General features: G+C 45.7%; 3 protein-coding genes and 1 long non-coding RNA gene across 14 annotated transcripts in view; 1 reads left to right on the forward strand and 3 right to left on the reverse strand.

Moving 5' to 3' along the window:
• The window catches only part of LOC136487161 (uncharacterized), a 3690-nt gene extending 1344 nt beyond the window's left edge, over positions 1-2346 (reverse strand). For 3 of the 5 annotated variants that reach the window (XM_066484289.1, XM_066484288.1, XM_066484285.1), the window contains exons 1-3: positions 2121-2342; positions 1274-1799; positions 1-324 (exon numbers count right to left, since the gene is read on the reverse strand). The exon at positions 1-324 is cut by the window's left edge and continues 121 nt beyond it. In XM_066484289.1, the coding sequence (XP_066340386.1) occupies positions 1-324; positions 1274-1650 (701 nt within the window). In that variant the 5' untranslated portion in view covers positions 1651-1799; positions 2121-2342. Of the gene's footprint in view, positions 325-1273; positions 1800-2120 lie in introns of all 5 variants that reach the window. The other 2 variants (XM_066484287.1, XM_066484286.1) reach the window with 2 other exon arrangements.
• Positions 2347-13986: 11640 nt separating this feature from the next.
• Positions 13987-14824, forward strand: LOC136485634 (protein TOPLESS-RELATED PROTEIN 2-like). The gene is made up of 2 exons (XM_066482480.1): positions 13987-14410; positions 14505-14824. Exons 1-2 carry the CDS (start codon positions 14331-14333, stop codon positions 14689-14691), a joined length of 267 nt encoding a protein of 88 aa, XP_066338577.1. The 5' UTR covers positions 13987-14330; the 3' UTR covers positions 14692-14824.
• A 3936-nt stretch (positions 14825-18760) lies between these two features.
• LOC136487162 (uncharacterized) lies at positions 18761-35743 on the reverse strand. Of its 7 annotated transcripts, none has more exons than XM_066484291.1 (11): positions 35513-35736; positions 34665-35190; positions 33272-33716; positions 32747-33125; positions 32392-32656; positions 31563-32007; positions 31024-31417; positions 30693-30933; positions 30511-30606; positions 19714-19769; positions 19265-19630 (listed from the first exon to the last, which is right to left on the reverse strand). In XM_066484291.1, the coding sequence occupies exons 2-10, from the start codon at positions 35039-35041 to the stop codon at positions 19721-19723; spliced, it is 2691 nt and encodes an 896-aa protein (XP_066340388.1). In that variant the 5' UTR covers positions 35042-35190; positions 35513-35736; the 3' UTR covers positions 19265-19630; positions 19714-19720. The 7 variants fall into 7 exon arrangements, with proteins under 7 accessions (XP_066340392.1, XP_066340394.1, XP_066340391.1 ...); XM_066484292.1 differs by having other exon boundaries at positions 19265-19634; XM_066484295.1 differs by lacking the exons at positions 19265-19630; positions 19714-19769 and adding an exon at positions 18761-18806.
• A 29517-nt stretch (positions 35744-65260) lies between these two features.
• Positions 65261-68114, reverse strand: LOC136487165 (uncharacterized). Its single transcript, XR_010767158.1, has 3 exons — positions 65754-68114; positions 65602-65674; positions 65261-65523 (listed from the first exon to the last, which is right to left on the reverse strand). It is a non-coding gene; the product is annotated as an uncharacterized lncRNA (long non-coding RNA).
• Between the last annotated feature and the right edge of the window lie 3301 nt (positions 68115-71415).

The following is a 71415-nucleotide window of genomic DNA, read 5'->3' on the forward strand; positions in this document are numbered from 1 at the left end:
AGTCCATGATCACGAGCCAGCTGAGACACCGACACAACATTCCTTGTGTCGTCCCCAACAACATAGTGGACGCCTGGGAAGTCAAAGCACTCCGTCCGTATAGACCCGCGCCCCTGGACATGCGGGGCGGTGGCGTCATCCCCGCTTGACGGAGCATCTTTGTTGTCCAGCTCCTGAGACTGGAAGTAGCCGCCTTCAAGCAGCAGCGCCAGGTTGGAGGTATGGTGGTTCCACGCGCCGGAGTCCAGAACCCATTCGTGGGGCCCCCACTTCACAAGCCTGCCGCCATGCCCGTGCATGCATGCGCGACATAAATTCATGATCCTGTGGCAAAACTAAAATATAAGACCCTACAAGAGGACAATCGAAAGATTTTCTATTGTTTATAAGTACATAAATTACAAGATGGGGAAGATAGTTTCTAAGAGTTTAAAGTAGGTAAAAGCAGAAATAGAGTACGATTACTGTATTGCTCTCGATGTTATCATTACGTATACGAATATGGTAAATTAATGGCATGTAGTATTTAAGGTAAATAAAAGAATAAGCATTATTTGTCATACTAAGGTGCGAAGCATATTGTGAAAGACGAGGGTGTGATTAATTGTTTGCACCAGTCTTAGCATGCATTAAGACTTATGCAGTACAATCCGAAGCAGCATAAACACATGCAATGCGTTGGCTTTTAGTTGTCTTGCACATGCAATCTGTGTTTAGTCGTATAGTGACATTGTTTGTGGTTGCTCACAGTGTGTTGTATTTTTTATCACCTCCATATGGCTCCATGTATCAATAGAAACAGGGAATGTGAGGATATTCCATTTTGTTGGCACCAATGAGCTTGAGTATCTAATAACATAAAATCTGACATACTAGCTAAGGGCATCCTCAACAAGCAAAAGCAAATCGCCGGCTATAGAAATTAAAAAAAAGGAAAAAATTGTGAGCCCCACAGCAAGGCAAGAGTGGGTCTCGCTCAGCAGAGAGAGTAGATTTATAGGGACCTGTGCGAGCTAGGCGAGGAACTTGTCGCTAGCTATAGTTTTTGACATTCTCTTTCCTCCATGTACAAATAGCTAGCAAAAAGTACCTTGTTGGGGACGTGCTAATGTAATATTTGGTCTACTTTTAGCACAGCAGAGGTTTATATAGGATTCTATGGACAACCAAACAAAGATAAAAAAAAACACCTCAATAGCTTAACTACAGACTAATATAGCCTACCAAATGTATGTATTGTGCATGTGTATAGTTTGTACGTGGATGTCCATACCTGTGGAGGGTTTGTACCGGCACTAGCAGTTGCAGCACCAGTACCAGCGCCAGCACCAGCGTCAGCTGCTGCAGCGACAAAAAAGGAAACAAAATACTCCACAGCGCCACCACCAGCGGCATCAGCTCCAAAGGCACCAGCTCCTGCACCAGCATCAGCCCACTAATGGACCCCAGCCGCCGAACTGCATCATACACGAGCATATATATACCACTCTTGGCGGTTTTGGCTTGGGATGATTTGCCTTCCAATTCTGGTGGTTGTGATGACGACACACCATCTTCTTCTGACAGCTTAGCAGCTTGCATAGACGTCCTGCGTACCCGTTGATGCGGCCTGGATCCCTGGTCTTCAGCCCACAACCCACTGGAACTCATGGTGAAGTCCGCGTAAGACTTGAAGCTAGGAGGATGCTGCGGCGTTGATGCAGGGCAATCGTTCAGACCCGCTGCAACATCCTAGTCTTACGCCCAGGACCCTGGTCGGCACAGCTTCAGAATTCCTGCGTACGCGTTGATGCAAGCACCTGAAATAATCATCAACCAAAGTACGATACAAAGCTAATAAGTCGTCAGTGTCACAGTGTGTGTGTGTGTTTTCCCTTGTTTACTTTTCGCTCCTTTGTTAGATCTAGCTAGCAAAATCGCAAGACCATATGGATATTGTCATCAAATTTTGCTGGGGTGGAGGATTACCATCTGACCACACACACACAAAAAGAAGAAAAAGAAAGGGGAAAAAGGGAGACTTGGATGCCGTATGTGATGAACACTCCTCAAGTTTGTGTGAAACTCGATTAAGCAAAGATCTAAAAGCCGGACTAGTACAAAATCCAATCTTTTTTTACCACGGCGTCGTGGACGGGATTCGATCAGGCAGCAGTCAAGACGGGTCTGTCTGCTCGCCCCGCGGCACCTCCCCCCTAGCAACCTGAGGCTGACCTGCAAGGGCGGCTCAGCAGCACCTGGCCTCTCGCCCGAGCAGCCCAACAAAGCCACCGCCAACTCTCACCAAGCAAGCGGATCGAGTGCGCCCCCGGAGTTCGATCGGCGAGGAGGAAGTGAAGACGGGGTCCTCGCCTCGTCGGAGGTTATTTATTTCCCACTACGGCCATTGGTTGGGCCCCACAGGTTCGCGTGAGACTAAAGCCACAAGTCCGCGTCAGAGTCGGTGAAATAGTACTATAGCGCAGGATAACGGAGCCGGTGAAATGGACCGTGGCGCGAAAGGCTTACTTGACTTTGGGCTACATATTGCGTTGGTTCACCGCCGTAGACTCTAACATGCGGGCCCATTAGATGTTAATCTAGCCGCGGCCTGCGTGGGCTATCTGAACTCTGAAAGTGTGCACAATTGCACCTCTGCACATCCACACCTCATGCAAACCATCTATCTTGGTTATATTATGCCAAAGAGACAATCAGAGCATGAGCTTTCCTATGTAAACAATTTCAAACACCAATCATCCGCCTACATACATTCTGTACATTATTCAAATTCACAACACATCTCGTCTCAAGTTCTCTCACAAGACAGACATCAGTGTCTCCATACATAGACCTATGTTAAAGCTCCGAGTTTGTAGCCACCAGCTACGTCGTGGCGAGCATCACAAAAAGGGAAAAGCCTTCATCAGTCACAGGTCGAGCTTGCTGGAGAGATACCAGGAGTGCATGGCCAGGCAGCCGAAGGCCATGATGTTGGCCAGCGACGACAGCCCGTGGATCATCCCGAACTTCCGGTTCATGGCTGCAAGGGCGGGGCTCCTCTTTGCCGTCTCCGCGTTCTTCGAGTACCCGACCTCGGTGCCGATGCCGAGGTCCTTCTCCATCTTGTGCCTCTTCATCATCATCTGCGCGAGCAGAGCACTGTATAAGAACGAGCGATACTGAAGGTAGTAAGAGTAGTAGTGCTTAACCAACCAAAAGATATCTCTGTGTCCGACCCTAGTACTTGTCTACTTGAATAGTACAATGAGTTGTGCTCGATGCAGATTTCAGCGATCCAGTCAAGATAACTCATTTGTCAAGTTTGTTATCTAAAAGCACAGAAAGAGTTGCATTGTAAATTCATGACAATCAGATATTCTGAAGGTTCATACACATGGCCAGACATACCTCTGTGCTTCTAAATAAAAAGCTAGATTCTGGCCTCCCAAATCCCAACACTGGATTGCTCACTAAAAAACAAAACATAGTGGACCCTGTTTGAAAAATAAAAAAGAAAAAGAAAATGGCAGGGAAATCAAAGTGTCAACAAGCTGAGTGCAATTCTGCAAAACCCATCTTGGTGGTGCGAAGATTGCAAAGACATTTGTTGGAAATGGCGAACATCCAAATTTCTGTGATTAGACAGTTTGTCTATTCCTGATTCCCAAAAAGAAAACAAAAACAAATCTATACGTTCCTGTATGCGCCACAACGATTTAGTACTCAGAAACTGCAGTCATTGTTGGCCCCTGGATCTTCGGAACGGCTGAGCCGATCACTTACCGGCGTTGCCGACCACATACTATGGCTAGAGGTAGAAGAAGGGAGAAAGAACAGAGCACGCACACACACAGCACAAGCACCAGCGTTGGCCGAAGCTCTGCAGAGGATATGGCAAAACTGAACTCGCTCTCTTTACTGAGTTGCAGTGGGAAACTATATATACAACTCTACCCATCTAATCCTAGTACACAGATATGTCAGGCTGCCATGCTGCTACAGTGACTAGATTACCTAAAGTAGATTAACTAATTTAACTTAACTAAAAAATTACCTTGCTGGAGGTACCGGAGGGGCTGGGGCGTAGAGGAGTGGGGCGACGATGCGGGCGCCGGAAGGGCAGGGGGCGCAGGGCCCGGAGGCCCGCCGGCCGACGGGAGGTTCGGTGAGTGGTGGCGGGCCGCCCTCACCGCCGAACAGCGAGGAGGAGGAGGGAAGGGGCGACGAGGGCGGCCGGCAATGGCACGGCGATGGGGGCGTGGCGGCGGCCTGCTGCGATGGAGCGGGCGGCAGCCGGCGGAGGAGGAGTGGGCGACGGCGGGGCTGGCTGGCGGCGGCGCTGGGAGAGACAGAGAGTGCGACCAAGAGGGAGAGACAGAGCCGCGCGAGAGAGAGAGCTGCGGCGGCCGCGCCCTGTTTAGGATTTGTATCTCGGCGCCAGAGTACGTGGCTCCGAGCTCGAAGCCACAGATCTTGGCTCCGAGCTCGGCGCCAAGATCTGTGGCTCCGACCACGGAGGCACAGATTATGGCGCCGAGGTACCGGCCACGTCAGCGCCGCCTCAGATGCGCAGGTTTGCGCGGCTAGGAACCTAGGCGCCATAGGTACTGCGCTGATACGTGTTACCTCGGAGCCATGAGTCCTGGCGCCGACCCCGAGGGTCTAAAGATGAGTTTACATCTCCCAGGGGGCCAAACGTAATTTTTCTTCAAAAAAATGACCAAATAATAAAAAAATTGGGTGTTTAGATTCAGAGTGTAAAGTTTTGGGGTGTCACATCGAATATTACATGTGGTGTTGCATGAGGTGTTCGGATACTAATAAAAAATAAATTACAGAATCCGGTAGTAAAACGCGAGACAAATTTATTAAAATGCGTTACTGTAGCACTTTTATGTCAAATCATGGACTGATTAGGCTTAAAAGATTCGTCTCGCAAAGTAGTTGCAATTTGTGCAATTAGTTATTTTTTTGAATCTATATTTAATACTCGATGCATGTGTCAAACATTCGATGTGACATGATGTAAAGTTTTGACAGAGGATCTAAACAAGGCTATAGTATAGCTCCTGTCGTCTATGATCTTGTACGGAGTACTAGTAAGATGGATGGGCATTCATGAGTTTAATTATCATACCAATAACAATGTTAATCATATAGTACTCGCTCTCTCTCCTCTAACATAAACGCATACCGACCTCCTTCTTGAGGATCCTAAAATAAACACATATCAGAACTACATCGGTACATAGTACTAATCAGCTTTCAGTAGAAATGGCAGACACATCACCAAATAAATTCACACGCTGGAGACGTCTTGCCTACCATCGTACTCTACATTCTTACGACAGCGTCCATGTGCGCCATTACCACTTCTTGTCCTTCCACCGCCCTCTGCGGCTGCTGCTGCTCTCTGTCTGCATCTGCTCCATGTAGCTAGCGAAGAGACCGACGAGCGTTGACAAGCAAGCAGGGAGCATGATCCGGCGTTGCATGCCTACTGGGACCTGTCTTTTTATTGTTGCATTAATCTCGTCTAAACAACTGTTACCTTACGTTGTTGATCTGATGATGACCTTATATATGCTACCACCATTTACCACTTTACATACCCTGCATATATACAACATGCACGATGGAGAGCTAGAACCTGAAATAATAGCTTATTAGTATATGTATAATATCTTCTACTCCCTCTGTCGCGATCTTAAGACCTGCATGTATTTTAAAATACAAATTTTGTTATCAATGCCCAACAATTATTGTAATCATATATGAACTTTATACTACAGTAAGCGGTTACATTGGCTTTGTATATATTTAGAAATTATTTTGTAAACTGGTATACATGGGCCGGTTCAAACGCAATCAACTTGTAGATCCCGCACAGTTAAAACCAATCACTACCGGAGACTGGCTCTTTGCCGAGTGCCAGGTGGTTTGCCGAGTGTTGTTTTTCGGGCACTCGGCAAAGACGCCTTTGCCGAGTGTTTTTTTTACACTCGGCAAAGAGGCTCTTTGCCGAGTGTTTTTTTTAACACTCGACAAAGAGTCTCTTTGCCGAGTGTTTTTTTTGACACTCGGCAAAGAGCTTATTTGACGAGTGTTTTTTTTTGACACTCGGCAAAGAGATTCTTTGCCGAGTGTTATTTTTTTGACACTCGGCAAAGAAAATTTCAAAGCACATTTTGAAGCAGTAAATTAATTCAAATGAAAAAGTTTTCAACTACAAAGTTGTATAACTCATCAAGATGTACAATGTTTGTTTTGGTCTTTTCTTCATACGACAAAGTGAAAATAAATTTGTTCACAAATCTAACATATCTCTCTTGTAGTTTATGAAACTACAAGAGAGATATATAAGATTTGTGAACAATGTTAGAACGACCATGTCGGATGAACAGATGATCAAACAACCAAAATGAACTATGTAGATCTCGAAAAGTTATGAAACTTTGTAATTGGCAACTTTTTAATTTGAAAACATCTTGTCATGCAAAACTGCGTTTGAATTTCAAAATTTTAAAATTCGAACTTTTCAAACGACCTCGGATGAAAAAACAACCAAAATAAACTCTGTAGATCTCGAAAAGTTATGAAACATTGTAGTTGACAACTTTTTGATTTGAAAACATCTTGTCATGCAAAACTGTGTTTGAATTTCAAAATTTTAAAATTCAAATTTTGTAAACGACCTCGGATGGAAAAACTTCCTAAACTAAAAGTGTAGATCTCGAAAAGTTATGAAACTTTGTAGTTTACAACTTTTTTATTTGAATTCGTTTAGGGCCTCAAACATGCAATTTACACTCGGTTTAGTATAATATATTGGGAACTAAAACGGAATCTAGACACAAGTGAGTGTGTGGTGTAGTGGTAGAGGAGGTACGTGCACAGCGGGAGGTCTCGGGTTCGAATCGCATCGGCCGCGTAGCCATGAAATTCACGTGAAAAATGTCGGAGATGGGTCGGCGCTAGCCGGTGGGGGCCTCCATCGATAAAAAAAATTCTATTTTTTTTTGGGGGTAAAAATTCCTATTTTTTTCGGGTTTTTTTCGGTTTCAACTTTGCCGAGTGTCGGGCACTCGGCAAAGGCTTTGCCGAGTGCCCGATAAAAGACACTCGGCAAAGTTGGCTTTGCCGTCATTGTTTATGGCGAGTGTTGTTCGCCGAGTGTTACACTCGGCGAACCATTTGCCGAGTGTTTTATGTCTTTTGCCGAGTGTTTCGGGCACTCGGCAAACTCAAGGAGTCCGGTAGTGAATCTGGACTTTTCCATGTCTAGGTTGGTTTAGCCCGAGCCATCACCGAGCCCAATTAGGGCTACAAACTTTACTGTTATTAGCATTTTATGAAGATTTTTTTATCACAATTTACGACACCAATTCTAACACAATTTACTAATATTTCTTTAGCCCTGCAAAGTTTTTATTTAAAACTCGACTTATACGTGTAGAAAACTAAAAGATGAGCAACTAAAAGGTATAAAAATAGTAACTTGAACGAAAAAATTAGTTAGGAGGGAGACCCGTGACTAACTCCGTGAGCCTGACGATCGTCAGCCTCGGGAGATGCGATGGATGGCCAGCAGCCAGCACTGCTACGAAATACATGATTGGTTGTCACTTCACCGCCCATACCAAAGTAGAATAGCTCCTGTCGTCGTCTGCCATCATGGGTCTGTTCGCTTCAACTTTTCAGTCGGCTTATCAGCTAAAATCTACGGTATTTTTCTTTCACAACAAAACAGCTTTAGCCGGCTTTAATATCAGCCGAACAGGCGCATGTACGGAGTACTAGTAAGACGGATGGCCGTTCATGACATTAATTATCATACCGGTAGCAATGTTAATCATAGAGGAAAATTCATGCATGTTCCTAAACTTAGCGTGGGGTGTCCTCTAGGTCCTTGTATTATTAAAAAGCTATTTTTGGATCCCTAAACTTGGTTCCGGGTCTCACCTAGGTCCAAACGGATCTTAGCCCACTACTTATGCTGACATGGCATGTATTAAAGTTGACCCAATAGGTGGGGCCCACTTGTCAGGTCTTCCTCTCCTCTCTGTTTCATCTCCGCTCGTCGGTGCCACCCTCGCCGGTGGAGTTGGACTGGTCCTCGTCGTCTAAGTAGCGCTCCTCTCCTCTAAAATAAACACATTTCTACCTCCTCCTTGAGGATCCTAAAATAAACACATATCTACCTCCTCCTTGAGGAGTCTTTTTTTTTTATTTTGACAGAACAACGTCGGTACACAGTACTAATCAGCTATTATGGTAGTAGGAATGGCAGACACACCAAATAACTCACACGATGGAGACTCTTACCTACCATTGTACATTCTTACGACAGCCTCCTTGCGCGCCATTACTACTTCTTGTCCTTCCACTGCCCTCTGCGGTTGCTCTGTCTGCATCTACTCCATGTAGCTAGCAAAGAGACCGACGCGCATTGACACGCAGGGAGCATGATCCGGCCTTGCCTATAGGGACCTGTCCTTTTTATTGTTCCATTATTAATCTCGTCTAAACAACTGTTACGTTACGTTGTTGATCTGATGATGACCATATGCTACCACCATGTACCACTTTACATACCCTGCATACAACAAGCACGATGGAGAGCTTGAACCTAAAATAATAGCTTATTAGTATATAAATAATATCTTCTACTCCCTCTGTCGTGATCTTAAGACGTGCATGTGTATTTTAAAATACAAAATTTGTTATTGATGCCTAACAATTATTGTAATCGTATATGAACTTTATTATACTACAATAGTGGTTACATTGGCTTTGTATATATGTAGAAATTTTTTTGTAAAGTCGTATACATGGGCCGGTTGAAACGCAATCAACACATAGATCATGCACAATTAAAACCGATCTAGACTTTTCCATGGTTAGGTTGGTTTGGCCCGAGCCATCACCGAGCCCAATTAGGCTGGTCACAAGCAGCAACTCGTAGGGACGCACGCGCATAAGTTTTTCCTGTTAGATCTTGGGACAATGTTTAGCTGTGTTTTTTCTTCGGACCAACAATGCCTCTAGGCCTCTGCTGGACGATCGAGAAGAATACTGAGGCAAATGTTAAAGAGAAGATAGATGGTGGATGCCTAGATGCAGAGTCCATACTGCTAGTTACCACTTACTAGCATGTTGCAACGCTACGGAACTCCACGATGTGCTCCTGCATATATAAGCCAGAGATGCTCGTGTTACTTCTGCCAGCCATTTTTTTTTGTATTTATATATAGCATTAACGGGAAAACAGCCTAGAGTCATGCACCTTTCTGATCTTAGCCTTTCAGTATCTGAAATGAGCTGGACCGTTGCTCAAGCTAACCGAGGCGTCAAAACAGTTTTCTCGCTAGAAACAGGTGAAACTGAAACGAATTATTCTGTGTCCCCATCTCGCATATATACATAGGTGGCAGATTATAGGAAACGATGGTGTGTATGAATCGAATGTAAGAGTTCACCTAGAATAATAGATATAAGGAGAAGAGAAAGACAGAAACAGGCTACACAGAAACAGAGTTCACCTAGAATAATAGATCAAGCTAGAGACACCACGCAACAACAGCCCATGTCACTACTGGAAAATCGAATTGTTCTGTGGGTGAAGAATTTTTCTGTGCGTTTTTTTCGACACGCACAGAAAAAGTATGATTTTTCTGTGGGTTTCAAAATATCCCGACAGAAAAATACGAAAACCCACAGAATAATTGCATAATTTTTCTGTGCGTGACAATACACACATGGAAAAAATCAGAACTCACAGAAAAATAAAATTTATTCTGTCGGTTTTTTAAAAACGCACAGAAAAAATAAAATGCACGCACAGAAAAAATGCTATTATTCTGTCGGTTATTTTAAAACGCACAGAAAAACAAACCCACGCACGGAAAAATAACCCAGAAGTCCTAACCCTAACCCGCCGCGGACTCGTCCGCTCGGCTCCTCGCGCACGCACGTTCTCCCCACTCCCCTTCTTCTTCCCCGCCGCACCCTCCCATCCCCTCCCCAGCCCCCCACACTCCCCTCCCCTCCTCCCGCACCCGCACCCGCCCATCCTCCGCCCGATCCCGCACCTTCCCTCCCTCCCCTTCTTCCTCGGCGCGGCCGGTGCCGCCCCCTCCCTCTCCCCCCCTCCCCTACCTTCTTCCCTGGCGCGGCCCCTCTCCTCCCGCTCCCCACCGGCGAGATCCGGCGACCGGTGCCGCCCCCTCCCTCTCCCCCCTCCCCTACCTTCTTCCCCGGCGCGGCCCCTCCCCTCCTGCTCCCCACCGGCGAGATCCGGCGGCCGGTGCCGCCCCCTCCCTCTCTCCCCCCTCCCCTACCTTCTTCCCCGGAGCGGCCCCTCCCCTCCCGCTCCCCACCGGCGAGATCCGGCGGCCGGTGCCGCCCCCTCCCTCTCCCCCCTCCCCTACCTTCTTCCCCGGTGTGGCCCCTCCCCTCCCGCTCCCGACCGGCGAGATCTGGCGGCGGGGGCCCGGCGGCGGCGCACCCCAGGCGGAGGAGGGGACGGCTGCGTGGGCCAGGGGCGAGCTGCAGCCCCCTGGCCGAGAGCGCAGCGCGGCTGGGCTCCGCCGGTGGCCGGCGCCGTGCCTGCTCACCGGTGCTTGCCTCCTCCCGCCGGTCCGCGTCGGTTCTTGTGCTCCACGAAACCCTAGCCTGCGGGTAACAATTCATGGAAAACTATCATATTTACATTGACAAAAAATGTGCTAGGTATGCCTTGTTAGCTGCTAGGCTTTTGCTTGCATAGTTGCATCTGTTTAAAATTATGTTACACATATTTTCATCTTGTTACACATATTTACATTGCATAGTTTGTACTTATTTCAGTTTATGGGTTGGTGATTCCAGTGCCTTTAAGTGCCAGTAAGGATAAGACCTGTGAATTTATATGATGACTAGCAGTAGTAACATTTGTATATTTAGTAAAAAGTTAATATTTCTATGTCATGTGTTGTGTTAGAATTAAATTAAAAAGAGATCTAGTGAGATTGATATGTGGTTCGTAGTAGAATTGAAAATACAGTTGCATAATCTTGCTGGTTATTTGTTCTTAAGTTATTGCACAACAATTAGTAGTTGTCATCTTTCAGCAACCGAATTGTTCGGATTAGTAGGAGGTGCTAGAGCACCACAATAATCAGTATTCAATTGTTAGGATTAATATGAGCATGCTTGGGATTGATGGCTTTTTTGCTGTTGTTTTTTTTCCTTCCCCGAGTATGCATGCCTGCTTGGCTGCTTCTACTATAATATTTTTTTACTGGGCAGCATGCATTGCTGAAAGGCCCTTCTATGAGGATAGTTTTTTTTAAAATAGTTTAGTAATGATAAGTAATCAGATCCAAAAAATTCAGTTCTGGAAATATTTTCAGAGCAGCATTATTATCAGATAAGAACCTTTCTGTTGCTTCTTTCCCCTGTACTAATGACATCATTTCTCCAATGGCAGGGCTGCAGACAACCAGGTATACTGCGCTTCTTTGTGTTACATTGTCTCTTTGTTCCAAGTGAGTTCCTTCTCTCAGGCTTTTTTGTTACATTGTTTCAGATGGGAAAACTGAGGTGACACATTCAAAAATATTTTGGGGGTGCATCCTGCAGCTTGGAGATGCTATGAAACCCCAGTCTCGTGCCGTGCTGCTCTCCCCTTCCCTAACTATGCCTTGTGACTTTTTTTGTTTTGTACTACTCTTGAGTGGCTGTGATGAATCAAGTTTCCATTAGAGAACTTCTGCACTTTAGCACCTTATGAGCTCATACTTGGGATATTTTGTTCTGTTTGCTACTTAACTAGGATGGCTTGTACCAGTACAAGCAACCAGTTCTGTGGCCAGTTCAATTCCCATTAGAGAGGGAGAATTAAATTAAGCTCCAGGTGAAATTAAGTTGCAGTTGTCATACTGATAATGGGTAAATCTGAGCCATTTCTCGAGTTCTTTTGCTCTTGATAATGGGTAAATTTCTGGAGATGGTCACTGTCTTGTGGTATTTCTTCTGTGAAATTTTGGAAACAATATGACGCATGTAAGTTGTCTAAAAGGAAGCCCACAGTCCACCAAAATGTTTGTAAGACAACATAGCTCTCAGTACTTGTGTTTCTATTATGCATTATTAAGCAACAGAGATATTTTTGTGCCAATATTAAGACCTTTCCCTATATAAAGAAATGCTGTCATTTTTGTAGGTATAATAGGTGCATCAAATGATTTAAACTTCGTATTATGTTTTGTGAAGTAATTTCTAAATTTTCTATGAAATGCTGAGCTGCGATTATATCGCCAGCCATCATATTTATGATTGTTTCTGATTCCTTAGGGTTTGTTGGGAATGTTAGCTAATGTAAAAGAAGCATAATGCACACATCTCCAAATCAATATTAAAGTTTAAGTTCATCATTGCTAGATTTATGCAAATTCTTGCTTGTGAAACTGGCAATAGATACTAAGCACCTATTGGCACACTCTTTTTGTCCAATTTTAGTTTTTTCAACCTAGGCCAATGTAACTACAGTATAAGCAGTATGAATTGCCTGTGTGCCATCTATGAATTGTATAACCAGAGCAATACATGTTGAAAAATCTGTAGTATCCTATTTTCAGTATTTGACTAATACATTTTTTTTACCAGAGCACCTGCCTTGATGTTAGTCCTTATTTTTTTGTATGCCATTGTTGATAAAAAAACTGACATACCCTGTTATGCTTAAGGAAGATGAAAGTGACATGTAAGATTAACTTTGATAAATATGATGGTATACAATTACTTGAGATATTTGACATGCAAGATAGATGATGCTAAAGTTACCCTTCTGTGCAGAATCCAGCTTGGACAACCAGCTACTGTTAAAGTTGCAGCCAACTTGATTAGGTTGCTAGCTTATCAGAATAAGGTATGTTCCATAGCATTCCAGCACAGACTGTAAGTTCTCTCTATTTTTGTGCAAATTTTCATGCTCAGTTCCCTCCAGAATGTGCCTTATCTCAATGCTGCTAGACTCCATGCTGTTTACTCTTCTGTTACTTGATTCATTCACTTGCTTATCTCTGGTGTATTTTCTATGACTGGGCTGGCGTTTGTTATATATGTTTTAGCATAGGTGAGGCGAGCTGGTCCGAACCTCATATTTCAGAAATTAAGATAACTCTTCTGAATGTACTACTATGTATTTAGTTTTGAGTGGTACTGACTACTATTTTTCATGAGAGGAGTGAAACAAGAAGTGCTGCCATGATGCTGATAATTATTTATCTGCACTTTGCTATTTTTCCAGCGCATGGATGTTGGGTTCAGGCCATAGGGTCTGGGAGGGATGCGTCCTTGAGGTCACACCCCTGCATGTTGGAGCAGCGCTTGCCTGCCTCCACCATTCGCGTACCTTGTGACTTTTTTTGTTTTGTACTACTCTTGAGTGGCTATGATGAATCAAGTTTCCATTAGAGAACTTCTGCACTTTAGCACCTTATGAGCTGGTACTTGGGATATTTTGTTCTGTTTGCTGCTTAACTAGGATGGCTTGTACCAGTACAAGCAACCAGTTCTGTGGCCAGTTCAATTCCCATTAGAGAGAGAGAATTAAATTAAGCTCCAGGTGAAATTAAGTTGCAATTGTCATGCTGATAATGGGTAAATCTGAGCCATTTCTCGAGTTCTTTTGCTCTTGTTCTTTTGCTCCAGGTGAAATACTGTTAACCCAGGAATCCTGTAGTGCATCAGTGTTATCCCATGGACTTTCATTTGATTTCCCTGTATTCCATGTGTCTGATTCTTTTGGGACTTTCAGATGCTCATCAGACTCCATCTTATCTTTCTCACCCCAACTGGATCCTACATTAGACTTGGCATTTGGTCTTCCAATTCCATCTCCAGCATTTCCAGTTACCATCTGCCTTCTTTTTTCCCCTGGCATTTCCAGTTGCTGGGATGCTCCCAATTGCCATGGCCATCATCAGACTTCTTCTCCCAGGCACTATCACCTCCATTTCCTTTTCTTTTGTCAAATGTATTTTCTGATTTGCCCCATGGGTCATTTTTATTTGATGCCTCAGGAGTGCTGGACTTCTTCTCCCCATGGGACATTTTAAAGCATGGTTTGGTCAGCCAGGAATCATGATCCATGTTGATTTGGCTAACTGAATTGCAAAACTATGTTCAATTGTGGTTGTGAAAATGTAGAATTCACTAGTTTATTAGTTTGTGGTACTTTTAGAAAAGTATTGTGGCACTATAAGTGAGGTAGCAGTAGCAACCTTCAATGTCTGCATGGGTGGCGGCCCGAGGTTTAGGCGGGTTTTTGAGAGCTGGAGGCTCCGACTGTGATCAGGGGAGCCATGTCGTCTCTTAGCAGGGAGCTGGTTTTCCTCATCCTGCAGTTCCTCGATGAGGAGAAGTTCAAGGAGACGGTGCACAAGTGAGTACTCGCCATGATCATGAATGGGGTTTTTGGAGCCTTTCTTTGCTGGGTGAGCTAGGATTTCTGATGCTTTTTGCGGTTGCCCGTGCAGGCTGGAGCAGGAGTCGGGCTTCTACTTCAACATGAAGCACTTCGAGGACCTCGTGCAGGGCGGCGAGTGGGACGAGGTGGAGAGGTACCTCAACGGCTTCACCATGCTGGAGGACAACCGCTACTCCATGAAGATCTTCTTTGACATCCGCAAGCAGAAGTACCTCGAGGCCCTTGATAGGCTCTAATCTGTTAGCTTTAGTTTTAGGTATAATATGACTCAATGATGCATGCTGGTACTTTACTCATCTTGACTGAGACTTGAACTTTGAGATGAGATGGTAATGCTTTTGAATGTATTGATGCCGGATCATTTGAACATCATCTCTATGTAGCCCAGATGTCATTAATGAATGTGTTGAACATTTGGATCTTTATATGTATGCTATCTATTATATATTTTTTTAATCTGGGCGAAATGAATTTTTCTGTGAGTTCACCTAGACCGACAGAAAAAAACATGAGTTTTTCTGTGCGTTTATTTCTTTTTTCTGTGTGGATTAACACACAGAAAAATTAGTTTTAATCTGGGCGAACACAATTTTTCTGTGCGTGCGAGACCCACAGAAAAATTGTTTCTGACGGTGAACCCACAGAAAAATTGGATTTTTCTGTCATTATATTTCTGTGGGTATTTTTCTGAGGGTACACCGTCAGAAAAATATTTTTCTGACGGTATTCGAATTTTTCTGTGGGTTTTCGCACTGTCAGAAAAAATCGAGATTCTAGTAGTGTGTGCCCCAGTCACAGTGTGCTTGGTTCGATGATTAACTTCATCGGGTATGGACTCGCTCAGCTTGCTTGCAGCATCGGTCGCCCTTACTATTCTGAGGGATGAGTCGATCCCGGAAATTGGCTTGGAGGAGTTATGAAACAGATCGACTTGGTGATGGACGGACGGACGGACGGCACTAGCTTATGATTTCAAACCAAACGCCATTCATGAGGTTCCATCTGAGCATCTGATGATTCCGGACCGATCCATCAAAACAAAAGCTCTACAATTAACCAATAACACCGTGCCATCCCGCCACCGACTGCAGTTACAGGGCCGAAGACGAGAAGAAAACGGAAAGTCACCCCACCCCCGTGTCGCCTCCTCCGTGAGGCGACTCGGGGCGACCGAAACCATAACCCACCGCTGGCTGCTCCCTGGCAGCCACCGCTGCTCCTCGGCCAACGCTTGCAGCTTCAGCGGAGGCCAGTCCGGGGTGGCGGCCCGCTCGCGCTGCCCTGCCCCCGCGCTTGGCTTGGCTGTGGCAGGTTAGGTGGCGGTGGCGGCCAGCTCACCTCCTGCGGCCCCGGTGGCTGGCTGGGCCGGGTGTTCGACCGCCTTGCGCACGCACCTAGCGTCCGTGTGGCCGGAGCCTGTGCCTGCTCGGCTGGCTGCGGCCTAGCGGTGGTTCTCCTGTTGCCTCAGTGCCTGTCTAGGCCGTGTTCCACGAGGCCTTGCGAACGCAGCCGGTGTCCGTGCGGCCGGGTGCAGTGGCCGGAGCCTGCGCCTGCTCGGCTGGCTGCGGCCTGGCGGTGGCTATCTGCCTGCTGCGACGGTTGTGGCTGGCCGGGAGCCGCACCTGTGGGCTAGGGCGGCCTGGTGCTGTGCGGCTGCGGGGCTGGCAAGCTGTGCCCACCCATTGTTGCCTGCTATCCTCTACTTCGTCCCGCGGCAGCGCTGGCATCGGCCGGTTCTAGGTTGCGGGAACCCTGGGCGGTTGCTCGTTGCTTGCTTCCAGGTAGTAGGTGCTAAGCGAAAGCCTTGCTGTCTAGCCAACGATGATGATGTCCTTTGGGCGCTGTTTCCATCTTTGGAAGCATCTGTTGTTGCACCTTCCTTTCTTCCTAGTGCAGATCTTCGGGGTGAAAATATGGTCCCTGCTACACAGGCAGCGGACACTACCGGAAACAGTAGGATTGCCGAGTGCCTTACGGTTTGCCGAGTGTATTTCATCGGGCACTCAGCAAACACAACATTTACCGTGTGTATTTAATAAAACACTCGACAAACATATAGCACTCGGCAAACGAAAACTTTGCCGTGTGCCTAATATAAAACACTCGGCAAAAACCAACTTTGCCGTGTGCCAAAAATAAAACACTCGGCAAACTACAAAAAACTCTCGGCAAAAATGGACACTCGGCAAACTGGAATCACGTGCGCTGGGCGTGCGGCGGCCATCTGACGGCCGTTGGGTGCGCCGTCCTGCTGTTAAAACTTTGCCGAGTGTCCGTTAGAGACACTCGGCAAAGACAAACTATGCCGTGTGTTTTTTATTGACACTCGGCAACCTAATTTGTTTGCCGAGTGTTTTTTGTTTACAATTGGCAAAGTAATGTTGTTGCCGAGTGTTTTTTATATTAATGGCACTCGGCAAAATAATTTTTTTTCTCTCCTGCCCTCCAAACTTTTTCTACTCTCCACATACATCATGTGGTACTACATGTTAAAATTTGATATATTTCTCCATCTATTTGCTATATTTAAGTAATTTATTGCATTTAGAGGAATTTTTTGGTTTAAGTCAAATTTGAACTGCAAGTTATACAAATAATGGAATAAATTGAGTGGAGAAATCATATTCATGTTATTGAGTCCATTTTGGGGCCTTACTAGGGAAATGAAAAGAATTTTTGAATATTTTATTCAGGAAACACGACCACGAACGTGTGGCCGGATGGTTTTTAAATTCTAAAAAAAGCAAACGAAGTCTGAAAATGACGAGATTTGTCAAGATCTCCTGGTATCATACGTGGAGACTATGAAAAAAAAATTGAGAAGGTTTCGCACAATTTGTCACGTAAGACCTTTACAAACAGAAGCATCTCTGTACAAGAATTGTAGCGTTTCGAAGGATCCGATAAGATTTGGAGTCAAAGTGACGGTCAAATCGGGGTTTGACTTCAAAACTTTTTGTATAGGCAATAGACAACATAGATTCGTTCACGTCAAATTTTGGTAATTTTTCGGATCAATTTGATAATTTTAATTTATTAACTGCAATTATAGAATTTTAATTATATATATTGAATTTGAGCTATAACTGCATGAAATAATGGATTAATATTCGTAGAAAAATCAAATATGCATTGTTGAGTGAATTTGACAAGGTATTTTTAAATTACATCATAACAAATTTAGTAGAACACACTATGAAGGAGGACGGTGGAGCATGAAATATCGATTTATTTCGCCGAGTGTTTTGTACCTGACACTCGGCGAAAAGAACAGTTGCCGAGTGTCATATAGGGGACACTCGGCAACTTCGTCGACCGGCCCCACTGCACAGTATCGGGCCATAATGGAACATAAAAAAAATAATGCTGAGTGCCCCAGATCTTGGCACACGGCAAATATAGATTTATTTTGCCGAGTGTTTTGTACCTGACACTCGGCGAAAAGAACAGTTGCCAAGTGTCATATAAGGGACACTCGGTAACTTTGTCGACATGCCCCACTGCACAGTATCGGCCCGTAATGAAACATTAAAAAAAGTAATGCTGAGTGCTCCAGATCTTGGCACTCGGCATATGCGTTCATATACCCCCGCCCCACCGCGCCCGGCCCTTCACACACACGCCGCACCGCACGCCGCCACCCGCCGCCGCCTCCCCGCCCCACCGCGCCCCGCCCCCGGCGCCGCCCGCCCCGGCGCGTCCCGCCCCCAGCGCCGCCCGCCCTCGGCGCCCTGCCCCGCCCACGGCGCCCTGCCCCGCTCGAGGCGCCGCCCGCCCCCGGCGCTTCTCGCCCCCAGCGCCGCCAGCCCTCGGTGACCCGTCCCGCCCCCGGCGCCCCGCCCCGCCCCCGGCGCGTCCCGCCACCGGCGCCGCCCGCCCCGATAAGATTTTCTAAATGCGCCGCCAAGGATTTAACAATATTTAGTCTAGCTTTGGATTGATAACTGCATTCCTTCGCTTCCATAACTATTTGGAGATTAGGGATAGAACAGAGACGAACATTTTTCTGTGACGAACATTTTTCTAGTTTAAGCATCTTGATGAACATTTTTCTGTGACTTTGTGTCTATTCTTTTGTTACTATAAGTAGGATTACCCTGCATCACTGTAGATCCCTAGTTTGAGCCCTTTCCCATGCACATAGTCTGCCAAGGCCGTTACTCCTGATGGGAATGTTGACGCATTTGCAGCCAGGTTGCTCTGTAGAAATGCAGAAAGCTAGATTACTACTAGTTCTTTTGGTACTCTGCATATATGATTGTACCGCCATTTACTCACCTGGGAATCCCTGTCATAGGCTGCTCAGTAATCATCTGCAGTTCACAAATGTTGAGTTCTCTGGAAGTTTCGACTGGGCAAAAGAACAGCAGGGTCATTAGGAAATTACATTCTGTGGAGTGTTTGGAAACTAGAGAACGATGAAAAATTACTTTGATCAATGGTGCACATGTACGGTGTTTTCCTTTCCCATCTTTCTCATGCTGCTCGGGGTTGTCTGAATAGTTTTTTTGTTAAAAAAATTTAATGTAGCTAGTTGGTGGATATGCATGGCTGCATGCCTGATACACTAGATAGGTGATATATCCTTTCCAGGAGGCATGTGGAAGTTCAGAACACAAATGAGATGTTGGAATTACCAGTTGCTACATAAATAGCACTTTGTTTGATCAAATATAAGTCCATCTAAGTTTGAAGTGTCATTGTCAATATTTTTTAATAAACTGGTAACTACATTGTTCTTTACATGCATACATACAGTCCTTTTCTTTAAGTAAAAAAGAATTAAGAAAAGAAGATGAATTTCTCTTTGATTTTCCTGGACCATTCCAGACTTCACATACACAGCGCAGCTAGCTGCTTAAGTCTTCAGTGAGACTAAGAACCAATCTTAATGCATCTTAAAGAATCATCAGTACGTGTACGATACTGTGCCAATATACAGCACTGTACTGGAGAGGCTGTATGTATAGTTGTACTACACAGTCTGCATGCAGTGCTGTCAGCAGCATTAGATGCTCCCCGGTCTGACACCCCGCACCTGCAGTGTCTCCCCTTCCCCTCCAGCTCCGCTCAATCATGCGCAAAAGCTACCCACTCGCGCCATGGCCATCCTCTGAGGATTGAGGTACTGAGGTGCCACTCATTGCCTCATACTCCAGCTCGTCAACCTTTGGCCTGCCTTTGCAAACAAGATCCAGCCAGCCAGTTACGCACCAAAGCAGCCAACCACTTTTTCTTTTCTTCTAGTATCTACTGACCTTAGTTTCATTTCTCACCACTGACCAAGGTGGATAGATTCATGAACTGGACCATCCTGCTTCATTTGACAAATGAATGAGATACTGTATGGGAGAACAAAAAAAGAAAACATGCAACGTGAAAGACGCAGAGTGTCTGATGGTTCAAACTAAAAAGAAAAAAGAACCCTGGGATGAACTGGGGAGAAAAAAAAAGGAAGGAAGAGGGTAAAAGAAGCAAAGGTAAAGTTAAAAAGGGCACTGATATAGCAGAAGCCGATTCTAGAGTGGGCAGTGGAGTGTGTACTGCTGCTCAGCGGCAGCAGGTGAGGCATGCAGTGCAGTGCAGCCGTGCAGGGCCTTGTTTAGATTGCCTCAAAATTCCAAGTTTTTTCACTCTCTCTATCATATCAATTTTTGGACGCATGCATGGAGCATTAAATGTAGGTAAAAAAATAACTAATTGCACAGTTTGGTTGTAAATCACGAGACGAATCTTTTGAGCCTAGTTAATCCATGATCGGACAAAGTTTGTCAAATACAAACGAAACGTGCTACAGTATCCGGATTGCAAAAATTTACAATCTAAACTAGGCCCAGGTGAGGAAAGGAAACGAAAAAGAAATTCCCCGCGAATCGCGCGGGCTTCTGCGCTGGATGGACGGACGCTGCAGTCTCCTGTCGTGTCGCTGCCGGCCGAGCAGCCGAGCCCACCTGTCTACGGCCCGGTTCGTGCATCAGAGTCCGTGTGGTCGTGGTCCGCAACAGTTTCTGTTTGCAGGCACCCACACCCACACCCACACCCATCGAGCGGGGATAAATACTGTTCGATGGTTTCGCTAAATTTTTATTTATATCCATGTTTACATGGATTTGTTACGACAGAAAAACACGGCTCATGAAACAGTCAAGCGACATGTATGGATCTGCCATACATGTATTGTCAATCTTTGTATGCTATTGACACCTTCAACCGCTATTGTTTCTTTCTTCCCTGCTATTGGATGTTGGGTTTGGAAAACCGTTATTGGGTGTCTGATTTGTTAATGTTGAATTTGACAGATTTATCCATGTATTGTCTGTGTCTCATAACGTCTCATATTTTGGAGACTTTCCATGCCAATGATTGCCATTCTTTTAATGATCTCGCTATACACTTACTGACCCGATGCATTTGGCTCTCTATTATCTTCAACTTGCAGGTTTTTGCCGCCGCTCCCTGCCCCACCCTGCCGTCTGGTTCCGCCTTGCCCTCCCGCCGCCCCACAACTTGCCGTCGTTTTGCAAGGTATAAGATGTGTATGTGGTTGTCGGCCATCGTGCCATTTGTTGCCGAGTGTATGTGGTTGTCGGCCATCGTGCCGTTTTATTTGTTGCAGGTTTTGGAAACCTCCCCGTGCAGGGGAGGTGCTGCCAAAATTTAGATTTGACACTATTATGTTCATTTATTGCAGGAGAGGCTATTGCAACGTCCTTGACTCGTCACTTTGCAGGACAGCAAGGTGAGGCATAAAAGACCATTCTTTCCATACCATGTTCGTATATCACGTAACCTAGTTAGGCGTCTCCCGTTCGAAAGAGATACGGTTGGAAATATGCAGATCTTTGCATATCTATAACTGTATCTGTTTCAAATTGTCCATGATTTTTGGACAGCCCGAGGATGTGTAGATGTTGTTAGTTTCCATGCTTTACTCCGATCCGTGATAGAGTTTCGGCAACATCTCCCTGTTGTTCTCCGGATACACAATCTCCCTTTCAGGACGTGTATTTGGAGAACAACGGGGAGGTGCTACCGAAATTCTATCTCGGATAGGAGTAGAGCATGGAAACTAACCCCATCTATACATCCTCGGGTGGGATTAGGACCTATCTTTACCTATTAGATAGTATAGGAACGTGTAGATGCAACGTGATTTTTTATATTACTCGCTGATATGCTAGAGGATGGATGACCGTGAGTGGATGTACACGGGCCGCTCTAGTCAGAGTTCGTGGACCGAAGAATGGATTGACAAGACCGATGCTTTCTTGGAACGGGCATTTGCAAGGGTTAAAGGAGCTAGTGTCACTTGGTGTCCCTGCAGCAAATGTGCAAACACGCGTCGGCAAACCAAGCTGGTCATGGGTAAACATCTTTGCAAGAATGGATTTACAGCAGACTATACCAGGTGGATCTAGCATGGTGAAGCCGATCGTGGGAGAGACGAGGTCGTGAGACAACGCATCGAGGAATATGACGGGGATGCCGGGGTAGGAGACATGTTAAATGACTATCATGAAGCACACTTCGATGAAGGACGTAGGGAGGAGGAGCCAGAGCTACCGCAAAGGCGTATTACGACTTGTTGTCTATGGCACAGCAACCCCTTCATGGGTATTCCAAGGTTTCTCAACTGGATGCCATTGCACCCCTAATGGCCGTGAAGTCCCAGTTTAGCTTGAGTCGAGACGCCTTCGATGTTATGCTCACAGTTGTTGGCAGCCTGGTCCCGGATGGTCACATCTTGCCAAAGAGCATGTATGAAGGGGTGCATCTTAAGAAACTCCTTCGTGCACTTAAGATGCACTTAAGATGCCATACGAGCAGATACATGCTTGTCCGAAGGGGTGCATCTTATTTAGGAAAGAGTATGCGGAAGAAAAGTACTGTGTGAAGTGTGAATCGTCTAGGTTCCTAGAGGTAGACTCTGGTGATGGTCAGAAGAGGCAGCTCGCAATCCCCGTGAAGATCCTACGGTACCTTCCTTTCATACTGAGGATCCAACGATTTTACATGACTAAGTAATCCGCGAAACAGATGACATGGCATAAAAACGGACGTCGATACAATCCTGAGAAGATGGTACACCCATCCGATGGTGAAGCCTGGACAAGGTTTGATGAGATTTATCATGAGAAAGCTCTAGAGGCTCGTAATGTACGTGTTGCGCTGACAACAGATGGGTTCAATCCTTATGGAATGGCGGCTGCCCCGTACACCTGTTGGCCCATGTTCGTTATCCCCCTCAATCTCCCCCCTGGCGTCCTCTTTCAACGATAGAACATATTTTTGTCGTTGATAATTCCAAAACACCCTGGGGAATAATATGAGTGTGTACATGGAGCCTCTGATTGATGATTTGCTCTGTGCTTGGGAGGAAGGGGTATGGACATACGACCAAACTACAAAGACAAGCTTCAAGATGCATGTTTGGTACCAGTACTCCCTGCATGACTTGCCGACATATGGGATTTTCTGCTGCTGGTGTGTTCACGGGAGGTTCCCATGCCCGGTATGCAAGGCTTCTCTGATGTTCATTTGGTTGACGAAGGGTGGCAAGTATTCTTCGTTCGACAAACATCGACAATTCCTCCCTCCTGACCATCCATTCAGACTAGACATCAAGAACTTTACGAAAGGTGTCGTAGTTAAAGACCCTAAACCGCAGATGATGACAGGAGCCACGGTTCGCGCTCAGTTAGACGCTCTCAAGGTCAATAAACAAGAAGGTGGTTTTGTGGGATATGGCGAGCAACATGACTGGACTCAGAAGTCGTGCTTGTGGAACCTCCCCTATTTTGATGATCTTCTTCTTCCACATAACATTGTTGTAATGCACACTGAAAAGAATATCGCTGAGGCAATTTTTGGTACAATCATGGACATTCCTGATAAGACAAAGGATAACGTTAAGGCTAGAGTGGATCAAGCGAGGTTATGCGATAGACCAAAGCTGGACATGGCGCCTCCCAAAGCCGGCAAGTCATGGAGAAAGCCTAAGGCCTATTTCGTCCTGACGAGGGCCCAAAGGAGGGAGGTACTAGAGTGGTTCCAAATGTTAATGTTCCCTGATGGGTATGCAGCGAATCTGAAGAGGGGAGTGAACTTAGCTACTATGCGAGTCAACGGGCTCAAGAGTCATGATTACCACATATGGCTTGAGCGCCTACTTCCAGTGATGGCTCGAGGCTATGTCCCTGAGCATGTCTAGCAGGTGCTAGCGGAGTTGAGCAATTTCTTCCGCCAGCTTTGTGCCATGGAGTTATCACGTACCTTGGTTGCAGAAATGGAAAAAATGGCGCCTGTGTTGCTCTGTAAGTTGGAGAAGATTTTTCCACCCGGCTTCTTCAATCCGATGCAGCATATGATCCTGCACCTCCCGTATGAAGCATGAATGGGGGGCCTGTGCAGGGCCGTTGGTGCTATTCAATTGAGAGATGTCAAAAGGTTCTTCGAACTAAATGTAAAAACAAATACAAAATTGAAGCATCCATTGCAGAGGCCCCCCCCATTCAAAAGATTCTAGGAGGAGGTTTCAAACTTCACAACAAAATACTATGCTGACAACCTTCCTAGCGTGCATAATCCACCCTCTCGTTACAATGCCAGTGAAGATGAATCGAGCCTTAGCATTTTCCGAGGGCAACTCGGAAGTGCAAGTGGTTCGACCACCAAGATCTTGAAACATGAAGAGTGGCGCGCTATCATGCTGTATGTGTTGATCATCCTATCCGAAGTGGAGCCGTACATGCTGTAAGTTCTCAGCAAACTTGTTCTCAAGTAGTCACTATTCTGTGTCCAACTCCCATGTTTCTCGTTGGTACAGGGAATTTCATCGTCAATTCTGGCGTGAATCAAGGGAACCTACCCCGCAGGAAGCTGACACCCTTCTCAGAGAGGGAGCGGGAAATGTAATGCCCGATTTCATTTCTTGGTTCAAACAGAAGGTATAGTCCAATTTGGCTCGTACTTAGTTTGACATTACAAGATGCTTGTACATGCGAATAATATAACGAACCACCCTTCTTGAACTTGTAGGGCCAAACTAATGCGTCTATGAGTGCCGAGTTGAGACAGGTTGCCGATGGCTGTGCCTATAGGGTCAAGTCCTTTACCGGTTATGGCGTGAATGGCTATCGCTTTCACACAATAAGCCATGAGCAGAGTCGGCCCAATCGAAGAACCACAAATACCGGAGTTTTTACGCTGGGCATTGATGGGGTCGAGTACTATGGAAGACTTGAAGAAATATACGAACTCACATTTCATGGTTGTAAACCTCTTAATCCAGTCATATTCAAATGCCATTGGTTTGATCCATCAGTAGTGAGACGAACCCCTATTCTTGGGCTAGTCAAAATTCGACAATCATCCGTCTTACCAGCAGACGATGTCTATATTGTGGCTCAACATGCCACACAAGTTTATTATCTCTCAAGACCCGGATTTGTCGTAGAGGTTCCAAGGGCCTCCGTAGTGATTATATTTGCATTTGTGGCTTATTGTGACTTAGTTGTGACTTGTGATGATGGTTTATTGTGACTTGTGATGATGGTTTATTGTGACTTGTGATGATGGTTTATTGTGAACTATGATGATGGTTTATTATGCGTGTGACATATAATTGTGCATGTGATGATGTGTTTATTGTGAATTGTGATGGTTTATTGTGAATTGAGAGGGGTCCATTACACGTGACAGATTAGTAAAAAAGAGGGGGTCTTGGTCACTTTGCCGAGTGTAACACTCGGCAAACAGAGGAGTTGCCGAGTGTCAAGGCAAAACACTCGGCGAAGAGACCATTTTCTGTCATTCTGGGAACCCTTTATGCCGAGTGTTTTGGCTTTGACGAGTGTATTCCAATGGACACTCGGCAAAGTGACCATAAAATCTGACCATTGCTCGCTTGTTTGCCGAGTGTTTTTGGCGTGGCACTCGGCAAAGTGTCTAAACTTTGCCGAGTGTTATGGCTTTGGCACTCGGCAAAGTTTACTAACTTTGCCGAGTTTTTTCTTCCTGACACTAGGTAAACTTGAAGAACTTTGCCGAGTGTTTTATTCGTGACACTCGGCAAACATGAAAAAGTTTGCCGAGTGTTTTCTTCCTGATACTCGGCAAACTTGAGAAACTTTGCCAAGTGTTTTTCCGTCGGGCACTCGGCGAATTCGACATCACCGTTCCATCCCGTCAAAATTTTTTTGCCGAGAGTTTATTTTTGCCAAGTGTTTATTGACACTCGGCAAACTGTTTGCCGAGTGCCCGATAAAAAACACTCGACAAACTACTGTTTACTGACAAATCAATGCCATGTGCTGGATGCCGAGTGTAACACTCGGCAAACTGTTTGCCGAGTGTTTTTAGGCCTTTGCCGAGTGCCTCTGGCACTCGGCAAATCTACTGTATTCCGTAGTGGGAGGCGCTGCCTGCATCGCAACCATCCTTGGAGGCGTTACCTCTCAAGTGTTGCGTGTGGTTGTCGTTGCCGTGTCATTGAGTTGGTGGTGGAATTTCTTGGGTTACGCGATCTACGACCATAATACGGAAAGAGGGGCTATACCTAGGGTGGCGGCGAAGTCAGGCTAGCGGGGTCGTGGCGGGTTGGTGCAGTGGTGAGGCGACACGGTGTAGGCAGACCGGCATGGCGACAGGAACTCCGACTCGGCTCCGACAGGCTCTTCTCTATAAAAATCGAACAAAATACTGTCATTTAAAAAAATTCGGCAGAACCTCCCCTACACGGTGAGGTTTCCAAAACCTGCAAAAAACAACGGCACGATGGCCGACAAGCACATATGTCTCAAGAGAAGCCATGTAGTTTGGATATCAATCCATGTAGAAGAATATATCCAAGTAGTACCACTACTTCTACTACTACTTCCACTATTGCTACTACTACTACCACTAGTTCTACTACTACTACCACTATTGCTACAACTACTACCACTAGTTCTACTACTACTACTACCACTAATTGTACTACTACTACTACCACTAGTTGTACTACTACTACCACTACTTCTAATACTACTACTACCACTAGCACTACTAGTACAACTAATACTACTACAACTATCACTACCACGACAACAACAAGAGAGAAGGCATACCTGACGGGTGCCGGGGGTAGGGGCGGGCGACGTCGGGGTCAGAGTCGGGGTCGCCGGAGTCGGGCACGGGCGGCGTCGGGGCGGCCGGTCCATGGGGCGTGGCCGGGGGCAGGGCCAGCGCGGCCGGGAGCAGGGCCGATGCGGCCAGGGGCAGGGCACGGCCGGGGGTAGGGCGCGGGCGGCGCAACGGCGTGGTCGCGCGGGCGGCGCGGGCCGTGGCGGCGCGTGCGCGTGGCGTGTGTGTGGGGTGCGTGGCCGGCCTAGGCGGGAGGGGTTAAATCCCCTCTTTGCCGAGTGCCCCCGATCTGGCAGTCGGCAAAGGGTTTTTTAATTTTTTTTAAATTCTCTTTGCCGAGTGCCCCAGATCTGGCGCTCGGCAAAGAATTTTTTTTAATACTTTGCCGAGTGCCCCAGATCTGGCACTCGGCAAAGAAATTTTTTTTTTGAAAATACTTTGCCGAGTGCCCCTGACATGGTGCTCGGCAAAGAATTTTTTTTCGAAATTTGAGAAGGTTTGGTGCACGTTGTCACGTACGATGCTTACAAACCAGGACATTTTGGAAAAAAAAATCTTTGCCGAGCGCCGTGTCAGGGGCACTCGGCAAAGTATTTTCAAAAAAAATTCTTTGTCGAGTGCCAGATTTGGGGCACTTGGCAAAGTATTAAAAAAATTCTTTGCAGAGTGCCCCATCTGCGGCACTCGGCAAAGAAAATTTTTATAAAAAATTCTTTGCCGAGTGCCTAACAACAGGCACTCGGTAAAGAAGGACGTGGCCGAACACCGTTACGCGGGGCAGCCTATGCCGAGTGCCGCGCTTTTGCCGAGAGCCTGGCACTCGGCAAAGAATTGCTTTGCCGAGAGCCTTTTTTTGCCGAGTGCCCGACACTCGGCAAAGAACTCTTTGCCGAGTGCAATTCTTTGCTGAGTGCGGCACTCGGCAAAGAACGTCTTTGCCAAGTGCCCGATTTTTGACACTCGGCAAAGATCCCGTTTCCTGTAGTGTATATAGCTAATGCTTATATAATTTGTAGTTCTATGCATTACTTGTTAGTTGTTAACCTAGACTGGTGCCTCTTGATGAAGGTTGGATGATATATTAGGCTGGTAGGAATTGCAGAGTATAATCTACACCTTGGTATGGTTCATGTTTTTTCTTCTCTTTGTGTGTGTAGTTTTTTGTTCCATAAGCTACATGTATCCTTTGCAGCAGGTACTGCTATGTGATGCAGCTGTGAGTGGTCTATGTTTTTTTATCCTTCCAGTAGTAGCTATAACTTAAAGATTTTTCACTAATAATGATTATAGAGGACCACGAAGAGCTTGCATATTGTACTGGGTACTTCAGCTTGCAGTAGATGTTGTGAAGAGTTTCAGTGCGCTTCGTTGTTCATGGATCAACAATTTCATTCTGGCTTTTGCCTCTTCAGTGTTCTCTTTCTGTTTTGAGACGTGTCTTGTGCTGGAGCATTTTGCGGCCACACTGTCGGTAGTGGGGATTGTGTATATCAGAACTGCATCAAGTACCTGTCAGAGTGCCAGTCAGGATGCATCTGCCATCGGGAGCTACCAAAAATCATTTTTTGCTCATGTCCTCAGAGGTGAGTGGTGAGTCATCTTGCTTACTCCAGAGCTTAATTTCTAATTTCTGTTGATAAAAGTCCATCTATATTCCATGTGCCCCAGTCACAGTGTGCTTGGTTCGATGATTAACTTCATCGGGTATGGACTCGCTCAGCTTGCATGCAGCATCGGTCGCCCTTACTATTCTGAGGGATGAGTCGATCCCGGAAATTGGCTTGGAGGAGTTATGAAACAGATCGACTTGGTGACGGACGGACGGACGGACAGCACTGGCTTATGATTTCAAACCAAACGCCATTCATGAGGTTCCATCTGAGCATCTGATGATTCCGGACCGATCCATGAAAACAAAAGCTCTACAATTAACCAATAACAACGTGCCATCCCGCCACTGACTGCAGTTACAGGACCGAAGACGAGAAGAAAACGGAAAGTCACCCCACCCCCGCGTCGCCTCCTCCGTGAGGCGACTCGGGGCGACCGAAACCATACCCCACCGCTGGCTGCTCCCTGGCCGCCACCGCTGCTCCCCGGCCAGCGCTTGCAGCTTCAGCGGAGGCCAGTCCGGGGCGGCGGCCGGCTCGCGCGCTGCCCTGCCCCCGCGCTTGGCTGTGGCAGGTTAGGTGGCGGTGGCGGCCAGCTCATCTCCCGCGGCCCCGGTGGCTGGCTGTGCCGGGTGTTCGGCCGCCTTGCGCGCGTACCTAGCGTCCGTGTGGCCGGAGCCTGTGCCTGCTCGGCTGGCTGCGGCCTAGCGGTGGTTCTCCTGTGGCCCCAGTGCCTGTCTAGGCCGTGTTCCGCCGGGCCTTGCGCACGCAGCCGGTGTCCGTGCGGCCGGGTGGCCGAAGCCTGCGCCTGCTCAGCTGGCTGTGGCCTGGCGGTGGCTATCTGCCTGCTGCGACGGTTGTGGCTGGCCGGGAGCGGCACCAGTGGGCTAGGGCGGCCTGGTACTGTGCGGCTGCGGGGCTGGCAAGCTGTGCCCACCCATTGTTGCCTGCTATCCTCTGCTTCGTCCCGCGGCAGCGCTAGCATCGGCCGGTTCTAGGTTGCGGGAACCCTGGGCGGTTGCTCGTTGCTTGCTTCCAGGTAGTAGGTGCTAAGCGAAAGCCTTGCTGTCTAGCCAACGATGATGATGTCCTTTGGGCGCTGTTTCCATCTTTGGAGGCATCTGTTGTTGCACCTTCCTTTCTTCCTAGTACAGATCTTCGTGGTGAAAATCTGGTGCCTGCTACACAGGCAGCCGAGGCGCTGACTACGTCGCAACCATCCTTGGAGGCGTTGCCTCCTCAAGTGCTGCGTGTGGTTGTTGTTGCCGTGTCATCCAGTTGGCGGTGGAATTTCTTGGGTTGAGCCTGAATGCGCTTCATATCCTTCAATGCTTGTGTTTGCCTTACAGTGTGGTCGCTTCTCTGGTTGATGCTTTGCCACTTCCTTGTCGCTTCTCCGACGGTACTTTTGCCACCGTTAAGTTGTTGCTGGCTATCTCTGTGCGGATCTTTCCGGCTACCATTGCGCATCTTTTTTCCGGTGGATACTTGGCCGCCGTGGTTCCTCTCTAGCGGATGCTTCGCCGCTACAATTGTGTCTCTTTTCCGGCATGCACCACAGGAAACTGGCTCTTTGCCGACTGCAATTTTATTTGCCAACTGTTTTTTTTCGACACTCGGCAAAGAGGTCCCTTTGCCAACTGGAATTTCCTGCAGTCGGCAAAGCAGGATTTGCCGACTGCCTGGATTTGCCGACTGCCAGGCAGTTGGCAAAGAATTGCAGTCGGCAAAGGCAGGCCATGATTGACGCCATCCACGCCGTCACCTTTGCCGACTGCCACTCCGTCAGCAGTCGGCAAAGGCGCAGGCTTTGCCAACTGCCATCCTCCCTGGCAGTCGGCAAAGGCTCTTTGCCAACTGCCACTGATGGCAGTCGGCAAAGAATTAATTTTTTTTTTCGATTTTCGATCCCAGTTTTTTGTGTTGCCTTGCTACAGTAAGTACATGATATATTCCAAGTTTGGGGTCATTTTGATTTATTTTGCTATATTCCGTAGATTTTTTCTGTTTCTTTGATTTTTTCCGACAGCTCCAGATTTGAACTGCAGGTACATGAAATAATGGAATCCGGCCATTCAGAAAATGATATTCATGATGTTTGGAGCATGTTGAGGCCGTGTGCGGGGCCTCGCGTGAAATTTCGACCGTGTTGGTGTCGGAACACACCGAGCCACGCGCGTGAAAAGTGTTTTTAAATTTTATAAAATCGAAACGGAGTCCGAAAATGACGAAACTTGACGACGTGTCTTGTCATCGCATGCGGAGGCTGTGGTAAAAATTTGAGAAAGTTTCGAGCAAGTGGCGACGTCGGGTGGCTAAAACCTGGACATCTCCATGAGCAAGTGGCGTGCTGCGTTTGTCGACGAAGCAGGAAAGGCTCCAGCGGGAAGATGGTACGACCCAGTCGGGTCCATAGTCCTGCAGACACATATACATATATCACAAACTTATGAAGAACACATTCCTTATATATATCTTTGAGATATAGTGCAGCAGGTACATACGCATCAAATCGTGATAACCCAAACAATCGCTTGTAATGCTCTTGATGAGATAATTCTTGGGGATAAGGCCCCAATGTTTCTTCTTCTTTACAGATTGGGCTCATCCATGTTTTAAAAAGATGGAAGCTCAAAAACAGGACACAGAACCCAGCTACTAGACTGTGAACCCCCCAGCCTGTATACAGTTGCAATATGCAAGCTGCAATGCACAATATGGAAACAATAATCCACCATATGCAATCTACAATAATCCACAATCCAGTAAGTTCAAAGCAAATAGAGATTTATAATGAAATGAATATTTTGTACAATGCAGTAGTTAAGTTCATACCTAATCTTGACATGCCAAACAAGCCTGTGTGCCATCGAGACGATAATTGTCCAGAATTTTGTCCTCCTCTTTTCTCATCATCTTCCTTTTCCCCTTTGCCATTTATTTCTCCAATCTCCTTGATGTCATCTTCATCATTATCATCCATTTCTTCAATCTCTTTTTTGTCCCCGCCCTCCCCCTCCTCATTTATTTCGTTAATATCTCCTCTGGCGGCTCCACTTCCACTGCTTTCTTCCTTGTTTCTAGCTCCGGCCCCTCCTTCTCCACCCCTACCATCTCTTCCACCTCCTGCACGCCCTTCAGCTGTGCTATCACCATCTCCATTACCTCCACCACCTCCATCTGCTCCATCATGGCGATCGCCTCCACTTGCTCCTCCGTCTCTTATATGCTGTGCATATGAAAAAATAGAATCAATAGATTGAAGCCTACTCCACGCACTACTAGATAGATGGATGTAAATCAACACTAAATGTGCTCGCAGGATACTCAGGGTCGTTCGAGAAGAGATGATCGAGGTGTGTGTATATACTCACTTGGCCGACGATGTGTAGAGAATCCAGTATGTACATGCCATTGCGTAAGCAACCCTTGCCAACGATCTTCCCGGTCTTCTTCTCCTTGATGTGGCATGACGTCGGCTCAAAGACTGTGACCAGTCCATGATCACGAGCGAGCAGAGACACCGACACAACATTCCTTGTGTCATCCCCAACAACATAGTGGACGCCTGGGAAGTCAAAGCAGTCCATCTGTACAGACCCGCGCCCCTGGACCTGCGGGGCGGTGGCGTCATCCCCACTCGACGGAGCATCTTTGTTGTCCAGCTCGTGAGACCGGAAGTAGCCGCCTTCAAGCAGCAGCGCTAGGTTGGAGGTATGGTGGTTCCACGCGCCGGAGTCTAGAACCCATTCGTGGGGCCCCCACTTCAGGAGCCTGCAGCCATGCCCGTGCATGCATGCGCGACAGAAATTCATGATCCTGTGACAAAACTAAAATATAAGACCCTACAAGAGGCAATCGAAAAAATTTAAAGTAGGTAAAAGCAGAAATAGAGTATGATTACTGTATTGCTCTCGATGTTATCATTACGTATACGCATATGGCAAATTAATGGCATGTAGTATTTAAGGTAAATAAAAGAATAAGCATTATTTGTCATACTAAGGTGCGAAGCATATTTGTGATTAATTGTTTGCACCAGTCTTTGCATGCATTAAGACTTATGCAGTACAATCCGAAGCAGCATAAACACATGCAATGCGTTGGCTTTTAGTTGTCTTGCACATGCAATCTGTGTTTAGTCGTTTTTCTAGAACACATTCCTTATATATATCTTTGAGATATAGTGCAGCAGGTACATACGCATCAAATCGTGATAGCCCAAACAATCGCTTGTTATGCTCTTGAGGAGATAATTCTTGGAGATAAGGCCCCAATGTTTCTTCTTCTTTACAGATTGTGCTCATCGGTGTTTTTAAAAGTTGGAAGCTCAAAATAAACAGGACCCAGAACCTAGCTAGACTCTGAAAATCCACAGGCAAGATTGTTACTCCTGCCCCCCAGCCTGTATACGGTTGCAATATGCAAGCTGCAATGCACAATATGGAAACAATCCACCATATGCAATCTACAATAATCCACAATCCAGTAAGTTCAAAGCAAATAGAGAGTTATAATGAAATGAATATTTTGTACAATGCAGTAGTTAAGTTCGTACCTAATCTTGACATGCCAAACAAGCCTGTGTGCAATTGTCCAGAATTTTGTCCTCCTCTTTTCTCATCATCTTCCTTTTCCCCTTTGCCATTTATTTCTCCAATCTCCTTGATGTCATCTTCATCATTATCATCCATTTCTTCAATCTCTTTTTCGTCCCCGCCCTCCCCCTCCTCATTTATTTCGTTAATATCTCCTCTGACGGCTCCACTTCCACTACTTTCTTCCTGGTTTCTAGCTCCAGTCCCTCCTCCTCCCCTACCATCTCTTCCACCTCCTCCACGCCCTTCAGCTGTGCTATCACCATCTCCATTACCTCCACCACCTCCATGTGCTCCATCATGGCGATCACCTCCACTTGCTCCTCCGTCTCTTATATGCTGTGCATATGAAAAAAAAAGAATCAATAGATTGAAGCCTACTCCACGCACCATTGGATAGATGGATGTAAATCAACACTAAATGTGCTCGCAGGATACTCAGGGTCGTTCGAGAAGAGATGATCGAGGTGTGTGTGTATACTCACTTGGCCGACGATGTGTAGAGAATCCAGTATGTACATGCCGTGGCGTAAGCGACCCATGCCAACGATCTTCCCGGTCTTCTTCTCCTTGACGTGGCAAGACGTCGGCTTAAAGACAGTGACCAGTCCATGATCACGAGCCAGCTGAGACACCGACACAACATTCCTTGTGTCGTCCCCAACAACATAGTGGACGCCTGGGAAGTCAAAGCACTCCGTCCGTATAGACCCGCGCCCCTGGACATGCGGGGCGGTGGCGTCATCCCCGCTTGATGGAGCATCTTTGTTGTCCAGCTCCTGAGACTGGAAGTAGCCGCCTTCAAGCAGCAGCGCCAGGTTGGAGGTATGGTGGTTCCACGCGCCGGAGTCCAGAACCCATTCGTGGGGCCCCCACTTCACAAGCCTGCCGCCATGCCCGTGCATGCATGCGCGACATAAATTCATGATCCTGTGGCAAAACTAAAATATAAGACCCTACAAGAGACAATCGAAAGATTTTCTATTGTTTATAAGTACATAAATTACAAGATGGGGAAGATAGTTTCTAAGAGTTTAAAGTAGGTAAAAGCAGAAATAGAGTACGATTACTGTATTGCTCTCGATGTTATCATTACGTATACGAATATGGTAAATTAATGGCATGTAGTATTTAAGGTAAATAAAAGAATAAGCATTATTTGTCATACTAAGGTGCGAAGCATATTGTGAAAGACGAGGGTGTGATTAATTGTTTGCACCAGTCTTAGCATGCATTAAGACTTATGCAGTACAATCCGAAGCAGCATAAACACATGCAATGCGTTGGCTTTTAGTTGTCTTGCACATGCAATCTGTGTTTAGTCGTATAGTGACATTGTTTGTGGTTGCTCACAGTGTGTTGTATTTTTTATCACCTCCATATGGCTCCATGTATCAATAGAAACAGGGAATGTGAGGATATTCCATTTTGTTGGCACCAATGAGCTTGAGTATCTAATAACATAAAATCTGACATACTAGCTAAGGGCATCCTCAACAAGCAAAAGCAAATCGCCGGCTATAGAAATTAAAAAAAAGGAAAAAATTGTGAGCCCCACAGCAAGGCAAGAGTGGGTCTCGCTCAGCAGAGAGAGTAGATTTATAGGGACCTGTGCGAGCTAGGCGAGGAACTTGTCGCTAGCTATAGTTTTTGACATTCTCTTTCCTCCATGTACAAATAGCTAGCAAAAAGTACCTTGTTGGGGACGTGCTAATGTAATATTTGGTCTACTTTTAGCACAGCAGAGGTTTATATAGGATTCTATGGACAACCAAACAAAGATAAAAAAAAACACCTCAATAGCTTAACTACAGACTAATATAGCCTACCAAATGTATGTATTGTGCATGTGTATAGTTTGTACGTGGATGTCCATACCTGTGGAGGGTTTGTACCGGCACTAGCAGTTGCAGCACCAGTACCAGCGCCAGCACCAGCGTCAGCTGCTGCAGCGACAAAAAAGGAAACAAAATACTCCACAGCGCCACCACCAGCGGCATCAGCTCCAAAGGCACCAGCTCCTGCACCAGCATCAGCCCACTAATGGACCCCAGCCGCCGAACTGCATCATACACGAGCATATATATACCACTCTTGGCGGTTTTGGCTTGGGATGATTTGCCTTCCAATTCTGGTGGTTGTGATGACGACACACCATCTTCTTCTGACAGCTTAGCAGCTTGCATAGACGTCCTGCGTACCCGTTGATGCGGCCTGGATCCCTGGTCTTCAGCCCACAACCCACTGGAACTCATGGTGAAGTCCGCGTAAGACTTGAAGCTAGGAGGATGCTGCGGCGTTGATGCAGGGCAATCGTTCAGACCCGCTGCAACATCCTAGTCTTACGCCCAGGACCCTGGTCGGCACAGCTTCAGAATTCCTGCGTACGCGTTGATGCAAGCACCTGAAATAATCATCAACCAAAGTACGATACAAAGCTAATAAGTCGTCAGTGTCACAGTGTGTGTGTGTGTTTTCCCTTGTTTACTTTTCGCTCCTTTGTTAGATCTAGCTAGCAAAATCGCAAGACCATATGGATATTGTCATCAAATTTTGCTGGGGTGGAGGATTACCATCTGACCACACACACACAAAAAGAAGAAAAAGAAAGGGGAAAAAGGGAGACTTGGATGCCGTATGTGATGAACACTCCTCAAGTTTGTGTGAAACTCGATTAAGCAAAGATCTAAAAGCCGGACTAGTACAAAATCCAATCTTTTTTTTACCACGGCGTCGTGGACGGGATTCGATCAGGCAGCAGTCAAGACGGGTCTGTCTGCTCGCCCCGCGGCACCTCCCCCCTAGCAACCTGAGGCTGACCTGCAAGGGCGGCTCAGCAGCACCTGGCCTCTCGCCCGAGCAGCCCAACAAAGCCACCGCCAACTCTCACCAAGCAAGCGGATCGAGTGCGCCCCCGGAGTTCGATCGGCGAGGAGGAAGTGAAGACGGGGTCCTCGCCTCGTCGGAGGTTATTTATTTCCCACTACGGCCATTGGTTGGGCCCCACAGGTTCGCGTGAGACTAAAGCCACAAGTCCGCGTCAGAGTCGGTGAAATAGTACTATAGCGCAGGATAACGGAGCCGGTGAAATGGACCGTGGCGCGAAAGGCTTACTTGACTTTGGGCTACATATTGCGTTGGTTCACCGCCGTAGACTCTAACATGCGGGCCCATTAGATGTTAATCTAGCCGCGGCCTGCGTGGGCTATCTGAACTCTGAAAGTGTGCACAATTGCACCTCTGCACATCCACACCTCATGCAAACCATCTATCTTGGTTATATTATGCCAAAGAGACAATCAGAGCATGAGCTTTCCTATGTAAACAATTTCAAACACCAATCATCCGCCTACATACATTCTGTACATTATTCAAATTCACAACACATCTCGTCTCAAGTTCTCTCACAAGACAGACATCAGTGTCTCCATACATAGACCTATGTTAAAGCTCCGAGTTTGTAGCCACCAGCTACGTCGTGGCGAGCATCACAAAAAGGGAAAAGCCTTCATCAGTCACAGGTCGAGCTTGCTGGAGAGATACCAGGAGTGCATGGCCAGGCAGTCGAAGGCCATGATGTTGGCCAGCGACGACAGCCCGTGGATCATCCCAAACTTCCGGTTCATGGCTGCAAGGGCGGGGCTCCTCTTTGCCGTCTCCGCGTTCTTCGAGTACCCGACCTCGGTGCCGATGCCGAGGTCCTTCTCCATCTTGTGCCTCTTCATCATCATCTGCGCGAGCAGAGCACTGTATAAGAACGAGCGATACTGAAGGTAGTAAGAGTAGTAGTGCTTAACCAACCAAAAGATATCTCTGTGTCCGACCCTAGTACTTGTCTACTTGAATAGTACAATGAGTTGTGCTCGATGCAGATTTCAGCGATCCAGTCAAGATAACTCATTTGTCAAGTTTGTTATCTAAAAGCACAGAAAGAGTTGCATTGCAAATTCATGACAATCAGATATTCTGAAGGTTCATACACATGGCCAGACATACCTCTGTGCTTCTAAATAAAAAAGCTAGATTCTGGCCTCCCAAATCCCAACACTGGATTGCTCACTAAAAACAAAACATAGTGGACCCTGTTTGAAAAATAAAAAAGAAAAAGAAAATGGCAGGGAAATCAAAGTGTCAACAAGCTGAGTGCAATTCTGCAAAACCCATCTTGGTGGTGCGAAGATTGCAAAGACATTTGTTGGAAATGGCGAACATCCAAATTTCTGTGATTAGACAGTTTGTCTATTCCTGATTCCCAAAAAGAAAACAAAAACAAATCTATACGTTCCTGTATGCGCCACAACGATTTAGTACTCAGAAACTGCAGTCATTGTTGGCCCCTGGATCTTCGGAACGGCTGAGCCGATCACTTACCGGCGTTGCCGACCACATACTATGGCTAGAGGTAGAAGAAGGGAGAAAGAACAGAGCACGCACACACACAGCACAAGCACCAGCGTTGGCCGAAGCTCTGCAGAGGATATGGCAAAACTGAACTCGCTCTCTTTACTGAGTTGCAGTGGGAAACTATATATACAACTCTACCCATCTAATCCTAGTACACAGATATGTCAGGCTGCCATGCTGCTACAGTGACTAGATTACCTAAAGTAGATTAACTAATTTAACTTAACTAAAAAATTACCTTGCTGGAGGTACCGGAGGGGCTGGGCGTAGAGGAGTGGGGCGACGATGCGGGCGCCGGAAGGGCAGGGGGCGCAGGGCCCGGAGGCCCGCCGGCCGACGGGAGGTTCGGTGAGTGGTGGCGGGCCGCCCTCACCGCCGAACAGCGAGGAGGAGGAGGGAAGGGGCGACGAGGGCGGCCAGCAATGGCAAGGCGATGGGGGCGTGGTGGCGGCCTGCTGCGATGGAGCGGGCGGCAGCCGGCGGAGGAGGAGTGGGCGATGGCGGGGCTGGCTGGCGGCGGCGCTGGGAGAGACAGAGAGTGCGACCAAGAGGGAGAGACAGAGCCGCGCGAGAGAGAGAGCTGCGGCGGCCGCGCCCTGTTTAGGATTTGTATCTCGGCGCCAGAGTACGTGGCTCCGAGCTCGAAGCCACAGATCTTGGCTCCGAGCTCGGCGCCAAGATCTGTGGCTCCGACCACGGAGGCATAGATTATGGCGCCGAGGTACTGGCCACGTCAGCGCCGCCTCAGATGCGCAGGTTTGCGTGGCTAGGAACCTAGGCGCCATAGGTACTGCGCTGATACGTGTTACCTCGGAGCCATGAGTCCTGGCGCCGACCCCGAGGGTCTAAAGATGAGTTTACATCTCCCAGGGGGCCAAACGTAATTTTTCTTCAAAAAAATGACCAAATAATAAAAAAAATTGGGTGTTTAGATTCAGAGTGTAAAGTTTTGGGGGTGTCACATCGAATATTACATGTGGTGTTGCATGAGGTGTTCGGATACTAATAAAAAATAAATTACAGAATCCGGTAGTAAAACGCGAGACAAATTTATTAAAATGCGTTACTGTAGCACTTTTATGTCAAATCATGGACTGATTAGGCTTAAAAGATTCATCTCGCAAAGTAGTTGCAATTTGTGCAATTACTTATTTTTTTGAATCTATATTTAATACTCGATGCATGTGTCAAACATTCGATGTGACATGATGTAAAGTTTTGACAGAGGATCTAAACAAGGCTATAGTATAGCTCCTGTCGTCTATGATCTTGTACGGAGTACTAGTAAGATGGATGGGCATTCATGAGTTTAATTATCATACCAATAACAATGTTAATCATATAGTACTCGCTCTCTCTCCTCTAACATAAACGCATACCGACCTCCTTCTTGAGGATCCTAAAATAAACACATATCAGAACTACATCGGTACATAGTACTAATCAGCTTTCAGTAGAAATGGCAGACACATCACCAAATAAATTCACACGCTGGAGACGTCTTGCCTACCATCGTACTCTACATTCTTACGACAGCGTCCATGTGCGCCATTACCACTTCTTGTCCTTCCACCGCCCTCTGCGGCTGCTGCTGCTCTCTGTCTGCATCTGCTCCATGTAGCTAGCGAAGAGACCGACGAGCGTTGACAAGCAAGCAGGGAGCATGATCCGGCGTTGCATGCCTACTGGGACCTGTCTTTTTATTGTTGCATTAATCTCGTCTAAACAACTGTTACCTTACGTTGTTGATCTGATGATGACCTTATATATGCTACCACCATTTACCACTTTACATACCCTGCATATATACAACATGCACGATGGAGAGCTAGAACCTGAAATAATAGCTTATTAGTATATGTATAATATCTTCTACTCCCTCTGTCGCGATCTTAAGACCTGCATGTATTTTAAAATACAAATTTTGTTATCAATGCCCAACAATTATTGTAATCATATATGAACTTTATACTACAGTAAGCGGTTACATTGGCTTTGTATATATTTAGAAATTATTTTGTAAACTGGTATACATGGGCCGGTTCAAACGCAATCAACTTGTAGATCCTGCACAGTTAAAACCAATCACTACCGGAGACTGGCTCTTTGCCGAGTGCCAGGTGATTTGCCGAGTGTTGTTTTTCGGGCACTCGGCAAAGACGCCTTTGCCGAGTGTTTTTTTTACACTCGGCAAAGAGGCTCTTTGCCGAGTGTTTTTTTTAACACTCGACAAAGAGTCTCTTTGCCGAGTGTTTTTTTTGACACTCGGCAAAGAGCTTATTTGACGAGTGTTTTTTTTTGACACTCGGCAAAGAGATTCTTTGCCAAGTGTTATTTTTTTGACACTCGGCAAAGAAAATTTCAAAGCACATTTTGAAGCAGTAAATTAATTCAAATGAAAAAGTTTTCAACTACAAAGTTGTATAACTCATCAAGATGTACAATGTTTGTTTTGGTCTTTTCTTCATACGACAAAGTGAAAATAAATTTGTTCACAAATCTAACATATCTCTCTTGTAGTTTATGAAACAACAAGAGAGATATATAAGATTTGTGAACAATGTTAGAACGACCATGTCGGATGAACAGATGATCAAACAACCAAAATGAACTATGTAGATCTCGAAAAGTTATGAAACTTTGTAATTGGCAACTTTTTAATTTGAAAACATCTTGTCATGCAAAACTGCGTTTGAATTTCAAAATTTTAAAATTCGAACTTTCAAACAACCTCGGATGAAAAAACAACCAAAATAAACTCTGTAGATCTCGAAAAGTTATGAAACATTGTAGTTGACAACTTTTTGATTTGAAAACATCTTGTCATGCCAAACTGTGTTTGAATTTCAAAATTTTAAAATTCAAATTTTGTAAACGACCTCGGATGGAAAAACTTCCTAAACTAAAAGTGTAGATCTCGAAAAGTTATGAAACTTTGTAGTTTACAACTTTTTTATTTGAATTCGTTTAGGGCCTCAAACATGCAATTTACCTCGGTTTAGTATAATATATTGGGAACTAAAATGGAATCTAGACACAAGTGAGTGTGTGGTGTAGTGGTAGAGGAGGTACGTGCACAGCGGGAGGTCTCGGGTTCGAATCGCATCGGCCGCGTAGCCATGAAATTCACGTGAAAAATGTCGAAGATGGGTCGGCGCTGGCCGGTGGGGGCCTCCATCGATAAAAAAAAATTCTATTTTTTTTTGGGGTAAAAATTCCTATTTTTTTCGGGTTTTTTTCGGTTTCAACTTTGCCGAGTGTCGGGCACTCGGCAAAGGCTTTGCCGAGTGCCCGATAAAAGACACTCGGCAAAGTTGGCTTTGCCGTCATTGTTTATGGCGAGTGTTGTTCGCCGAGTGTTACACTCGGCGAACCATTTGCCGAGTGTTTTATGTCTTTTGCCGAGTGTTTCGGGCACTCGGCAAACTCAAGGAGTCCGGTAGTGAATCTGGACTTTTCCATGTCTAGGTTGGTTTAGCCCGAGCCATCACCGAGCCCAATTAGGGCTACAAACTTTACTGTTATTAGCATTTTATGAAGATTTTTTTATCACAATTTACGACACCAATTCTAACACAATTTACTAATATTTCTTTAGCCCTGCAAAGTTTTTATTTAAAACTCGACTTATACGTGTAGAAAACTAAAAGATGAGCAACTAAAAGGTATAAAAATAGTAACTTGAACGAAAAAATTAGTTAGGAGGGAGACCCGTGACTAACTCCGTGAGCCTGACGATCGTCAGCCTCGGGAGATGCGATGGATGGCCAGCAGCCAGCACTGCTACGAAATACATGATTGGTTGTCACTTCACCGCCCATACCAAAGTAGAATAGCTCCTGTCGTCATCTGCCATCATGGGTCTGTTCGCTTCAACTTTTCAGTCGGCTTATCAGCTAAAATCTACGGTATTTTTCTTTCACAACAAAACAGCTTTAGCCGGCTTTAATATCAGCCGAACAGGCGCATGTACGGAGTACTAGTAAGACGGATGGCTGTTCATGACATTAATTATCATACCGGTAGCAATGTTAATCATAGAGGAAAATTCATGCATGTTCCTAAACTTAGCGTGGGGTGTCCTCTAGGTCCTTGTATTATTAAAAAGCTATTTTTGGATCCCTAAACTTGGTTCCGGGTCTCACCATGGTCCAAACGGATCTTAGCCCACTACTTATGCTGACATGGCATGTATTAAAGTTGACCCAATAGGTGGGGCCCACTTGTCAGGTCTTCCTCTCCTCTCTGTTTCATCTCCGCTCGTCGGTGCCACCCTCGCCGGTGGAGTTGGACTGGTCCTCGTCGTCTAAGTAGCGCTCCTCTCCTCTAAAATAAACACATTTCTACCTCCTCCTTGAGGATCCTAAAATAAACACATATCTACCTCCTCCTTGAGGAGTCTTTTTTTTTAATTTTGACAGAACAACGTCGGTACACAGTACTAATCAGCTATTATGGTAGTAGGAATGGCAGACACACCAAATAACTCACACGATGGAGACTCTTACCTACCATTGTACATTCTTACGACAGCCTCCTTGCGCGCCATTACTACTTCTTGTCCTTCCACTGCCCTCTGCGGTTGCTCTGTCTGCATCTACTCCATGTAGCTAGCAAAGAGACCGACGCGCATTGACACGCAGGGAGCATGATCCGGCCTTGCCTATAGGGACCTGTCCTTTTTATTGTTCCATTATTAATCTCGTCTAAACAACTGTTACGTTACGTTGTTGATCTGATGATGACCATATGCTACCACCATGTACCACTTTACATACCCTGCATACAACAAGCACGATGGAGAGCTTGAACCTAAAATAATAGCTTATTAGTATATAAATAATATCTTCTACTCCCTCTGTCGTGATCTTAAGACGTGCATGTGTATTTTAAAATACAAAATTTGTTATTGATGCCTAACAATTATTGTAATCGTATATGAACTTTATTATACTACAATAGTGGTTACATTGGCTTTGTATATATGTAGAAATTTTTTTGTAAAATCGTATACATGGGCCGGTTGAAACGCAATCAACACATAGATCATGCACAATTAAAACCGATCTAGACTTTTCCATGGTTAGGTTGGTTTGGCCCGAGCCATCACCGAGCCCAATTAGGCTGGTCATAAGCAGCAACTCGTAGGGACGCACGCGCATAAGTTTTTCCTGTTAGATCTTGGGACAATGTTTAGCTGTGTTTTTTCTTCGGACCAACAATGCCTCTAGGCCTCTGCTGGACGATCGAGAAGAATACTGAGGCAAATGTTAAAGAGAAGATAGATGGTGGATGCCTAGATGCAGAGTCCATACTGCTAGTTACCACTTACTAGCATGTTGCAACGCTACGGAACTCCACGATGTGCTCCTGCATATATAAGCCAGAGATGCTCGTGTTACTTCTGCCAGCCATTTTTTTTTGTATTTATATATAGCATTAACGGGAAAACAGCCTAGAGTCATGCACCTTTCTGATCTTAGCCTTTCAGTATCTGAAATGAGCTGGACCGTTGCTCAAGCTAACCGAGGCGTCAAAACAGTTTTCTCGCTAGAAACAGGTGAAACTGAAACGAATTATTCTGTGTCCCCATCTCGCATATATACATAGGTGGCAGATTATAGGAAACGATGGTGTGTATGAATCGAATGTAAGAGTTCACCTAGAATAATAGATATAAGGAGAAGAGAAAGACAGAAACAGGCTACACAGAAACAGAGTTCACCTAGAATAATAGATCAAGCTAGAGACACCACGCAACAACAGCCCATGTCACTACTGGAAAATCGAATTGTTCTGTGGGTGAAGAATTTTTCTGTGCGTTTTTTTCGACACGCACAGAAAAAGTATGATTTTTCTGTGGGTTTCAAAATATCCCGACAGAAAAATACGAAAACCCACAGAATAATTGCATAATTTTTCTGTGCGTGACAATACACACATGGAAAAAATCAGAACTCACAGAAAAATAAAATTTATTCTGTCGGTTTTTTAAAAACGCACAGAAAAAATAAAATGCACGCACAGAAAAAATGCTATTATTCTGTCGGTTATTTTAAAACGCACAGAAAAACAAACCCACGCACGGAAAAATAACCCAGAAGTCCTAACCCTAACCCGCCGCGGACTCGTCCGCTCGGCTCCTCGCGCACGCACGTTCTCCCCACTCCCCTTCTTCTTCCCCGCCGCACCCTCCCATCCCCTCCCCCAGCCCCCCACACTCCCCTCCCCTCCTCCCGCACCCGCACCTGCCCATCCTCCGCCCGATCCCGCACCTTCCCTCCCTCCCCTTCTTCCTCGACGCGGCCAGTGCCGCCCCCTCCCTCTCCCCCCCTCCCCTACCTTCTTCCCTGGCGCGGCCCCTCTCCTCCCGCTCCCCACCGGCGAGATCCGGCGACCGGTGCCGCCCCCTCCCTCTCCCCGCTCCCCTACCTTCTTCCCCGGCGCGGCCCCTCCCCTCCTGCTCCCCACCGGCGAGATCTGGCAGCCGGTGCCGCCCCCTCCCTCTCTCCCCCCTCCCCTACCTTCTTCCCCGGCGTGGCCCCTCCCCTCCCGCTCCCCACCGGCGAGATCCGGCGGCCGGTGCCGCCCCCTCCCTCTCCCCCCTCCCCTACCTTCTTCCCCGGTGTGGCCCCTCCCCTCCCGCTCCCGACCGGCGAGATCTGGTGGGGGGGGGGGGGGGGCCCGGCGGCGGCACACCCCAGGCGGAGGAGGGGACGGCTGCGCGGGCCAGGGGCGAGCTGCAGCCCCCTGGCCGAGAGCGCAGCGCGGCTGGGCTCCGCCGGTGGCCGGCGCCGTGCCTGCTCACCGGTGCTGCCTCCTCCCGCCGGTCCGCGTCGGTTCTTGTGCTCCACGAAACCCTAGCCTGCGGGTAACAATTCATGGAAAACTATCATATTTACATTGACAAAAAATGTGCTAGGTATGCCTTGTTAGCTGCTAGGCTTTTGCTTGCATAGTTGCATCTGTTTAAAATTATGTTACACATATTTTCATCTTGTTACACATATTTACATTGCATAGTTTGTACTTATTTCAGTTTATGGGTTGGTGATTCCAGTGCCTTTAAGTGCCAGTAAGGATAAGACCTGCGAATTTATATGATGACTAGCAGTAGTAACATTTGTATATTTAGTAAAAAGTTAATATTTCTATGTCATGTGTTGTGTTAGAATTAAATTAAAAAGAGATCTAGTGAGATTGATATGTGGTTCGTAGTAGAATTGAAAATACAGTTGCATAATCTTGCTGGTTATTTGTTCTTAAGTTATTGCACAACAATTAGTAGTTGTCATCTTTCAGCAACCGAATTGTTCGGATTAGTAGGAGGTGCTAGAGCACCACAATAATCAGTATTCAATTGTTAGGATTAATATGAGCATGCTTGGGATTGATGGCTTTTTTGCTGTTGTTTTTTTCCTTCCCCGAGTATGCATGCCTGCTTGGTTGCTTCTACTATAATATTTTTTTACTGGGCAGCATGCATTGCTGAAAGGCCCTTCTATGAGGATAGTTTTTTTTAAAATAGTTTAGTAATGATAAGTAATCGGATCCAAAAAATTCAGTTCTGGAAATATTTTCAGAGCAGCATTATTATCAGATAAGAACCTTTCTGTTGCTTCTTTCCCCTGTACTAATGACATCATTTCTCCAATGGCAGGGCTGCAGACAACCAGGTATACTGCGCTTCTTTGTGTTACATTGTCTCTTTGTTCCAAGTGAGTTCCTTCTCTCAGGCTTTTTTGTTACATTGTTTCAGATGGGAAAACTGAGGTGACACATTCAAAAATATTTTGGGGGTGCATCCTGCAGCTTGGAGATGCTATGAAACCCCAGTCTCGTGCCGTGCTGCTCTCCCCTTCCCTAACTATGCCTTGTGACTTTTTTTGTTTTGTACTACTCTTGAGTGGCTGTGATGAATCAAGTTTCCATTAGAGAACTTCTGCACTTTAGCACCTTATGAGCTCATACTTGGGATATTTTGTTCTGTTTGCTACTTAACTAGGATGGCTTGTACCAGTACAAGCAACCAGTTCTGTGGCCAGTTCAATTCCCATTAGAGAGGGAGAATTAAATTAAGCTCCAGGTGAAATTAAGTTGCAGTTGTCATACTGATAATGGGTAAATCTGAGCCATTTCTCGAGTTCTTTTGCTCTTGATAATGGGTAAATTTCTGGAGATGGTCACTGTCTTGTGGTATTTCTTCTGTGAAATTTTGGAAACAATATGACGCATGTAAGTTGTCTAAAAGGAAGCCCACAGTCCACCAAAATGTTTGTAAGACAACATAGCTCTCAGTACTTGTGTTTCTATTATGCATTATTAAGCAACAGAGATATTTTTGTGCCAATATTAAGACCTTTCCCTATATAAAGAAATGCTGTCATTTTTGTAGGTATAATAGGTGCATCAAATGATTTAAACTTCGTATTATGATTTGTGAAGTAATTTCTAAATTTTCTATGAAATGCTGAGCTGCGATTATATCGCCAGCCATCATATTTATGATTGTTTCTAATTCCTTAGGGTTTGTTGGGAATGTTAGCTAATGTAAAAGAAGCATAACACTAGTAGAGAACAGACCTTTGATCCTCGACCAAAATGGGCTCTAGTCCCGGAATTTTTTGCCCCCGGGACTAGAAATACCTTTAGTCCCGGTTGGTGGCTCCAACCGGGACTAAAGGTTCCTGCCCAACGGCTACTGCGCCAGACAGAGGTGGCAGGGACCTTTAGTCCCGGTTGGAGCCACCAACCGGGACTAAAGGTATACTTTTACTCCCGGTTGGTGGCTCCAACCGGGAGTAAAGGTCTACTCCCGGGCCGTGGCTGCGCCCGGGGTTGGAAAGTTACCTTTAGTCCCGATTGGATCTATCAACCGGGACTAAATGTTCTCCCTTTATAAATCGGCCGTCTCCTCCTTCCTCCCCGAGCCCGAGCTCAGCACATTTTGAAGCTCACTGCAGTAGTGTTCTTGCTTCCTCCCTCCCTCCATTGTTCCTCCATCCATTCTTCGATTCCTCCGTCGATTCTTCAGTTGTAAAGGTTACCAATCTCATACTCTCATTTTTTACCATTTTCTTATACCATTTTATTCACTATATATATTTATGGTTCTTTATTGTGGTTTTTTTTCATTTGTAAGCAATTTGAGCTCAAAATCACTTTAAGCTTGCATATTTACATGAAAGAAGGTTAAAGTATATATAAATATAAAGTTAGAAAATAGTTAGAAAATTATAGCAAATCCTTACTAGTTGAACTTGCGGACCGTGTTCAGGTCGGCGAGGATGTTCTCTGCCGAGCGGTAACGGACGTCAAGGAGGAGCTTTGATTCTACGAGGGAGAGCGATAACGGTCGTGGAAGACCGTGTTCCCTTCCTCGTAGAATCGGAGCTCTTCCTTGACCAAGTACGGTGCCGTCCGGTGGAGAAATCCTCGCCGAGCTGATCACGTAAGCAAGGTCAACTAGTACGGATGGTTATTTATTCACATGTCCCGATATCGTCGTAGTAGTCTGTCAATCACCGTACCTAAACGTAGTATATATAAATAAAAACTTAGAAAATAGTTAGAAAATTATAGAAAATCCGTACTAGTTGAACTTGCGGACCGTGTTCAGCTCGGCAAGCATGTTCTCTGTCGAGCGGTAACGGACATCAAGGAGGAGCTTTGATTATACGAGGGAGAGCGACAACGGTCGTGGGAGACCGTGTTCCCTTCCTCATAGAATCGGAGCTCTTCCTTGACCAAGTACGGTGCTGTCCGGTGGAGAAATGCTCGCCGAGATGATCACGTAAGCAAGGTCAACTAGTACGGATGGTTATTTATTCACACGTCCCGATATCGTCGTAGTAGTCTGTTATGTGTGTACATTCCCATTCTTCTGTTAATTTGCGGAAATATCATATGAATTACTTACCTGCCGCAGTAAAAGACGAGAACACAATGACCATTAAAAATATCATTGTTTAGAGATCTAGATAATTTTATAGTTTGTTAATTTTATTTGTTTATAAAAGAAGAAATTTATAGTGTATTAAAAAATGAGTATAGAGAGTAGATGGCAACTGCTTCCGGGTCCTCGGCCTCTCATGGGTTTCCAAAGCGACTTAGGCCGGGCCTTCCTCTCATTCCATGCGGCAAGTGTCGTGATGAGATGAAGATTGTGATGGAGTACCGAGTGAAGAAGGAGGGTCCCAACAAGGATCGTATCTTCTACAAGTGTCCGGATCGCAATGTGAGTTATTTTATCGTATTTAATGATTATGGTTAGTTTATACCTATTTTCATGATGGTTGTGATTAAAGTTCTAGTTTTTTGTTTTAATTTCAGTGGGATGGCAGTGGACGATGTTCAGGCTTCTACTGGGAGGAAGAGTATGTTGAACTCGTGCAAAAATATCTTGCACAACAGGCAGATACGGCGGCTAATGAGGCAGTGATCCAGTCGAAGAAGCCCAAAGATGTTGCACAATCGGGGGATCTGTCTGTTTTAGTTGAGATTGGTCGCGAAATCCTTGTGCTCCTGAAATGTATTTTAGCTTTAGTTCTTTTAGTGGTAGTTGGGATTGTCTACATTGTAGCGATGCTTTCATAAATTTGTATCTTTTGTGGTGGCACGCATGTTGTATAAATAATTAATTATGATCTAGGTTTTAATATGATATTTATGTCATGTAATGCAGATGAGCCGTCATTGGATGTATAATGCTGATCGCCGCTCACAAGAGTTCATTGACGGCGTGCATTCTTTATTACGTGCGGCCGAGACAAACAAACGCGATGGTTTCATGTGCTGCCCATGTGCCATATGTAAGAATACGGTGGAATATCCTTGCTCAAGGACTCTTCATTCACACTTGTTCAAGTCGGGTTTCATGCCAAACTATATTTGTTGGACAAAGCACGGAGAAACCGGTGTTGTAATGGAAGAAGATGAAGAAGAACAATGGGACGACAATGATATTATTCCTGATGGTGCGTGCTTCAATGATACTGCAATGGGAGAAGCTGAAGAAGAGGTAGCCGCAGAAGATGAGCCGGCTGATGATCTTTGTCAGGTCATTCGTGATGCACAAAGAGAATGTGAAAGTGAAAAGGAGAAGATCAAGTTCGAGCGGATGCTAGAAGATCACAAGAAATTGTTGTACCCAACTTGTGATGCAGGGCAGAAAAAGTTGGGAACCACACTAGAATTGCTGCAATGGAAGGCAAAGAATGGTGTATCTGACAAGGGATTTGGAGAGTTACTAAAAATCCAAAAGAAGATGCTTCCGAAGTACAATGAATTGCCCGCCACTACCTACGAAGCAAAACAAGTTGTCTGTCCTATGGGGCTAGAAATAGAGAAGATACATGCATGTCCTAATGACTGCATCCTATACCGTGGCAAAGAGTACGAGAAATTGGATGCATGCCCGGTATGCCATGCGTCGCGGTATAAGATCAGGCGAGATGACCCTGGTGATGTTGAGGGCGAACGTCCACGTAAGAAAATCCCTGCCAAGGTTATGTGGTATGCTCCTATAATACCACGCTTGAAACGTCTGTTCAGAAACAAAGAACATGCAAAATTGTTACGATGGCACAAAGAAGACCGTAAGGTAGACAATATGTTGAGACACCCTGCTGATGGGTCCCAGTGGAGAGCAATCGATAGAGAATTCCCGGAGTTTGCAAATGACGCAAGAAACTTAAGGTTTGCTTTAAGTACAGATGGTATCAATCCTTTTGGAGAGCAGAACAGTAGTCATAGCACTTGGCCTGTTACTCTAAGTATCTACAACATTCCTCCTTGGTTATGCATGAAGCGGAAGTTCATTATGATGCCTGTGCTCATCCAAGGCCCGAAGCAACCTGGCAATGACATCGATGTGTACCTGAGACCACTTATTGATGAACTTCTCATTTTGTGGAATAAAGAAGGTGTACGTGTGTGGGATGAGTACAAACAGGAACACTTTGATCTGCGAGCATTGTTGTTCGTAACAATCAATGATTGGCCTGCTCTAAGTAATCTTTCAGGACAGTCAAACAAGGGATATAATGCATGCACACACTGCTTCGGTGATATTAGAGGTGTATTCTTGAAAAAATGTCGAAAGGTCGTGTACCTTGGCCATCGTCGATTTCTTCCTGCAAATCACCCCGTAAGAAAGAAAGGTAAGCATTTTAAAGGGAAAGCAGACCACCTGACCAAGCCTCGCAACTGAACCGGTGAGGATGTACTCGATATGGTCAATGATGTGAAAGTCGTCTTTGGAAAAGGACATGGAAGCCAACCTATTCCGAAAGACGCTAACGGTCACGCACCCATGTGGAAGAAAAAGTCCATATTTTGGGACCTACCCTATTGGCAAGTCCTGGAGGTCCGTAGCTCGATCGACGTGATGCACCTGACGAAGAATCTTTGTGTGAACCTGCTAGGCTTTATGGGTGTGTATGGAAAGCCTAAGGACACATTTGAAGCACGACAGGACCTGCGTTGTTTGAGAGAAAGAGACAACCTGCATCCAGAGAAGACAGATGATGGACGCCATTACTTACGTCCTGCTAGCTACACTCTAAGCAAAGAGGAGAAGGAAATCATGTTTGAATGCTTAAACAACATCAAGGTACCATCTGGATTCTCCTCGAATATAAAGGGTATTATAAATGTGACAGAGAAGAAATTCTGTAACTTAAAGTCCCATGACTGTCACGTTCTCATGACGCAATTACTTCCAGTTGCATTAAGAGGAATTCTACCTCCAAATGTACGTCTAGCCACCGTAAAGCTATGTGCATTCCTCAATGCAATTTCTCAGAAGGCAATTGATCCAACTGATCTAGCTAAACTACAGAATGATGTGGTTCAATGTCTCGTCAGCTTTGAGTTAGTGTTCCCTCCTTCCTTCTTTGATATTATGACACACCTCCTAGTTCACCTAGTCAAGGAGATTTTCACTCTCGGTCCTGTGTTCCTACACAACATGTTCCCCTTAGAGAGATTCATGGGAGTCCTAAAGAAATATGTTCACAACCGTGCTCGCCCAGAAGGAAGCATCGCCAAGGGCTATGGAACAGAAGAGGTCATTGAGTTCTGTGTTGACTTTATTCCCGACCTTGACTCGATTGGTGTTCCTGAATCGAGACATGAGGGGAGACTAAGCGGAAAGGGGACACTAGGGAGGAAAACATATATTGGTACGGATGATGATTATTTCAATAAAGCGCACTACACAGTTCTACAGAACTCCTCTTTGGTAGATCCGTATATTGAGACACACAAGGATCTCTTACGATCCGAGTTTCCAGGCAAGACTGAAGCTTGGATTACGCATAAGCACATGGAAACTTTCGGCGGTTGGTTGCGAAAAAAATGTCAAGGTGATGAGAGCATCCATGAGCAACTGTATTTATTGGCTATGCAACCATCATGGCATATCGTCACATACAAAGGGTACGAGATAAATGGGAACATATTCTACACAGTAGCCCAAGATAAAAGGAGTACCAACCAAAACAGTGGTGTCCGCATAGATGCCACAGACCCGAATGGGAATAAGCAGACATATTATGGACGCATAGATGAAATATGGGAACTAGAATATGCACCTACTTTGAAGATCCCATTGTTCAAGTGCCAATGGGTCAAGGTGACCGGAGGCGGAGTAACAGTAGACAACGAGTATGGAATGACAACAGTAGACCTTAGTAATATTGGGTACAAAGACGAACCATTCGTCCTTGCCAAGGATGTGAATCAGGTGTTCTATGTCAATGATATGTCTACCAAACCAAAAAGAGGGAAAAACGATAATGACTCAACCAAAGAGCCAAAGCGCCACATAGTTCTTTCAGGGAAAAGAGTCATCGTGGGAATTGAGGACAAGTCGGACATGTCAGAAGAATATGAAAAGGATGACCGAATTCCGCCCTTCAAAGTGAACAAAGACCCTAGCATCTTGGTAAATGATGAGGACACTCCATGGTTACGAAGCGATCATAACCAAGGGACATACGTAAAGAAGAAGTTCACTGCTGTGCCCACTTGATGATATAGTGATTTAATATAGTGTGTGTTTGAGATATTATGTAATAATTGTGAATTCAGATGTTTATTATGTCATATTTCAAATTAAATCAATGTTTGATTTGGTGGGATTTCTCTCTCAAAAAGGTAAATTAGGATACTGAGTGATGAAAAATTAAAATATTAACGTTAAAATGATGTGAAAACAAATTTCCTGTCCAAAACCAATAATTTTAATAATTTTAATTAAACACTACATTTTTGCATTAACGAAATAATAAATATTAGTTACATTATGTTTTATAATTCTAACAAAAAATAAAAAAAGTTAGGTTATCGATTTTTCCTATGTGCAATAAACAAAAATAAAATTCATATTTTTAACAAAATAATTTTATGCCTTTTATTTAATTTACTATGTATTTAATAAAAACTATTGCATTTCTATTGTATTTAACAAGACTATTGCTTAAAACAGGCGGGAAACGAAACTGCAGGCCACCTTTACTCCCGGGTGGGAAGCCCACCCGGGAGTAAAGGTGGGCTGCAGTTTCGTGGCCCGCCAAAAAAAGCCTTTACTCCCGGTGCGTGTTACCAACCGGGAGTAAAGGTATACCTTTACTCCCGGTTGGTAACACGCACCGGGAGTAAAGGAACCTTTACTCCCGGTTGGTAATACGCACCGGGAGTAAAGGGTTTTTACTCCCGGTTGGTGGCTGGCACCGGGAGTAATTCTCCTCTGCTATATAACCTCCAGCGCCTGGCAGATCGATCTGCTCGTCTTCTTCCTCGTCGAACACCGCCGCCCGGCCTCTTCTTCGACCTCGCGCCGCGTCGGTTCGCCTTCCGTGACACTGGCGCCGCCGTCTTCTTCCTCGTGCGGCCTCCACCGCGCGCGCCCGTGCCCCTCTCTCCGCGCTTGCCCGTGGCCCTCCACCGCGCCCTCCTCCGCGCCCGAGGCCCTCCTCCACCGCGCGTTGCCCCACCGCGCCGGCCCGAGGCCCTCCAGTACGTACACTGCCGAGCTTCGAGGTGATATATTCGTCGATCTCTTTGTACATTCGTCCGAGCCCTCCACTGCCGAGTTATAGATCACATCGAAAACTACAACTTTGGTGTAAGCCATGTCAACGGTCGAGGTCGATTGAAAATTCCAAATTTTGAATCACAAAATCTATAGAAACTAAAAATGAATATTTGGAACTCTAAATGATTTTAAATAAAAACATATCTTAAGGCAAGTTTTGAATATTTGGAACTCTAAATGACAAGTATAATTAAGGATCACCAATGAAATTATTTTAGAAATTAATTAGATCGATGTAAATCCATGGCTTGTATAATAAACACGCTATATATTATTTGGAAACAACGCTACGAACCATCCGCTAATGATCCAGCCCATCAACCGCCATATATTCATCACTATATGATATGCCATTATTTCAAGATGCAGTTTCAATAGAAGAATTTTTTCTATCTTCATAGATCAATGTTTGTTAACGAAATTTTATCCAAATATATTCATGTAGGGTCTTTTTTTTTTGAAGGATTTGTTGTAGGATATATAATGGTCAAATAGGAACTCAATTTTGATACCCAGTTTATAAACTAAGCGTTTTTTAGTTTATCAAAAATATCACATGTTTCTTCATTTGTGAACTTTGAATATACAGATATAATAAATATTAATGTTGCTAAAGTAATATGAGCATTACATATTTTTTTCCGGGAAGACTATCTTCAAACTTTATATCATAGCATCAGAGATCGCCTGTAGAAGAAGAAAATAAATTCTTATCATTTCGGAAATAGTAATGGTTATATGAGCAATAAGACACGTATACTTACATTTCATAATGGCTTATACTTATATTATTAACATAGAATTTTCTCATATGATGAATGACTACATGGTTGATCACATGGTACATAGGATCACAACATCACGCACCGACACCGCCCCGGCCCGCCTCACGTCGTCGTCGTCGTCAGCACGCCGGCCCGCCTCACGTCATCGTCGTCAGCACACCGGCCACCGCGCCGACACGTATATATACGTCATTTGTATTCATATGCATTTCGTCCATGCGTTTCTATGTATACGGCGGAGCACCGCCGCCCTCGTTCACCCATGTGTACAGACATATATACGGCGGAGTGGAGCACCGCCACTCTTGTCACACCGCCCTTTCTCGTGCCCTAATTCGCCCTAGTACCGACGTAGTTCGTCCTAGTGTGGCGAATTGCGTCCGTGATCGAGGGGCAAGATTTAATAATGCATATTGTTTGTAGATTTTACGCATGTAATAAGCAAAGATTTGACGTACTATATATTGGTTTTGTTTTTTGAAGCTAGATGGCCGACCCGAGAAATATGGATGAGGAGGAGTTGATGATGAATTTGATCAACACTGGCACTCAAGTTGCCGGCGATGATGGTGCTAAAAATAACGTGCAAGAGGATGTAGATGACGGGAGTCAGTACTTAGCTCTTGAACAAAATGAGCAACAACATATTGGCCAAGTATATATTTTTTATTATTAGCTATATATATATATTATCATATGTCTTATGTGTGCTCATGACATTAAAAATAATGTTTATGTTTTGTAGCCCTCTGGATCGACATCAACAACTACAACGAAGAGTAAAAATGTTCGAGGTCCCAAAAAGCCATTGGAGGGTCGCTTCATCATCTCGGAGTTCAATGTGGATACAGGAGAACCGGGGGGGCCGAATAAAATGAAATTTGTGCACCACTGTGGTTACCTTGTACGGGACCGGCTCCCGATTAGTACCCGTGAATGGAAGAAGAAGACCAATGCTCCTCATATCAGTTTTGTCTCCGATCGTGACAAGGCGTTAATTTGGAATGATGTCTTGGTACATTTCACGCTCCAAACAGATGATTATGATGATATAATAGATGGTGATGAATTGAAGGAGCGAGTTAGGGATTGGGCAATGAAGAAGATGGCCACCCAGTTTCAGACTTGGAAGAAAACACCTATACACGACGTATGTCAAGAAGAACATAGCACCAGATTTTACTGTCCCAGGCCCGATCTCAAAGCAGAGGCCCTATTGGGATGAGTTTGTACAGTACAAGACTTCAGAAGAGGGTGTGAGTCGGGTGATAAAGAACCAACGTAATGCCCAACAGAAGACATACCACCATACCTTGGGATCAGGTGGCTACCCGACTGCCATTAAGAAGTGGAACAAAATGGAAGCAGACCTTCTTGCCAAGGGTATCAGACCAGAATCACTCGAGTGGGGAGAACGTGCAAAGAATTGGTTTTTCGCTCATGGGGGAACACTAGACCAGGAGACAGGGAAGTGCGTTTATGGCGCAAGACTGCAAGAAGCAGCAGAAAGATTGTTTTATGCTCAGAGAGCTGCTGCTAGTGGTGAGTTCAGGCCCAACAGAGAGAAGGATGAGCTGACATACGCCATCGGGACTATTGAACATGGTGGCCGAACTAGAGGCAAAGGAAGTGTCTCGTGGGAGCATGGATTCCCTCAGGACAGACCTTCCTACAGAAGTCGCCAGAGAAAGAAGGAAGAAGAGGCACACCGGCTCCAGAGGTTGGAGGAAGCGGTGCGTGAAGCACAGGAGCGGGAAAAAAACCTTGAAGCGAGAATGCAGGAGGAAATCAAAAGGCAAGTGCAAATAGCAGTGAGTGCAAGCAAGCAGGCATCAGAGCCAGGAATCAACATTAGCCAATCTGTTCAGTTGAAAAGCAGCTGCGCTTCCACGGAGATACCAAATCAAGGGGACACAGGACTGCGCTTCCCTGTGGATGACGTCACTGAACCTTGTACAACGTGTGAGCTACACATTCCGAAGGAGAATTCCACAATCAAGGTGGCTATCGGTCTTGTTAATCCTATCGACCGAACCAAGACACCAAGGATTCATGGGAATATAATCCAAGAAGGATATGCCACCATCTCGGTAGATAAAGCTGAAAAAGGTTTTAGTGATTTGCCTCTTGACATTCCTGGAGGTGATGGCGAGAAGACTCTAGGAGAAGCGGAGAAGACATTCATTCTATGGCGCAAGCGCTACATCATCATTCCAGGGATGTCGGCTCCACCTCCTTCTGAACTACCTCACCATAGGTACGTGCGGATGAAAACACTACATCATTAATTTGTATTGGCTTAAATAATTAACAATCTGCTCATAATAATATGTCATTCCTTTTTTTGTAGCAGATCCTCCCCCAACCTAAATCCAATTGTTCAATCGCCAGATCATCATAGTGCTCTGTATGATGACATTGTGTTGGAAGACGAGGCTGCATCCACACCCTCTCCAAGGAGGTCTCCAACGCCACAGCCGCCACCTCCAAGGAGGTCTCCAACGCCGCTGCCAACACCTCCAAGGAGGTCTCCAACGCCGCTGCCAACACCTCCAAGGAGGTCTCCAACGCCTCCCCCGCCCCCGCCTACCAAGAAGCCTAGCAAGAGGCCAGCCCCTCAAACGAAGAATCAGTCCCCGCCTGCAAAGAAAGCCACCGTGAAACCAAGGGCTATTCCCAAAATAATATCTGAAGAGAAGGAAGAAGGAACTGATGCATATAAAAAAGACATGTCTAGATTCTATGACAAACTTAAAATGAATCAAGAAGCAAGGAGAAACTCTAGGCTGGTCATAAGCAGCAACTCGTAGGGACGCACGCGCATAAGTTTTTCCTGTTAGATCTTGGGACAATGTTTAGCTGTGTTTTTTCTTCGGACCAACAATGCCTCTAGGCCTCTGCTGGACGATCGAGAAGAATACTGAGGCAAATGTTAAAGAGAAGATAGATGGTGGATGCCTAGATGCAGAGTCCATACTGCTAGTTACCACTTACTAGCATGTTGCAACGCTACGGAACTCCACGATGTGCTCCTGCATATATAAGCCAGAGATGCTCGTGTTACTTCTGCCAGCCATTTTTTTTTGTATTTATATATAGCATTAACGGGAAAACAGCCTAGAGTCATGCACCTTTCTGATCTTAGCCTTTCAGTATCTGAAATGAGCTGGACCGTTGCTCAAGCTAACCGAGGCGTCAAAACAGTTTTCTCGCTAGAAACAGGTGAAACTGAAACGAATTATTCTGTGTCCCCATCTCGCATATATACATAGGTGGCAGATTATAGGAAACGATGGTGTGTATGAATCGAATGTAAGAGTTCACCTAGAATAATAGATATAAGGAGAAGAGAAAGACAGAAACAGGCTACACAGAAACAGAGTTCACCTAGAATAATAGATCAAGCTAGAGACACCACGCAACAACAGCCCATGTCACTACTGGAAAATCGAATTGTTCTGTGGGTGAAGAATTTTTCTGTGCGTTTTTTTCGACACGCACAGAAAAAGTATGATTTTTCTGTGGGTTTCAAAATATCCCGACAGAAAAATACGAAAACCCACAGAATAATTGCATAATTTTTCTGTGCGTGACAATACACACATGGAAAAAATCAGAACTCACAGAAAAATAAAATTTATTCTGTCGGTTTTTTAAAAACGCACAGAAAAAATAAAATGCACGCACAGAAAAAATGCTATTATTCTGTCGGTTATTTTAAAACGCACAGAAAAACAAACCCACGCACGGAAAAATAACCCAGAAGTCCTAACCCTAACCCGCCGCGGACTCGTCCGCTCGGCTCCTCGCGCACGCACGTTCTCCCCACTCCCCTTCTTCTTCCCCGCCGCACCCTCCCATCCCCTCCCCAGCCCCCCACACTCCCCTCCCCTCCTCCCGCACCCGCACCTGCCCATCCTCCGCCCGATCCCGCACCTTCCCTCCCTCCCCTTCTTCCTCGGCGCGGCCGGTGCCGCCCCCTCCCTCTCCCCCCCTCCCCTACCTTCTTCCCTGGCGCGGCCCCTCTCCTCCCGCTCCCCACCGGCGAGATCCGGCGACCGGTGCCGCCCCCTCCCTCTCCCCGCTCCCCTACCTTCTTCCCCGGCGCGGCCCCTCCCCTCCTGCTCCCCACCGGCGAGATCTGGCAGCCGGTGCCGCCCCCTCCCTCTCTCCCCCCTCCCCTACCTTCTTCCCCGGCGTGGCCCCTCCCCTCCCGCTCCCCACCGGTGAGATCCGGTGGCCGGTGCCGCCCCCTCCCTCTCCCCCCTCCCCTACCTTCTTCCCCGGTGTGGCCCCTCCCCTCCCGCTCCCGACCGGCGAGATCTGGCGGGGGGGGGGGGCCGGCGGCGGCACACCCCAGGCGGAGGAGGGGACGGCTGCGCGGGCCAGGGGCGAGCTGCAGCCCCCTGGCCGAGAGCGCAGCGCGGCTGGGCTCCGCCGGTGGCCGGCGCCGTGCCTGCTCACCGGTGCTGCCTCCTCCCGCCGGTCCGCGTCGGTTCTTGTGCTCCACGAAACCCTAGCCTGCGGGTAACAATTCATGGAAAACTATCATATTTACATTGACAAAAAATGTGCTAGGTATGCCTTGTTAGCTGCTAGGCTTTTGCTTGCATAGTTGCATCTGTTTAAAATTATGTTACACATATTTTCATCTTGTTACACATATTTACATTGCATAGTTTGTACTTATTTCAGTTTATGGGTTGGTGATTCCAGTGCCTTTAAGTGCCAGTAAGGATAAGACCTGCGAATTTATATGATGACTAGCAGTAGTAACATTTGTATATTTAGTAAAAAGTTAATATTTCTATGTCATGTGTTGTGTTAGAATTAAATTAAAAAGAGATCTAGTGAGATTGATATGTGGTTCGTAGTAGAATTGAAAATACAGTTGCATAATCTTGCTGGTTATTTGTTCTTAAGTTATTGCACAACAATTAGTAGTTGTCATCTTTCAGCAACCGAATTGTTCGGATTAGTAGGAGGTGCTAGAGCACCACAATAATCAGTATTCAATTGTTAGGATTAATATGAGCATGCTTGGGATTGATGGCTTTTTTGCTGTTGTTTTTTTCCTTCCCCGAGTATGCATGCCTGCTTGGCTGCTTCTACTATAATATTTTTTTACTGGGCAGCATGCATTGCTGAAAGGCCCTTCTATGAGGATAGTTTTTTTTAAAATAGTTTAGTAATGATAAGTAATCGGATCCAAAAAATTCAGTTCTGGAAATATTTTCAGAGCAGCATTATTATCAGATAAGAACCTTTCTGTTGCTTCTTTCCCCTGTACTAATGACATCATTTCTCCAATGGCAGGGCTGCAGACAACCAGGTATACTGCGCTTCTTTGTGTTACATTGTCTCTTTGTTCCAAGTGAGTTCCTTCTCTCAGGCTTTTTTGTTACATTGTTTCAGATGGGAAAACTGAGGTGACACATTCAAAAATATTTTGGGGGTGCATCCTGCAGCTTGGAGATGCTATGAAACCCCAGTCTCGTGCCGTGCTGCTCTCCCCTTCCCTAACTATGCCTTGTGACTTTTTTTGTTTTGTACTACTCTTGAGTGGCTGTGATGAATCAAGTTTCCATTAGAGAACTTCTGCACTTTAGCACCTTATGAGCTCATACTTGGGATATTTTGTTCTGTTTGCTACTTAACTAGGATGGCTTGTACCAGTACAAGCAACCAGTTCTGTGGCCAGTTCAATTCCCATTAGAGAGGGAGAATTAAATTAAGCTCCAGGTGAAATTAAGTTGCAGTTGTCATACTGATAATGGGTAAATCTGAGCCATTTCTCGAGTTCTTTTGCTCTTGATAATGGGTAAATTTCTGGAGATGGTCACTGTCTTGTGGTATTTCTTCTGTGAAATTTTGGAAACAATATGACGCATGTAAGTTGTCTAAAAGGAAGCCCACAGTCCACCAAAATGTTTGTAAGACAACATAGCTCTCAGTACTTGTGTTTCTATTATGCATTATTAAGCAACAGAGATATTTTTGTGCCAATATTAAGACCTTTCCCTATATAAAGAAATGCTGTCATTTTTGTAGGTATAATAGGTGCATCAAATGATTTAAACTTCGTATTATGATTTGTGAAGTAATTTCTAAATTTTCTATGAAATGCTGAGCTGCGATTATATCGCCAGCCATCATATTTATGATTGTTTCTAATTCCTTAGGGTTTGTTGGGAATGTTAGCTAATGTAAAAGAAGCATAATTAATGCACACATCTCCAAATCATTATTAAAGTTTAAGTTCATCATTGCTTAGTTTTTTCAACCTAGGCCAATGTAACTGCAGTATAAGCAGTATGAATTGCCTGTGTGCCATCTATGAATTGTATAACCAGAGCAATACATGTTGAAAAATCTGTAGTATCCTATTTTCAGTATTTGACTAATACATTTTTTTACCAGAGCACCTGCCTTGATGTTAGTCCTTATTTTTTTGTATGCCATTGTTGATAAAAAAAATGACATACCCTGTTATGCTTAAGGAAGATGAAAGTGACATGTAAGATTAACTTTGATAAATATGATGGTATACAATTACTTGAGATATTTGACATGCAAGATAGATGATGCTAAAGTTACCCTTCTGTGCAGAATCCAGCTTGGACAACCAGCTACTGTTAAAGTTGCAGCCAACTTGATTAGGTTGCTAGCTTATCAGAATAAGGTATGTTCCATAGCATTCCAGCACAGACTGTAAGTTCTCTCTATTTTTGTGCAAATTTTCATGCTCAGTTCCCTCCAGAATGTGCCTTATCTCAATGCTGCTAGACTCCATGCTGTTTACTCTTCTGTTACTTGATTCATTCACTTGCTTATCTCTGGTGTATTTTCTATGACTGGGCTGGCGTTTGTTATATATGTTTTAGCATAGGTGAGGCGAGCTGGTCCGAACCTCATATTTCAGAAATTAAGATAACTCTTCTGAATGTACTACTATGTATTTAGTTTTGAGTGGTACTGACTACTATTTTTCATGAGAGGAGTGAAACAAGAAGTGCTGCCATGATGCTGATAATTATTTATCTGCACTTTGCTATTTTTCCAGCGCATGGATGTTGGGTTCAGGCCATAGGGTCTGGGAGGGATGCGTCCTTGAGGTCACACCCCTGCATGTTGGAGCAGCGCTTGCCTGCCTCCACCATTCGCGTACCTTGTGACTTTTTTTGTTTTGTACTACTCTTGAGTGGCTATGATGAATCAAGTTTCCATTAGAGAACTTCTGCACTTTAGCACCTTATGAGCTGGTACTTGGGATATTTTGTTCTGTTTGCTGCTTAACTAGGATGGCTTGTACCAGTACAAGCAACCAGTTCTGTGGCCAGTTCAGTTCCCATTAGAGAGAGAGAATTAAATTAAGCTCCAGGTGAAATTAAGTTGCAATTGTCATGTTGATAATGGGTAAATCTGAGCCATTTCTCGAGTTCTTTTGCTCTTGTTCTTTTGCTCCAGGTGAAATACTATTAACCCAGGAATCCTGTAGTGCATCAGTGTTATCCCATGGACTTTCATTTGATTTCCCTGTATTCCATGTGTCTGATTCTTTTGGGACTTTCAGATGCTCATCAGACTCCATCTTATCTTTCTCACCCCAACTGGATCCTACATTAGACTTGGCATTTGGTCTTCCAATTCCATCTCCAGCATTTCCAGTTACCATCTGCCTTCTTTTTTCCCCTGGCATTTCCAGTTGCTGGGATGCTCCCAATTGCCATGGCCATCATCAGACTTCTTCTCCCAGGCACTATCACCTCCATTTCCTTTTCTTTTGTCAAATGTATTTTCTGATTTGCCCCATGGGTCATTTTTATTTGATGCCTCAGGAGTGCTGGACTTCTTCTCCCCATGGGACATTTTAAAGCTTGGTTTGGTCAGCCGGGAATCATGATCCATGTTGATTTGGCTAACTGAATTGCAAAACTATGTTCAATTGTGGTTGTGAAAATGTAGAATTCACTAGTTTATTAGTTTGTGGTACTTTTAGAAAAGTATTGTGGCACTATAAGTGAGGTAGCAGTAGCAACCTTCACTGTCTGCATGGGTGGCGGCCCGAGGTTTAGGCGGGTTTTTGAGAGCTGGAGGCTCCGACTGTGATCAGGAGAGCCATGTCGTCTCTTAGCAGGGAGCTGGTTTTCCTCATCCTGCAGTTCCTCGATGAGGAGAAGTTCAAGGAGACGGTGCACAAGTGAGTACTCGCCATGATCATGAATGGGGTTTTTGGAGCCTTTCTTTGCTGGGTGAGCTAGGATTTCTGATGCTTTTTGCGGTTGCCCGTGCAGGCTGGAGCAGGAGTCGGGCTTCTACTTCAACATGAAGCACTTTGAGGACCTCGTGCAGGGCGGCGAGTGGGACGAGGTGGAGAGGTACCTCAACGGCTTCACCATGCTGGAGGACAACCGCTACTCCATGAAGATCTTCTTTGACATCCGCAAGCAGAAGTACCTCGAGGCCCTTGATAGGCTCTAATCTGTTAGCTTTAGTTTTAGGTATAATATGACTCAATGATGCATGCTGGTACTTTACTCATCTTGACTGAGACTTGAACTTTGAGATGAGATGGTAATGCTTTTGAATGTATTGATGCCGGATCATTTGAACATCATCTCTATGTAGCCCGGATGTCATTAATGAATGTGTTGAACATTTGGATCTTTATATGTATGCTATCTATTATATATTTTTTTAATCTGGGCGAAATGAATTTTTCTGTGAGTTCACCTAGACCGACAGAAAAAAACATGAGTTTTTCTGTGCGTTTATTTCTTTTTTCTGTGTGGATTAACACACAGAAAAATTAGTTTTAATCTGGGCGAACACAATTTTTCTGTGCGTGCGAGACCCACAGAAAAATTGTTTCTGACGGTGAACCCACAGAAAAATTGGATTTTTCTGTCATTATATTTCTGTGGGTATTTTTCTGAGGGTACACCGTCAGAAAAATATTTTTCTGACGGTATTCGAATTTTTCTGTGGGTTTTCGCACTGTCAGAAAAAATTGAGATTCTAGTAGTGTGTGCCCCAGTCACAGTGTGCTTGGTTCGATGATTAACTTCATCGGGTATGGACTCGCTCAGCTTGCTTGCAGCATCGGTCGCCTTTACTATTCTGAGGGATGAGTCGATCCCGGAAATTGGCTTGGAGGAGTTATGAAACAGATCGACTTGGTGACGGACGGACGGACGGACGGCACTAGCTTATGATTTCAAACCAAACGCCATTCATGAGGTTCCATCTGAGCATCTGATGATTCCGGACCAATCCATCAAAACAAAAGCTCTACAATTAACCAATAACACCGTGCCATCCCGCCACCGACTGCAGTTACAGGGCCAAAGACGAGAAGAAAACGGAAAGTCACCCCACCCCCGTGTCGCCTCCTCCGTGAGGCGACTCGGGGCGACCGAAACCATAACCCACCGCTGGCTGCTCCCTGGCAGCCACCGCTGCTCCTCGGCCAACGCTTGCAGCTTCAGCGGAGGCCAGTCCGGGGTGGCGGCCCGCTCGCGCTGCCCTGCCCCCGCGCTTGGCTTGGCTGTGGCAGGTTAGGTGGCGGTGGCGGCCAGCTCACCTCCTGCGGCCCCGGTGGCTGGCTGGGCCGGGTGTTCGACCGCCTTGCGCACGCACCTAGCGTCCGTGTGGCCGGAGCCTGTGCCTGCTCGGCTGGCTGTGGCCTAGCGGTGGTTCTCCTGTTGCCTCAGTGCCTGTCTAGGCCGTGTTCCACGAGGCCTTGCGAACGCAGCCGGTGTCCGTGCGGCCGGGTGCAGTGGCCGGAGCCTGCGCCTGCTCGGCTGGCTGTGGCCTGGCGGTGGCTATCTGCCTGCTGCGACGGTTGTGGCTGGCCGGGAGCCGCACCTGTGGGCTAGGGCGGCCTGGTGCTGTGCGACTGCGGGGCTGGCAAGCTGTGCCCACCCATTGTTGCCTGCTATCCTCTACTTCGTCCCGCGGCAGCGCTGGCATCGGCCGGTTCTAGGTTGCGGGAACCCTGGGCGGTTGCTCGTTGCTTGCTTCCAGGTAGTAGGTGCTAAGCGAAAGCCTTGCTGTCTAGCCAACGATGATGATGTCCTTTGGGCGCTGTTTCCATCTTTAGAAGCATCTGTTGTTGCACCTTCCTTTCTTCCTAGTGCAGATCTTCGGGGTGAAAATATGGTCCCTGCTACACAGGCAGCGGACACTACCGGAAACAGTAGGATTGCCAAGTGCCTTACGGTTTGCCGAGTGTATTTCATCGGGCACTCAGCAAACACAACATTTACCGTGTGTATTTAATAAAACACTCGACAAACATATAGCACTCGGCAAACGAAAACTTTGCCGTGTGCCTAATATAAAACACTCGGCAAAAACCAACTTTGCCGTGTGCCAAAAATAAAACACTCGGCAAACTACAAAAAACTCTCGGCAAAAATGGACACTCGGCAAACTAGAATCACTTGCGCTGGGCGTGCGGCGGCCATCTGACGGCCGTTGGGTGCGCCGTCCTGCTGTTAAAACTTTGCCGAGTGTCCGTTAGAGACACTCGGCAAAGACAAACTATGCCGTGTGTTTTTTATTGACACTCGGCAACCTAATTTGTTTGCCGAGTGTTTTTTGTTTACAATTGGCAAAGTAATGTTGTTGCCGAGTGTTTTTTATATTAATGGCACTCGGCAAAATAAATTTTTTTTCTCTCCTGCCCTCCAAACTTTTTCTACTCTCCACATACATCATGTGGTACTACATGTTAAAATTTGATATATTTCTCCATCTATTTGCTATATTTAAGTAATTTATTGCATTTAGAGGAATTTTTTGGTTTAAGTCAAATTTGAACTGCAAGTTATACAAATAATGGAATAAATTGAGTGGAGAAATCATATTCATGTTATTGAGTCCATTTTGGGGCCTTACTAGGGAAATGAAAAGAATTTTTGAATATTTTATTCAGGAAACACGACCACGAACGTGTGGCCGGATGGTTTTTAAATTCTAAAAAAAGCAAACGAAGTCTGAAAATGACGAGATTTGTCAAGATCTCCTGGTATCATACGTGGAGACTATGAAAAAAAAAATTGAGAAGGTTTCGCACAATTTGTCACGTAAGACCTTTACAAACAGAAGCATCTCTGTACAAGAATTGTAGCGTTTCGAAGGATCCGATAAGATTTGGAGTCAAAGTGACGGTCAAATCGGGGTTTGACTTCAAAACTTTTTGTATAGGCAATAGACAACATAGATTCGTTCACGTCAAATTTTGGTAATTTTTCGGATCAGTTTGATAATTTTAATTTATTAACTGCAATTATAGAATTTTAATTATATATATTGAATTTGAGCTATAACTGCATGAAATAATGGATTAATATTCGTAGAAAAATCAAATATGCATTGTTGAGTGAATTTGATAAGGTATTTTTAAATTACATCATAACAAATTTAGTAGAACACACTATGAAGGAGGACGGTGGAGCATGAAATATCGATTTATTTCACCGAGTGTTTTGTACCTGACACTCGGCGAAAAGAACAGTTGCCGAGTGTCATATAGGGGACACTCGGCAACTTCGTTGACCGGCCCCACTGCACAGTATCGGGCCATAATGGAACATAAAAAAAATAATGCTGAGTGCCCCAGATCTTGGCACACGGCAAATATAGATTTATTTTGCCGAGTGTTTTGTACCTGACACTTGGCGAAAAGAACAGTTGCCAAGTGTCATATAAGGGACACTCGGTAACTTTGTCGACATGCCCCACTGCACAGTATCGGCCCGTAATGAAACATTAAAAAAGTAATGCTGAGTGCTCCAGATCTTGGCACTCGGCATATGCGTTCATATACCCCCGCCCCACCGCGCCCGGCCCTTCAACACACACGCTGCACCGCACGCCGCCACCGCCGCCGCACTCCCCGCCCCACCGCGCCCCGCCCCCGGCGCCGCCCGCCCCGGCGCGTCCCGCCCCCCAGCGCCGCCCGCCCTCGGCGCCCTGCCCCGCCCACGGCGCCCTGCCCCGCTCGAGGCGCCGCCCCGCCCCCGGCGCTTCTCGCCCCCAGCGCCGCCAGCCCTCGGTGACCCGTCCCGCCCCCGGCGCCCCGCCCGCCCCCGGCGCGTCCCGCCACCGGCGCCGCCCGCCCCGATAAGATTTTCTAAATGCGCCGCCAAGGATTTAACAATATTTAGTCTAGCTTTGGATTGATAACTGCATTCCTTCGCTTCCATAACTATTTGGAGATTAGGGATAGAACAGAGACGAACATTTTTCTGTGACGAACATTTTTCTAGTTTAAGCATCTTGATGAACATTTTTCTGTGACTTTGTGTCTATTCTTTTGTTACTATAAGTAGGATTACCCTGCATCACTGTAGATCCCTAGTTTGAGCCCTTTCCCATGCACATAGTCTGCCAAGGCCGTTACTCCTGATGGGAATGTTGACGCATTTGCAGCCAGGTTGCTCTGTAGAAATGCAGAAAGCTAGATTACTACTAGTTCTTTTGGTACTCTGCATATATGATTGTACCGCCATTTACTCACCTGGGAATCCCTGTCATAGGCTGCTCAGTAATCATCTGCAGTTCACAAATGTTGAGTTCTCTGGAAGTTTCGACTGGGCAAAAGAACAGCAGGGTCATTAGGAAATTACATTCTGTGGAGTGTTTGGAAACTAGAGAACGATGAAAAATTACTTTGATCAATGGTGCACATGTACGGTGTTTTCCTTTCCCATCTTTCTCATGCTGCTCGGGGTTGTCTGAATAGTTTTTTTGTTAAAAAAATTTAATGTAGCTAGTTGGTGGATATGCATGGCTGCATGCCTGATACACTAGATAGGTGATATATCCTTTCCAGGAGGCATGTGGAAGTTCACAACACAAATGAGATGTTGGAATTACCAGTTGCTACATAAATAGCACTTTGTTTGATCAAATATAAGTCCATCTAAGTTTGAAGTGTCATTGTCAATATTTTTTAATAAACTGGTAACTACATTGTTCTTTACATGCATACATACAGTCCTTTTCTTTAAGTAAAAAAGAATTAAGAAAAGAAGATGACTTTCTCTTTGATTTTCCTGGACCATTCCAGACTTCACATACACAGCGCAGCTAGCTGCTTAAGTCTTCAGTGAGACTAAGAACCAATCTTAATGCATCTTAAAGAATCATCAGTACGTGTACGATACTGTGCCAATATACAGCACTGTACTGGAGAGGCTGTATGTATAGTTGTACTACACAGTCTGCATGCAGTGCTGTCAGCAGCATTAGATGCTCCCCGGTCTGACACCCCGCACCTGCAGTGTCTCCCCTTCCCCTCCAGCTCCGCTCAATCATGCGCAAAAGCTACCCACTCGCGCCATGGCCATCCTCTGAGGATTGAGGTACTGAGGTGCCACTCATTGCCTCATACTCCAGCTCGTCAACCTTTGGCCTGCCTTTGCAAACAAGATCCAGCCAGCCAGTTACGCACCAAAGCAGCCAACCACTTTTTCTTTTCTTCTAGTATCTACTGACCTTAGTTTCATTTCTCACCACTGACCAAGGTGGATAGATTCATGAACTGGACCATCCTGCTTCATTTGACAAATGAATGAGATACTGTATGGGAGAACAAAAAAAGAAAACATGCAACGTGAAAGACGCAGAGTGTCTGATGGTTCAAACTAAAAAGAAAAAAGAACCCTGGGATGAACTGGGGAGAAAAAAAAAGGAAGGAAGAGGGTAAAAGAAGCAAAGGTAAAGTTAAAAAGGGCACTGATATAGCAGAAGCCGATTCTAGAGTGGGCAGTGGAGTGTGTACTGCTGCTCAGCGGCAGCAGGTGAGGCATGCAGTGCAGTGCAGCCGTGCAGGGCCTTGTTTAGATTGCCTCAAAATTCCAAGTTTTTTCACTCTCTCTATCATATCAATTTTTGGACGCATGCATGGAGCATTAAATGTAGGTAAAAAAATAACTAATTGCACAGTTTGGTTGTAAATCACGAGACGAATCTTTTGAGCCTAGTTAATCCATAATCGGACAAAGTTTGTCAAATACAAATGAAACGTGCTACAGTATCCGGATTGCAAAAATTTACAATCTAAACTAGGCCCAGGTGAGGAAAGGAAACGAAAAAGAAATTCCCCGCGAATCGCGCGGGCTTCTGCGCTGGATGGACGGACGCTGCAGTCTCCTGTCGTGTCGCTGCCGGCCGAGCAGCCGAGCCCACCTGTCTACGGCCCGGTTCGTGCATCAGAGTCCGTGTGGTCGTGGTCCGCAACGGTTTCTGTTTGCAGGCACCCACACCCACACCCACACCCATCGAGCGGGGATAAATACTGTTCGATGGTTTCGCTAAATTTTTATTTATATCCATGTTTACATGGATTTGTTACGACAGAAAAACACGGCTCATGAAACAGTCAAGCGACATGTATGGATCTGCCATACATGTATTGTCAATCTTTGTATGCTATTGACACCTTCAACCGCTATTGTTTCTTTCTTCCCTGCTATTGGATGTTGGGTTTGGAAAACCGTTATTGGGTGTCTGATTTGTTAATGTTGAATTTGACAGATTTATCCATGTATTGTCTGTGTCTCATAACGTCTCATATTTTGGAGACTTTCCATGCCAATGATTGCCATTCTTTTAATGATCTCGCTATACACTTACTGACCCGATGCATTTGGCTCTCTATTATCTTCAACTTGCAGGTTTTTGCCGCCGCTCCCTACCCCACCCTGCCGTCTGGTTCCGCCTTGCCCTCCCGCCGCCCCACAACTTGCCGTCGTTTTGCAAGGTATAAGATGTGTATGTGGTTGTCGGCCATCGTGCCATTTGTTGCCGAGTGTATGTGGTTGTCGGCCATCGTGCCGTTTTATTTGTTGCAGGTTTTGGAAACCTCCCCGTGCAGGGGAGGTGCTGCCAAAATTTAGATTTGACACTATTATGTTCATTTATTGCAGGAGAGGCTATTGCAACGTCCTTGACTCGTCACTTTGCAGGACAGCAAGGTGAGGCATAAAAGACCATTCTTTCCATACCATGTTCGTATATCACATAACCTAGTTAGGCGTCTCCCGTTCGAAAGAGATACGGTTGGAAATATGCAGATCTTTGCATATCTATAACTGTATCTGTTTCAAATTGTCCATGATTTTTGGACAGCCCGAGGATGTGTAGATGTTGTTAGTTTCCATGCTTTACTCCGATCCGTGATAGAGTTTCGGCAACATCTCCCTGTTGTTCTCCGGATACACAATCTCCCTTTCAGGACGTGTATTTGGAGAACAACGGGGAGGTGCTACCGAAATTCTATCTCGGATAGGAGTAGAGCATGGAAACTAACCCCATCTATACATCCTCGGGTGGGATTAGGACCTATCTTTACCTATTAGATAGTATAGGAACGTGTAGATGCAACGTGATTTTTTATATTACTCGCTGATATGCTAGAGGATGGATGACCGTGAGTGGATGTACACGGGCCGCTCTAGTCAGAGTTTGTGGACCGAAGAATGGATTGACAAGACCGATGCTTTCTTGGAACGGGCATTTGCAAGGGTTAAAGGAGCTAGTGTCACTTGGTGTCCCTGCAGCAAATGTGCAAACACGCGTCGGCAAACCAAGCTGGTCATGGGTAAACATCTTTGCAAGAATGGATTTACAGCAGACTATACCAGGTGGATCTAGCATGGTGAAGCCGATCGTGGGAGAGACGAGGTCGTGAGACAACGCATCGAGGAATATGACGGGGATGCCGGGGGTAGGAGACATGTTAAATGACTATCATGAAGCACACTTCGATGAAGGACGTAGGGAGGAGGAGCCAGAGCTACCGCAAAGGCGTATTACGACTTGTTGTCTATGGCACAGCAACCCCTTCATGGGTATTCCAAGGTTTCTCAACTGGATGCCATTGCACCCCTAATGGCCGTGAAGTCCCAGTTTAGCTTGAGTCGAGACGCCTTCGATGTTATGCTCACAGTTGTTGGCAGCCTGGTCCCGGATGGTCACATCTTGCCAAAGAGCATGTATGAAGGGGTGCATCTTAAGAAACTCCTTCGTGCACTTAAGATGCACTTAAGATGCCATACGAGCAGATACATGCTTGTCCGAAGGGGTGCATCTTATTTAGGAAAGAGTATGCGGAAGAAAAGTACTGTGTGAAGTGTGAATCGTCTAGGTTCCTAGAGGTAGACTCTGGTGATGGTCAGAAGAGGCAGCTCGCAATCCCCGTGAAGATCCTACGGTACCTTCCTTTCATACTGAGGATCCAACGATTTTACATGACTAAGTAATCTGCGAAACAGATGACATGGCATAAAAACGGACATCGATACAATCCTGAGAAGATGGTACACCCATCCGATGGTGAAGCCTGGACAAGGTTTGATGAGATTTATCATGAGAAAGCTCTAGAGGCTCGTAATGTACGTGTTGCGCTGACAACAGATGGGTTCAATCCTTATGGAATGGCGGCTGCCCCGTACACCTGTTGGCCCATGTTCGTTATCCCCCTCAATCTCCCCCCTGGCGTCCTCTTTCAATGATAGAACATATTTTTGTCGTTGATAATTCCAAAACACCTGGGGAATAATATGAGTGTGTACATGGAGCCTCTGATTGATGATTTGCTCTGTGCTTGGGAGGAAGGGGTATGGACATACGACCAAACTACAAAGACAAGCTTCAAGATGCATGTTTGGTACCAGTACTCCCTACATGACTTGCCGACATATGGGATTTTCTGTTGCTGGTGTGTTCACGGGAGGTCCCCATGCCCGGGTATGCAAGGCTTCTCTGATGTTCATTTGGTTGACGAAGGGTGGCAAGTATTCTTCGTTCGACAAACATCGACAATTCCTCCCTCCTGACCATCCATTCAGACTAGACATCAAGAACTTTACGAAAGGTGTCGTAGTTAAAGACCCTAAACCGCAGATGATGACAGGAGCCACGGTTCGCGCTCAGTTAGACGCTCTCAAGGTCAATAAACAAGAAGGTGGTTTTGTGGGATATGGCGAGGCAACATGACTGGACTCAAAGTCGTGCTTGTGGAACCTCCCCTATTTTGATGATCTTCTTCTTCCACATAACATTGTTGTAATGCACACTGAAAAGAATATCGCTGAGGCAATTTTTGGTACAATCATGGACATTCCTGATAAGACAAAGGATAACGTTAAGGCTAGAGTGGATCAAGCGAGGTTATGCGATAGACCAAAGCTAGACATGGCGCCTCCCAAAGCCGGCAAGTCATGGGAGAAAGCCTAAGGCCTATTTCGTCCTGACGAGGGCCCAAAGGAGGGAGGTACTAGAGTGGTTCCAAATGTTAATGTTCCCTGATGGGTATGCAGCGAATCTGAAGAGGGGAGTGAACTTAGCTACTATGCGAGTCAACGGGCTCAAGAGTCATGATTACCACATATGGCTTGAGCGCCTACTTCCAGTGATGGCTCGAGGCTATGTCCCTGAGCATGTCTAGCAGGTGCTAGCGGAGTTGAGCAATTTCTTCCGCCAGCTTTGTGCCATGGAGTTATCACGTACCTTGGTTGCAAAAATGGAAAAAATGGCGCCTGTGTTGCTCTGTAAGTTGGAGAAGATTTTTCCACCCGGCTTCTTCAATCCGATGCAGCATATGATCCTGCACCTCCCGTATGAAGCATGAATGGGGGGGCCTGTGCAGGGCCGTTGGTGCTATTCAATTGAGAGATGTCAAAAGGTTCTTCGAACTAAATGTAAAAACAAATACAAAATTGAAGCATCCATTGCAGAGGCCCCCCCATTCAAAAGATTCTGGAGGAGGTTTCAAACTTCACAACAAAATACTATGCTGACAACCTTCCTAGCGTGCATAATCCACCCTCTCGTTACAATGCCAGCGAAGATGAATCGAGCCTTAGCATTTTCCGAGGGCAACTCGGAAAGTGCAAGTGGTTCGACCACCAAGATCTTGAAACATGAAGAGTGGCGCGCTATCATGCTGTATGTGTTGATCATCCTATCCGAAGTGGAGCCGTACATGCTGTAAGTTCTCAGCAAACTTGTTCTCAAGTAGTCACTATTCTGTGTCCACTCCCATGTTTCTCGTTGGTATAGGGAATTTCATCGTCAATTTCTTAGTGGAATCAAGGGAACTACCCCGCAGGAAGCTGACACCCTTCTCAGAGAGGTAGCTGGGAAAATGTAATGCCCGATTTCATTTCTTGGTTCAAACTAGAAGGTATAGTCCAATTGGCTCGTACTTAGTTTGACATTACAAGATGCTTGTACAATGCGAATTAATATAACGAACCACCCTTCTTGAACTTTGTAGGGCCAAACTAATGCGTCCTATGAGTGCCGAGTTGAGACAGGTTGCCGA

Source organism: Miscanthus floridulus, chromosome 10 (assembly GCF_019320115.1).
Source record: "Miscanthus floridulus cultivar M001 chromosome 10, ASM1932011v1, whole genome shotgun sequence".
Taxonomy (NCBI): Eukaryota; Viridiplantae; Streptophyta; class Magnoliopsida; order Poales; family Poaceae; genus Miscanthus; species Miscanthus floridulus.

Bases quoted from the DNA above. Each gene is read 5' to 3' on its own strand.
- LOC136485634 (XM_066482480.1), top strand. From the start codon at position 14,331: ATGTCGTCTCTTAGCAGGGAGCTGGTTTTCCTCATCCTGCAGTTCCTC. The intron at 14,411-14,504 runs GTGAGTACTCGC...TTGCCCGTGCAG, and splicing joins TTCAAGGAGACGGTGCACAA to GCTGGAGCAGGAGTCGGGCT.
- LOC136487162 (XM_066484294.1), bottom strand. From the start codon at position 35,041: ATGAGTTCCAGTGGGTTGTGGGCTGAAGACCAGGGATCCAGGCCGCAT. The intron at 32,657-32,746 runs GTACGAACTTAA...GGATTATTGTAG, and splicing joins GTTTGGCATGTCAAGATTAG to ATTGCATATGGTGGATTGTT. The intron at 30,934-31,023 runs GTATGAACTTAA...GGATTATTGTAG, and splicing joins GTTTGGCATGTCAAGATTAG to ATTGCATATGGTGGATTATT.